This window comes from Bactrocera neohumeralis, chromosome 6 (genome assembly GCF_024586455.1).
Source record: "Bactrocera neohumeralis isolate Rockhampton chromosome 6, APGP_CSIRO_Bneo_wtdbg2-racon-allhic-juicebox.fasta_v2, whole genome shotgun sequence".
NCBI lineage: Eukaryota > Metazoa > Arthropoda > Insecta > Diptera > Tephritidae > Bactrocera > Bactrocera neohumeralis.
The window spans coordinates 59,129,084-59,201,172 of NC_065923.1; the positions used below are offsets into that span (position 1 = coordinate 59,129,084).

A 72,089-nucleotide genomic window follows, 5' to 3' on the forward strand; every position below is an offset into this window, starting at 1 on the left:
TGCCACCTAGTGGTCGCGCTAATATCGGTTGGCGATCTTTTTGGCATCAACATACATTAGCAGCCCAAGGTAAGTACATGACTGAGTACTCCCAGGATGCGATGACATACGTGTGGAATTATGGATCGCGGTCAATTAGCAAGCGATCGTCGCGATGTCACAGCACGACTTTTCAAATAACAGCTACGATGTTTGATGGACTTTATCTTGAAGCAACGTATGGTATATGCGGTGCCGTTAGATACTGGATATACTCTGTTGAGTTGCAAAAAAGAGGTTTGCCGCACGCAACTTTAAACATATATAAACGTATCAACAATGTTCAATTATTTAAAAAAAATCCCGTCTTTGCAAAAAAATCTAAAAGAAAAAAAAATAAATGTATATAATCCCTTAATAGAAAGTTATAAGAGTATAAAATGTGCGGTTGCATTCGAACTTGGACGAGCTAAGTTACTTGTATAATATTAATTTTTGTCACTCCTGTAGGGTTTTTCCTTGCTTTGATCGTTGCAAGTTGCAAGAGTATAAAATGTTCGGACACATGCGATCTTAGCCCTTCTTTACTTGATTCTTGTCATCTTCATAACATAGACCTTCTACTGAGTATGTCCAATGGTCGTATGGTCTAATAAAAGTACAGTAGCAATAAATAATAAACCGACTAATCTCGTAGAATGTATGCAGATATGACAATATGGTGTATGGTTACCAGTCGTAGTCGAGTTCAATTTATTCCTGTTCATTTACGAGCGAATTCGAGTTGCGGTTTTGGCAATAGTCACAACTCGTGGACTATGGCCAAGACAAATAGTCTGTCTTTCGATTAACACTTCATTCGTTTTTGGCTAAGGGACTGGGGATCGACTTAAGAAGTTATAAATACTTTCACATAGTTTTTCCTGATAATTACAGTGACAACGGGGCAAAGCAAAGCTGATGATCCTCCTAAATGGTGTGACTATTTAGTATCAAGTAGGGTTTCTTGAACGTTCAAAGTACTGAAAATTTAATTGCTATTCCAATAATATTTCTTTTTTACAGTCTTTCAAAAGTTTGTTATAAGTATTCAATCATTCTTTCAACGGAGTTTTTGCACCAAGTGCTGGCCTTCTCACAATAACTTCAGTTCTGCACTAGCTCTTATACAGCACGAATTTGCTAGGAAGCCAGTGAAATGAGGTCGTTCTGACAAAGTAACCGAACACGGTGAGCAGAAATTTAAAGTGAAAAGAAGTAAGAAAGCGGTACAATAACACCAAAGATGTCGTGTTTTACACCTACAAAGCAGAAAGCAAACAAATGCATGCACATTAGCAACGTTATTGAGGTCCTCGATGCTGGTAGCTAGCTGCCATCGGTGACGCTGCAACAAACAAATGTGGAATGTGGAATTTTTTATTGAACGAATTATTTTCAGTTAATTGTCAAAGGCGTTTGGTTTAAGTGGTTTTCGTGCATTTTTATAAACATCTCTTAATTTTCCATTGCTGCTGGATAAAAAAGCTGGTTCGGGATGCAGTAGTGCGTGTGACTCGCCCGCCAATGCCAATTATCACAGAGCCACAATCGCCGACTGGACCATAGTCGCGGTCACAGGCTAAGACTCGGGCGAAGACGATATCGAAGTCACAGGCGAAGTTGAAGTTCCAGTTGTTGTAGGCTCCGCTGCAGGAGGCTCAGCTGTAGACTGTAAAGCTTCCGCCACAATGTTTGGTACGCCGATTGCGCGAATGGCCAGCAAATCCTCATGCCGGCCGACATGTTACACGATTTGGCACGATTTGCCATATAAACACACGAACAGTTTACATTGAAGGGTCAGCCGTAGACGGAGTGGCAGCGCTGCACGGCACACAAACAAACCGACTAATACTAGAGTGGTCCGATAAGTAAGTGCTAAACCTCAACATATTGTAAAAATTTCCGCAAAATCGAACTCGTAAAGTGACAAAAGTTCATAGCTAATATACTACATACCATATATCTAATAGACTTAATCCGGCGATCCTACCCTATCCACGCCGAATCGCAAGTAAAAACGTCTAATTGACCTAATTGGGCTACAAACTGCTGCCGCAAACACCCTATTTACCAGATTTGGGTCACGGAACTTTTTTCTTGTTTCCAAATTTGGAGCGCATTTTTCAAGGAGTAGTGGGATCAGCGCTGGAAATGAGAAATAAGTCGCCATTTGTGCTATTTTTATTTCGTACTTACTTGGTCGCACTCGTAGGTTGCTTCGGATACTGAAAAAAAGTTCTTAGATACACGTATTCTTCAGTGCAGTAAAGATGTTTCGGAGAATGTGTTGCTGTTGTTGTTGTTGCTGCTGTGCGCGGTTGCATGATGCAGTCGAATCGATCGCATCGATCAGTTAGTTTCGCATGGCTTTGACTTAACTTAGCCAACTTGCCTGCAAACAAAATGGAATTAAGTCAACAACAACAATAGCAATAATAACAGCATCAACGACGAATAGCCGCATACAATGGCATAAAGTCAAATCGCATGTGCATTGTGGTGTCAGCCGAAGCAAAGCGGTAATGAAATTGTATTGCCAACAACAACAACACGTGCAACTTATGTGAATGTCAGCACATTAACAGGATTGTCACATGCGAGCTAAGAAAAAATCAGGATACCACTACACACACACGCCCATGCTTGTGCACGAAATTGGTCGCGGTGCGTGTGTCATCAAGTGGTCTGCGGCAAAGCCGACGACCGAAAACTCGCGTTCAACATGAAAGGCTACAATCGGAAAGCCAATAATAACAACAACTACGTGTGTTTGTATTACAAAATATAGGCAGAAGAACAAGAAGAAATGAGCAGTGTAAGAAGAATGGTCGGCGGCAATTCATTTAACATTTTAATGACGCAAATGAATTTAATTTAGAATCTTCTTCGCATACTTGAGAGGTGTGAATAATTATTTTGTACAAATGCGTGTAGCAAGCGGTCGGCCAGCGGCCACTTGGGGAAGTAATGTACATATGTATGTGATTCATATTGTGTGTGTTTAGCAGGTACAAGGAAGGAAAATAACTAAGTTGGCTTTACATTCTAGCTGTCGAAGATTAGGGCGTGCAAGATCCGTTCTTTAAATATTTGGGCTAGTAAGAGCCTTTGGGAATACAGTCAAACCTGGGTAAGTGAGAACTGGATTAGTAAGAAAACTCTATAAGTGAGAGTTATAGCCAGGACCCGTCATTTTAAGCTCCCAAAAGCTCTATTAGCGACAAACAGAATCCTCTGTAAGGGAGAGTCGTTTTTCCCTCATGTACCTCCGTAAGTGAGAATGCTACTTATCTATACCTCTATAAGCGACAGTCAAGCTTTATTTATTTATGTATATTATTTAGGAGGAATTATAGTTACAATAAGAATACATACATACATACATAAAAGATACACACACACAGTAACAAATGACAAAACAAGCTACAAAATTTAACATCTGCTATTTTATGGCTCATTCTTAACTTTCGTGAAACTTCCTACAATTGTTTTTGTATTGTTTTCTTGTCAATATTGTGCCTATTCTATTGCGTGGAACTAAATAACTTTGTTATTTTATCGCATTCGGGTTAGCGAGAAACCTCTATAAGCAAGAATGAGATTGAGCTCCCTTGAACTCTCGCTTATCCAGGTTTGACTGTATAATTATCTTTATGAGACAAAAATTTTGTTCTGATTTCAATCCGAACAATCAAAGATCGGTCGGTTACCCAAGGAACTCAGCTATGCCGATTCTCAGAGGTTTACTTAGCTTCGTAAGTCTTTAAAAATTTTAAATCATATCGCAATAGATGCGACAAGAGACGGTTCACTAGTTATTAGTGTTATTCTAAGTTTTCTGTGATACATACAAGGTGTACAATGTTGATATATGGGATTAATCTGTTTTATAAATCTCCTATAGCATTAGTTGATGTCTCAAACAGGGGCGCGAGTAATTCCAATAAGAGTTCTAAAAATCTGTTTGAAATATCTACATAATCACATTTAACTTCCCTTAGCACAAATACCATAAATTCCATTTTCAGTTATGGAACATCTGTCAAGAAGACTTGGTCAGATTTTTCGAAAAAATCTTTAAACCTCTTGGTTTATGTGCTCTCAAAATTGAAAACGTTAAAATGTCGAAGTTTCGACGATATTAAGTATCAAACTCAAGAATTGAAATTAAAATAAAAAAATTGTTTTTATATGAACAACCGTTGAGGGATGTTGTATAATTAAGAAATTCAAAATGCTAGCGTTCTTCCTTTCCTTCCACATTTATTCTCTCAATATCTATCCTGTTACTTACTATGTGCCCGAATGTTATTACCACAAACATGAAAACATAAAATACGATTCAAACGATACGCCGCCATATAAAATAAAAGATAAATAAGTGAAAAATTGAATTTGTAATGAACACGATCGATCTGATTTGAACTAATTTCCGCACCGACCAACGTTGAATGCCTGCGTGCGATTCGCCACATGGTGCTAACGCTACCAAGGGCCACCGAACGCAAAGAGAAATTGCCGAAATGGTAGTCGACTGGTAGTCAATGATGAGCAAACATTATTTCGGAAATTTGGCTAAATCATGCAAAACTGATTTCCGACAACCATTCACAACCCAAACCTATACGTAAAGAGACTGTCTGTAAACCTTTTTATTGTTTTTTCTTTTAGTATTCTCGGGCGTCGTATTAGTATTTTAACATAATTTTTGCCAAATCATGTTGAAAGTTAATTAAAACAGAAATTTATCACACTCTTTACTGTTGTTAGTGATCTTTAGCGCGATCGACAATGGGAAAATTCATGAAGTTTAACATTTTATGAAGCATTTTTTTTTTATTTTTTTACGCTCTTGTTTTTTTTATAGCCATTGTATGTGTTCGGACATTAGAGCAGCTATTAGAACCACTGATCTAACTGTTATTGATCAACTGATGATCGGCGAGGATCATCCAAATCAGGCTAAACAAATGATTTGGTCGCAGCGGGCATGTAACGTATCTTCAAAGTGTGTGGCGCCGCCTTCTTTTTTAGGGGAATTGTTTATGGAAACAATAAGTTTCGAAATCTTCATATGATACATATGTACTTACTCGGGAACAGAAAATGATCGTGACATGTAGAACTGGTGGAATGTTATTTGAAATGGGTAAAAGTATACGCAAATTATTGTAAATTTATTGAAATAATTTTATACACGAATAAAAAGATTCAATTGCATATTTCCAATGTGGAACATGTACAAGTATAATGCTATCTCATCACCGATCCGATGAGACTTACTGAATGAACACTGATATAATACTGACGATATTTGTAAGAAGCTTAGTTTCGAAAATTAAGCAAATGAAGACAGTATTGTATTGTGTTGATTCCATATAGATCAAAATTCGTCTGCCTGTCTGTTGGCCGCGTAAAAACAGAAGAAGGCAACATGAATTATATGAGATATGGGCGGCGAGCCATGACAGGTGGACATATATGCACATGAAGAGGCATATTCTCTCCAAGGTACTTCTATAGGAGATTGGAAAGAGAATTCTTCTCCATTGCCGGATACCGTCATTAACAGTTTCGCGAAAAGCTAATGATTTCTGTCAATGCTGTTTTCTCCGCAGGAATGGTGAGTACATCGTGTACATCGACTAACTCCACTCTCCCACCTTATATAAATAATAGGATGGTAATTCCTGTTCTGTTCTCACCGACTCTATATAAAACATTGCATTGAATTGAAACAGGAGGAAGTTGCAACCGAACATTTTATACTCTTGCAACTTGAAGGAATCAAAGCCAGAAAGTTACCTTAAGATGCAAAACGTCAACCAGAGGATCCGAATCTAAGCAATTTTATACATACATATACTCCATATATATATAACTCTTACACTGACAGACAAATTCGGCAAAACATTTGTTAGAAAAACGAAAATAATTATATGTAGTATATAGGAGTTGGGGTAGTATCGAGCCGATTTTATCTATTAACTATTATCATGTAACATACTAAAAAATATGTTCTCTGGTTTTCATTAAGGTACCTCAAATACAATCATCAATCACATGGATCTAAATCAGCCGGACGTTCGAAAATTCTGGTAATATTTACATATATGGGAGCTAGTTCAAGTTTTTCGGAGGATGGAGTCATGTGTAGAAGTTCACGCAAGTGAGGAAATTTCTCTCATCGCCATTCACTTGGGAGTGGCCAGAAACGTTTTTTTACATATGGCCCAATCTGTTCACGACTTCCGGTCTTTGACCAAGAATCCTTTGGGTAGCCTAAGAACATCCGTTTGAAGGCGAGCTAAAGTGAGAAGACGAAACATCCCCTCCACGGGGTTGTGCGAAAAAAAGTTTAAACAGCCTCGGATGAGAGACCCCCTTTTGATGACGACCATGTCAAACGAATTAAGGATTATGATTTGAGAGCATGCATCTGGAATGTCCGGTCCCTTAATTGGGAAGGTGCCGTTGCCCAGTCCCCGTTAGAGTGAAGGCTGACATCATCGCCGTCCAAGAAATGCGATGGACGGGACAAGGACTGAGGCGAGTAGGTCCTCGTGGCATTTACTACGGTGGCCATATAAAGGAGCGCAAATTCGGATGGAAGAGAAGGGCGATGTAATCAAAGACGCCTTCTATCAGAGCTGGGAGCGCACCTATGAGAGTTATAAATTCGGTAAATTCAGTCTCCACGCGGAAAAATCCCCAAATTGACCACTATTTCATTGCAGCCAAGATTCGCACCTTACTCTGTGGAGCAAAAAACGCACGTTAACAAACACAACGAAGGTTCGACGTCGAGAACGATATTCTAATCTACTTGCACTCCCGCTTTCCGAGAGCACTCGTCAACAACTCGATATAAGGGAACAGAGGGACGGCATTTCAAGTTCCTTACTTACAGCTGCAACTGAAACCATTGGATTTTGGAAAAAGCAAAATAGCAGCTGGTGGGATGAGGAGTGCCGTGTCGTATTGGAGAGAAAGCAGTCTGCCTACCTCGCAACGTTACGATCGACCACAATACGTGCGGGATGGGATAGATACCGAGAGTTGAAGAGGGAACCAAGACGCATTTGAAGACATAAAAAAAGATTGGCCGAAATGCGTGAGTATGAAGAGCTTGACGAGCTGGCTGACAGGAGTAATGCTCGAAAATTCTACGAAAAGATGCGGCTGCTAATAGAAGGTTTCTATACCGGAGCATACTCTCGTAGAACCCCCAAAGGTGATCTAGCGACTGATGCCCAGAGCATACTAAAATTATGGAGGCAACACTTCTCCGGCCTGCTGAATGGCAGTGAAAATATAACAGCAGGAGAAGGCGAACCCGATTCCCCAATCGATGACGATGGACCATAAGGAAGTTCGAAAGCAATTACCCGCCTGAAGAACAACAAAGCGGCTGGGCCGATTGTTCGGAAGTATTTGTAAGTAAGCTCGGAAATATTTATATTAGATATATGGGGAAGGTATTGACCCAATTCAACCCATTTTTGACACACAGAATTACTATAGTCAGGAAAGGATTCTCTCTGAACTTCAATAGTATATCCCATATATTTACCGATATTTTCGGTCAAAAGCCATTTGTAGATAGATGAAGACCCCATATTCAGTACCTGGGGGCTTGAACAGTTTCGGTTGGATTTAGACAATTTTTCGTCATAAGGTGGCATACTTTAAAAGAATTATTAGTTTAAAGTTTAAGCCCGTTAAATCTATTACTTCCTGATTTGTGTACTGGAAAATGAAAAAATCAAATAGTCAGAATTCGCCCATTTTCATACTGTGACGTAAGAATTTAAGGAGAATGCTAGCTACCAAATTTAGTCGAAATCGGTCTGTAGGGTCTTGAGATATGTGTTTTCACCACAAAGTGGGCGGTGACAAGCCGATCGTTAAATTTTCACACTGACTCCCATAAAGCCCCCTTATACCACCTCTGAGGTAAAATTGAATGTACCTCGTATTCAGTTATTGATTTATTGCGCTTTTAGTACTTTTTAACAGTACCGTTATGTGGGGAGTGAACGATGTTATCTTTCATCCACATTTCACACTGTCGGTAGGAGTTCTTATAATATTTGCACTCAGAATCTTAAGTTGTTGTAGCTTTAGTAGTTTAGGAGATATGTTCATTAAACTCATTAGGGGTCGGACCACGCCCACTTTTTTAATGGTTTTGCCCACAGTTGTCCCTACTACGATCCCCTGTGTTAAATTACAGTTTTATACCTTAGTTTAGTGCTTTGTTATAGCACTTTATAGGTTTTCGGTTAATGGTGATTCGTGGACGTGCCAATGGTTCGATAACGCCCATCTACGAACTTTTTTTGTACTAAGAAACCCGCCTAACAAGTTTCATCAAGGCATCTAAATTTCTTATCAAGTTACAGCTTGCACGGACGGACGGACAGGCAGACAGTTACCTGGATTTCAACTTTTCTCGTCATCCTGATCATTTATATCTCTATATCTATTTCTCTTAGTTTTAAGTGATGCGTTAGGTGAACAAAACTATAATACTCTGTAGCAACAGGTTGTAAGAGTTAAAAAAGTATGCTACTACAGGCAGTAAAAATATGTTTCCTATATATAGTCATACAACGAATGTTTTTGAAAGTTCAAAAGTGATTACTTACCATATTAAGACCAGCAACATATTATAATACTCGTAGCACCAAGTATTGTTTAGAGTAAAGCTTACCCTCAAGAAAGATGATCATTTGAACTGAGAAGCATTGATCAGATATTATTGGAAACTTGGAAAAAATCCAACAAAAACTGAGACCTGCCCTGTAAAGTTCTAAAAACTTCCACTTCGGTTTGGAAAGGCATTGAGCAAAAGCAGCAGCTCACTCTGAATAGGAAAGAATTTCACATTACTGTTCGATACTAAAGAACGCTTAAGGAATAGCTCCTACAGTGATTTATTTAAGGTTTATTTGCATTTTGGATCAAATAATAACGATGCTATCTCAGATTATTTCAAATACTTCATCACTTTCATTCTGAAATAATATATATGTACATACCATGATAACATTTAAAGAATGAACCTTAGAAATGTTCGAGAAAAATCGGTTTATAAACAATACCGCTTATATGTACATTTCCTACAGCAATAATATGAAACAAATCCGTTACAAGCTTGGGCATTTTAATTTAAAGAGGTTTATCTAAAAATGTGTAATGTTATTTGAAAAGCTTTGTTGTACAACTTACAAGAACTTAATTCAGTCGTTTGGATGGCAGCTGTGTGCTATAGTTATCCGATCTGAACACTTTCTTCGGATATTGCATTATTGTTAAACAATAGCCCATGTTAAATTTCGTGAATATATCTCGTCAAATGAAGAAGTTGTACATACATACACGAACTTGATTCCGATTATTCAGTTTGTATGTATATATTATAGTGGTCCGATATCGGCGATTTTGAGAAATGAGCAGCTTCTTATGGAGAAAAGAATGTGTGCAAAATTTCAGATTGATTTCTCAAAAACTAGTCAGTTACTTAGTTGCCCTGCAGACAGACGGAGAGACGGACATGGCAAAATCGACAAAACTCGTCTCGTCTCACTGGTCATTTAGTTATACTTGTATTTATATTGTGTATGGTCTCAGAGGTTTCCTTCTGCGGATTACAAACATAGCAGAGTGATTAATCGAACAAGTAACTAATAGGAATAGGCTCGCGTTACAAATGGATACAGAATGGCAAGATGCCATATCCCATGGATGATCCACAAACTATCTAATATTATTTTTAATAAGTTAGCATTGTTATTAGCTTCTGATATTGATTTTTGACAAGCGAGCAGAGCCCAACCATAGAGGAGAAAACTAACGAATTGAAAGCCTTTGTTATTAATACCGTTAAGCAGGAAACTGTTTTAATAAAGAAAACTACTTAATTTCAGAAGAAATTTCACTTAGTTTAATATTTCTCTACTATAATTACATTATAATTACTCACTGTCTGTATGTATTTCGGAAATTAATTCGACAGCAATGATTAGTTTTGTCAAGTGGTGACAATTACTCCACCAAAATTACATACTTGAATTTGTACTACGTTGACAAGCTATAGCTACCAATTTTTCGAAAGCTTCACACGCATACACACACATATATATATATATATATGGTATAATAAACGATGTGTAATGACAAGGCTAAATGAAAACAAGTAAGGAAGAGCTAAGTTCGGGTGCAACTGAACATTTAATACTCTTTTAACTTGCGAGAATCAAAGCCAAGGAAATATTTTAAGGTACAAAACGTTTTACATCGCAGAGTTTGGTTAGTATCGACTATCTATTTTTGCCAATACTATTAACTTGTCACATACTAATAACATGTTCCGTGGATTTCATTAAGTTACCACACATACCATTATGAGAAGAATTTTATAAACCGAATTTGGTCAAAATCGGTGAAACAGGTTCTGAGATATGCGACTTGTCCTAAAAGTGGGCGGTGCCACGTCCATCGTCCCATTTTTATCATGGCTAAAGTCTTCTTATATCATTTTGGGTGTTAAATTTAATGTTTCAGGTGTATTTAGTCATTGATTTATCGCACTTTCAGTAGTTTTTAACGGTACCTTTAGATGAGAGGTGGACGGGGTTATCTTTCAATTCCATCCACTTTTGCAGTATTGGTAGGAGTTCTTATAATATTTGATCCAGGTGAATTAGGTTGTTGCAGTTTTAATGGTTTAGAAGATGTGTTCATTGAGCTTATTAGAGGGCGAGCCCACTGCCTGTTGCTAATGAGATCCTCTGTGTCGAATTTAGTTCTATATTTTTGTGGGCGTGACAGTAATACTATAACGCTCATCTTCGCACTCGTCCTCCGTTTTTTGTTAAGGAACACGTTCACCAAGTTTCCTTACGAGATTTTCATGGACGGATGGAAGGAAAGACAGACATGCGGATTTCAGCGGCATCCTGATCATTTATATATAGATAATCCTTATCTACCTCGAATAGTTTTAGGTGAACAAAACTTTAACTCTGTAGCAACATATTAAAGTATATAATAGCAGCTGTTCAACGGTAAACACTCCACGTTCGGCTATCGATTTATGTCCATTTGTGGCTTTTTCGATCGGCTATCGGGATTCTTTCTTCGCGCGTGTGTGTTAGGGTAAAAACGGCATTTTCGCATGTTTAAGATTTGTTGCTGTTTTTTTTAACTTTTTAATAGTTGATTTGGGTTTTTTGTTAAGGCACTATAATTAAATTCGTCTTGATAGGCCCCTCATTGAAAGTTTTAATTTAACGCTTGTCAATTTGTCTACTTGAATAATCCATTCGCGCTGCGAACTTCAACCAAGTGCATGGCTTGTCCAATTACATGTCATAATGCTGTAATGTGGTGAGTAAGTAAATACTCTTAGCGAGTGTGTGTCGATTGTTTTCATTGAAAAATTCAAATTATGAATTTTGAGCGTCATTTAAGCAGGCAGGCGGACATTAAGTCTGGCTTGGCAGCAAAAGATTGATTGGTGGACATTCAACTTTTCTTTTAGCGCTGCTCTTATATTGTTGTTATTGTTATCTAACGCTTCCTAAAGTGCAGTAGTTGTTACAAAAGAATTAGAAGACTGACAGAAGAAAGACTGCAATTAAAAGAACAACGAGCAAATCAATGGGTTTTTTCGAAAAAGTACAGAAGTTTACACGTGAGTTGTATGTGTGTATGTGTACTTACGGATGAGTTGTCTGATAAGTCTGTCAATTTCAGAAATTTAAACAGAAGCGCTGAGTTGTGCTGCCGAAGCCGAGTTGCTCGCCTGCTCCGTGAGTTACAATCTGCAATATAAGACGCTCATACAAATCCCGACTAATTCAGAAACCATAATTATAGAAATCACATCCAGCCTGCTGGTCTCCGAGAGTATTTCTTCAAGTAAAAGATTCTTATAAGAATTCAAAAATCGTTCCAAGGTGATTTAAGGCTTGCGTACTTTTAGTAAAATCACATAAGCTTACTTAAAGATCGTTTACGATTTAATAAGTCCTAAGATAGCGAAATTTCTCGATCGGGATTGATGAATGTCTAATTTCCGTTAATTCTGATATTCTCAGTTAGCTTGTAGTGTAAATTTGTACATCGTATGATCGCTATGCTATCAGAATTTTAGAACGAAAGCAAGTGCAAAAACTGAGTTCTTCGAAACATTCGCGAGATATATATATGACAATCATTAATGGCTAATATAGTTCTAGTTTTATTCGTCGCATCGGGTCAAGCTATACCTTTTTGGAAAGCTCATTTCACGCGCTAACACGTGTTTGATTAATTGTCGTTTCTTTTAAGTCGTTCGTGCGTTATAGCGTCGCAAACATGGAGCAAAACAAAGAGAAAATTCGGCATATTTTACAGTACTACTACGATAAAGGCAAAAATGCATCTGAAGCCGCCAATAAAATTTGTGCAGTTTATGGACCCGATACAGTTTCCATTTCCACCGCACAACGATGGTTTCAACGTTTTCGTTCTGGTGTAGAGGTGGTCGAAAATGCGCCACGCTCCGGAAGGCCTGTCGTCGAAAATTGCGATAAAATCGCTGAATTGGTCGAAAGAGACCGGCATAGTAGCAGTCGTAGCATCGGTCAAGAGCTGGGCATGAGTCATCAAAAATTCATTTCAATTTCAATAAAAAAAAATTCAATAACAATACCGCAAGACTTTTTTGACAACCCATTATATACAAGGACTGTCGCAAAAGAAACAGGACTGTTAAAAAAAACAATAAAAAATTAATATTTTTCAAAAGTTATTTGTTTTTATTCGAAGTAGTTTCCTTGTGCTTTGATACAGCGTTTAGCCCGGTCAATTAGCATTTCGAATGAGTGTTTAAGGTCATTTTTCGGAATGCTCTTGAGAATATCGGTCGTCGCCTTTTGGATAGCTGAAATATCCTGAAATCAGTGTCCTTTCATGCGCAAATGAAGTATTCCAAATAGGTAAAAATCACAGGGTGCCAGATCAGGTGAGTAGGGTGAGTGATTAATGGTTAATATGGAGTTTTTTGTCAAAAAATCAGTGACAAGCGTCGACCGATCACACGGCGCATTATCGTGCAACAGGCGCCAGGACCCTGCCTCACGGTATTGTGGTCGAGCACGACGAATGCGTAACAAAAGACGCTTCATAACACCAAGGTAAAACACAGCATTAATCGTTTGGCCAGGTGGGACGAACTCTCGGTGTACAATACCCTCGGAATCGTAAAAACAAATCAGCATTGTCTTTATTTTTGACTTCTGAAGACGACCGACTTCTGGTCGTCACAGAGGTCCTCACGACCTTCTTGGAATCGCTTAAACCACTCATGCACATTACTACGGGCTAGGCACTGATCACCATAAACTTTTTTCATCATTTGAAATGTTTCAGTAAACGTTTTCCCAAGTTTAAAACAAAATTTAATATTTGATCTTTGCATTTTACGACCGATGACCAAAAGCTGCTGTCACTTTTTGATCGATAACATCGATTGTAGTTATCCAATTGTCTTAAAATTTTTACGAAATATCAACAAGAGATCAAACTTTTTATTTCATATACCCATCAATAGGTGGCGCCACCAGAAAAAGTTATATTTAAAAAGTTTTTGCGACAGACCTTGTATGTATGTTTAAGAAAAAATATTTTACGCAGAGATTATTGCTGTGCTGCAATACGTTATCAAACCTAAGGAAGGAAAAAAAAACAAAATTTATCGAGTTTAAACGTAACCAAAAGGCCGTCTTGAAAATCGCAAGGTGTTGGCTGAATTTTGAGCAAGTGAATACTACAAAAAAAACCTAATAAGTTTACGAAACATAACGAGTCAAAACCGAACTGAAATAAAACTATATGTTGATGTCAAAAAGTCTTCATTTCGCAAAGCCGTTGCCTTATCAGATCACCCTCGTAAATTCCATATTTCTAGAATAACACGTGTAACTAAATAATTATTATCCTGCAGCAAAGTGTAACACTAACATAAACTTGTCTATTATTCACCTTTTATTGACTGAAAAACGTCAGAAATCAAGAAATATAAAAATTCTTTCGTCAACTTTTCGAAATTCGTTGCTGCTACATAACAGAAATTAATGATCCCACCATGACCAGCACTATGGTAGCTGTTATAATTTGATTTTTATTATGTATTTTCAATTAACTGCTGAACTAGCCTTTTGTTGATGTCGAAAAGCTTACTTCTCACAGAATATCCATTTTCTGTGGCTAAACACAATGTATTCTTGCTTGTCTTGTTTCTGATTCTACTCTTGTGTGTATGTTTTTAAAGATTGTTGAAACTAATCTTCAACATGTAAACAAATTTTTTCCATAATTATGAAAATCAAGAGTCATCTAGGTTTATTTTATGCTTCTTATAACGTGAAAGTATCAGCGAGAGGCGAACACGATAGTTGAAGAACACTTCATGAAGTTAGTGAATGTATGTATAGATTATTAATATCAAGTTTTCCTGATTTGACACTTCGGGAAGGACTCGTTGATTTAAAAAGGTTTGCTGTACGTGTATAATCCAAAATGCAAAGAGGATCATTTAAGGTTCTGCTATGGGAAAAGTATACTCAAATTCTGAGTACTACCGAATATTCTTTACAACAGTATTATCTTTTGTTTAATGATTGAAATCTCGTTAAATCTATCTAATGGAATCCGATACTCATGTCGTTTTTGTTCTTCGTCGTCTCACTGCTCTCTCTCCCTCTTTCTCTATTTTCCACGACACTCGGGCCTTCGATACTTTAAATAAAATCACTATTTTAATGAAATGAATTTTAGCGCATAACCTCCATCAACTCGTACTTGATCATACTTTTAGTCTCTACCCTCGAAGCAGTTTTTGTTTTCGTGGATAGTACCTGTCTCTCATCCGAAATTCGATACCTCTAGTCTCGACATTGACTAGAACCAAGGTATAACCACCGGCAAACAACTTCAGACAATCTTATTGGCTTGTTTGACATATAGTATATATAAAAAACAAGTAAGGAAGAGCTAAGTTCGGAAATAATCGAAGATTTTATACTCTTGCTACTTGCAAGCATTAAAGTCAGGGAAGAACCTTCAGGTACATAAGGCTTGTTAGTTATATGAATCTAGGGCGATTTTCCACCCGATTTTATTCATGCTAGGCACAAATATTCACCGTTTTAAGAAAACCACGCTCTCTAAATTTTATTTAAATAACTCACATATTGGCCGATATATGCTGTATAAAGTCACCCGGAAGTTCGAAAATATTTTAATTAGGTATATGGGGCTAAGAGAGGTATTAACCTGATTCGACCGATTTGTAGCACACAGACATATTACTATCAGGAAAGGATTCTCTCTGAATTTCAATCACAAATCTGGCACATTGACCAATATTTTCGGTAAAAACTGTAAGACTATGTAAAACTATAGGCACTGGGGTTCAAATAATGGGTATATAGCGGTTTGAACAGTTTTTGTTGGGTTTGGAAAATTTTTGACCATAAAGGCATTATTCGAACAAAGTTTTATGCCGTTATATTAATTGCTTCTTGATGTGTATACTCGAAAGGAAAGTGGCATACGGAATTTAAAATAGTATTGTATGGGAAGTAGGAGTGGCTGCAGTCCGATGTCGCCCATTTTCATACTGTAACATGAACATGTGAGAAGAATGCCATATACCAAATTTCAAATCAATTTGGGGAGTCTCGAGATATGTGTTTTCACCTAAAAGTTGGCACTGCCACGCTCCATTAAAGTCCTTTCATACAATTATTGATTTATTACACTGTTAATATGTTTCATCCATTTTCACACTGTCGGTAGGTGTTGTTCTAATATATGCGCTAGAGGAATTTGCTTGTTGGTTTAAGTGATATGTACATTAAGTTTATTAGAGGGCAGGGGCAGCCTCACTTTTTCAATTTTTTTTTTTTTGCCTACAGGTGCCCTGCGATCCTCTGTGCCAAATTAGAGTTTTATATCTTAATTTAGTGCTTAGTTATGGCACTTTAAAAGTTTTCGGTCAATGGCGTTTTGTGACACGTCGTAGGCAAAGCTAGAAAAGCCCATCTACCGTTCTTCACTATTTTTAAGAAAGATATAAGCCAAAAGTTTCATAAGACAATTTTTTCAAAGACAACAGTTTGCACGGAAAAATTAATATTTTTAATTTTATTTTTTTAATAAAATAAATAAATATAATTTTAATCTTTTTTTAGACTTTGTAAAAAAAATCCCATTTTTTGTCAAATTTTCGCCATTTATTGCTTAAAAAATAAGTTGTAATAACGAAAACAAAATTCTTCGTTCAACAACTTAATAATGTTATTTTAAAGATGTACACAATTCGAACTAAATCGGTCCATAACTTTTCGAGAAATTGTGTCTATCGACTTCGGAATTTTGAGAAAATCGCATTTAAAGTGCGGTGCGAATTTTCGAAGGGTGTATCTCTCAGAATTTCACTCGGATATATTTAAAATTTTGAAAGAATATTTTAAACATATTGTACTATTTAATAAGAGAAAAAATCCATTTTTTGAAATTTTAAGACCCACCAAACCCCTTAAAGGACTATTTATGAAATTCACAAAGACGAATATTAACTACTTACTTTTTATATTACTTCCTTATATACGTATGTATGTATATATCTGTTGCAGTCCTATAAAGTTAATTAAGTTGAAAATAAGTAAGTAAATAATATTTGTCTTCGTAGGTTCCATAAATAGTAATTTAAGTGAATACGAGTTGCTTTATAGAATTAGTGAAAGGAGGCAATCCGGCGCGGAATTCGTAGAATATTAACTCCTATTTCTCTATACGTAGTACATATGTATGTTGAATATAGAAATGAGTTAGAAAGAACCATAGTAATAGGCAGGAATGCAATCAGTCACTAAATTGGTGCCGAACTGATAATTTCGTCTATGAAAGTTACAGGGGATTAAAGCGATAGTAGGAAGAAGGAACCAGAATATCTTCAGCGCTTGCATACTCCGCGATACCATTGAAAGAGCAGAATTTCAATAAAGAGGAAAAAAAGAGATAGATAGAAGAAGACAAAAGAACGCTATCGCTCTCGAGAGAATTATGAAAAGAGATATATACAGAGAAATAGAGTGCTGTGTAGGATTGCATAACCTCGGGTAGGCTGTATCAGGTTAGGACGCTAAACGTAGTAAAGTCAGGAATAAAGGGATGTCCAACTTATTGCAGTGTGAGAGTGCTTCAAAATTAGCGTTTTTTATAACATTTTCCTTTATGGCCATATTGAACAAAATAATAATTTTTGGACATTTAAATCAAAATACCCAATATATAGTACGAATAAAAACTACTATATAGTGGTTATTTATTATATGGAGAAACTATTTAAATCTTTGTATAGTATATTAGAATAACTGATTTTTGACCTTTCAATACCCAATAAAAGCATTTAAGCTTGTTAGCTCTCAATCATTAAATGTTTTTAATCATTTTCCATTGAAAATAATACTATGATGATTCAAATCACAAAACGTTTCATCAAATACCTTTAAATTTCAAACATTTATTTAATTTTAAAACAATTTTTTATAAGAGGTCTTAAACGATGCAACAAATTCCTCCGTTTACATGTTCTTTTGGTAAGATTTCAATCTGGCCATCGCTCGTTTCCAATAGCTAAACGTCAAAACCTCCTGAACTCAATCAACTGTCAAAGTTCAGGAGGTTTTGACGTTTAGCACTTGTTCTCTCCTTTCCAGTGAGGGAGGAGTTGGACATCGCTTTATCTCTGGTACAGTTTTCTCCAGTTTTTGCAGCTAAAATGTTTCTCCTATATTTGCAATATTCGTATATCAGTGAAAGCCAACCATAGTGTGGCTTTGGCTGATATTAAATTAAAATCTCGTATTATTATAATTTTTTGAATAACATATTATACTTACTGTATCGTATTCACCATTATACATATATGACATTTTTATTCATTTGATAAAAAGTGATTAAATGACTTTAGTTTTAATTTAGTTTTTAGTTATATTCCAGAGTTTAATTACTTTCATTTTAATTTACAGTTAATTGCACTAAGTTACTTAAATTTGATTTGAGAGAATAAAATTATTATAAAATACATAAAGAGAGCGCTTGGAATTCAGTTTGCTATATAGATACATATGTATAACCCTCTCTTATAATATAGCGTTAAGACTAATTATTTCGCTCTAAATACACATATTACACACAACCTTACTCCGTTAGAATTGCTTTAATCAGACTTGGGAATCCTGCGTAGTATTGGGCTTAGTTCTCAGGCTCAGACCTGCTTATTTTTCATAATTTGTCACTTCCTCATTGCACTGCCCACTACTTTCCACATCTTGCACCACATTTATCTCCTCCTCTGATACCTTTGAGTGTGTCGTGTTCGTCGGTGAGGGTGTGATAGAGTGAGAAAGTGGTGAGTCATCTTCACCGTCTTCGCCCCCGCTCGCCAGCAGTTTCGACTGTTGTGCGGCGGAAACAACTTGGTGGGTGAAGTTTAGCGCGAGCATTGCCTCGGACAATACGGGATTCACCACCATTGAGCGGAAAGCACTATGCTCACCGCCCATTAATAATGGAACTGATGCTGTGTGCGATGGAAAGACCAACGCAGGTGGTGGTGGTGGTGGAGTGCCGTGTGGCTGCGAAGGTAACGCTTTTGATTTCGTTGAGTCGCTGCTGTGGTGGAGCGCTTCGTGGTTTTGTTGTTGGTGTTGCTGCAGATTCACTGTATTCATGTTCGTGTGGAATTGTTGTCCGTCCTGCTTTGCTGTAGGGATAAAAGCGTTCACAAGTTTGTGTGTATAGTCCAGCGTATGGCCTGTTGTACCCGTTTGCAATCCGTAGTAAGTGTTTGTTGCATTCGCTTTGCTGCTGTTGTTGTAATTCTCCACATCCAATATATGGTGAGGTCGTTGTGGGTTGACTGGTGAATGGTTGCGTTGCATCGCGCAGTGTGTCTGAGGTGAGTTGGAACCCTGCTGTTTCAGCTGGCTGACCCGCTGGTGTCGGCGCCATTTCGCTCGTCTGTTGGAAAACCAAACCTAATGTTGATCAATACGAAGAATACAATTTGTTAGTTGGTAAAATGGTTGTAGGAGTAATTAAACACGTTTCGACAGGTGATTGCGTAGGAAGAGGAGTTAGAGGAAGCTTTGTTGAAAGTATTATGGCATGCAGGTATAAATATGTGTGTGTATATAATAGGTTATCAAAGAAGTCTTGCGGTATTTTCGCTAGTTGGCGCTGAAAGCGCATAGTTCTAGTTTTATTCGTCGCATCGGGTCATGCTATACCTTTTTGGAAAGCTCATTTCACGCGTTTGATTGATTGTCGTTTCTTTTAAGTCGCTCGTGAGTTATAGCGGCGCAAACATGGAGCAAAATAAAGAGAAAATACGGCATATTTTACAGTACTACTACGATAAAGTCAAAAATGCATCTCAAGCCGCCAATAAAATTTGTGTACAGTTTCCATTTCCACCGCACAGCGATGGTTTCAACGTTTTCGTTCTGGTGTAGAGGTGGTCGAAGATGCGCCACGCTCCGGAAGGCCTGTCGTCGAAAATTGCGATAAAAACGCTGAATTGGTCGAAAGAGACCGGCATAGTAGCAGCCGTAGCATCGGTCAAGAGCTGGGCATGAGTCATCAAAAATTCATTTCAATTTCAATAAAAAAAAAAATTCAATAAAAATACCGCAAGAGTTTTTTGACAACCCATATAACCCGAAATAGTAGAGGCCTCTACTCAAAACTGGTCTAATACTTGGAGGTGAGACGATTCGGAATAACTGAAGAAGACAATTACTTAGAGTAAACTTAAACAGCTTTGATACTAGTCTTACGTGTGAGGATCTAACTCCCATAACGCCTATGTATCAAAAAAAACCTCAGTACATTTTATAGCATTTTTAAGGGAGTCGATAAAACAACCATTAGTTCTAAAGATTTAAGTCTTGGATCTGATATTACCAGTATTCAGATGCTAAGCTTTTACGTTATTCCAGCTTCGCTACTGAATAAATAACTCACAGTCGGTGAAGACCAAAGGAATTTGTAGAAAGTAATTGCCAGCAAAGCTGCTACTATTATAATCAGACGAACTGTATTGTGTCCTTAAATGATGTTCTGCATTTCTACATACGACTTCTACTCAAAATCTAATAACCAACTTTACAACTAATTAAGCGGAGCCAGGATTTTCTTAGCAGTTGCTTCAGTTGGGTGCCTCATATGACCATAAATTGGTTACCCAATGATATTAACTGCATTAACTGAAAATCGCTTCGGAACTCAGGTTGAAGGAAATAACTAAAATATGTCGAAGTGCGAGACAGAAAAAGACAATATTAAATGCGATGACTAACTAAAGTGAATGACTCAAACAACAAAAATAAACGGAATCCTATACAATCTGCCTCAAACGTTAGGAAAGAAGAAACAGAGTGGGCCTGACTAGGTCAAGCAGAAGTGTACTAAAACTTATAGCTACAATTATGGAACACTGTCCAAACGTCTCGTCGATTTCAGAGTGTGGAGGTCTTTCCATGTAACAACTGTGCGACTATGTTCCAAGCATTTGGCATCACCAATTCTGGAAATACCAGCTGATATACCCATAGTCCCTACAAAATAGCAGTAAATTGAATACAATCTGGGTACATGAAGTCAAGATACAAGACGATTGTATCTTTCCACGCAGATATAAGTAACCGGAACAAGCCCAGATTTTTATTGCGCAAGATATGTGAGAGCGGTAACTTTCTTTCAAATTATTTGAGGAATGGTTTCTGCCGCTACAATTTCAAAGGCTCTAAGGAGATAGTTTTAGAGTTCAAAAACTTTTATTAACTTAACTGTGAGCAAACGTAAAATTTATGATGTTTCGTTTCCTGTATTAAGTATTAAATCTACTACTTTATTGCATAAATTCCTCCTATGGTATGCTGACATTAGTCACAGGCAGATTTACTTGAATGCTTATATTTTTCGTTCAATATTTGACTGTCTACTAGATTACCTTTTTGATTTCTAAACTTATTATATAACACAATTGCACTTACCTGAACTCTCGCTTCACTCAGTGCAGTGCGCGCTGCTAATTTCTCTCTCGTGCTCACACAAGGGTAATGTGACTTTTCGAACTCCTTCTCCAGCTCATCCAACTGCTCGGAATTGAATGTAGTTCGATTTCGACGGAATTTAGGCTGATCGCTGTCATCTGTGTCAGAGTCCTCGCCTTCAATATCTGTAAATATCATATTCGTTTTATCAATAATTAAAGAAACTAGCGTGAAATCAACTAGAATCCTACCAATCATACGACTGGCATCCGGTGATCCCAATGTCTCGTGACTACCCGACCCGGGTGATATTGGTGGTATGGAAATATTGGAATTTGCCGGTGTAAGACTACCTTGGGGCAAACTGTTTGGGAAACCGCCACCAACACCACCGGCACCAGCCGTTGCTGCGCCAGGCGCCCATAGATGAGGCGGTGGTGGCGGTAAGGTTGACGGCCATGTCGGAAAGCCGGGATGTGTAGGATGCATATAAACATAACTGGTAGCGCGTGCGAATTCAGCAGCAGCACGTTCTGCCGCGCGATTACGTAATATACGATTGATGGAGGATACGGAGGGCGCCGTAGCATTCGTGCAAACACCTGAAAATGTTTAGATTTGGAAGTATTATTTATTCGATTTAGGAATGACAATAACCAGACTCTAAATCTCTAACAGAAGTTCCCTCTAGCATTTTATTTAATTTAAAGGAATCCATGATAAATTGCATAGTACCTCTGTTCGGTATATTTGTATGTTATATGTATTAGAGCAGGTCGATTTTTTTCTACAAAATCGCGTATGCCAGAAATGTTAAACTCAACAACAACTTTGCTAAGAGACTATTGGTCTAAAATCGGTTATAAAAATTTGTCGTCATTTTTTGAGATATCAAAAAAAATGTTTGTACATAGGTGCAGATCGAACAACTACATCTCTCGCCAGCAGAAGAAAAATCTTTGTCAAAGCGTCCTGAAAATATAAATTCGAACAGAATTTGGTGTCTGGTAAAAATTTCGGTGAATTTCATCGGAATTTCGATGATAGTCTTAGTATAACCACTTTACCTGGTGACATATTGTCACCACATCTACTCTTTGAATTTTTTCATTTACAAAACCAAGATCTTAAGTTCGAGTTTGATATGAGAGTTGAAGACAGAACTTTGTTAAAATTTATTTCTCTATTATCATATATACATCATACAATTTAGTCAAAAACCCTTCATATATGATATTAGATAAATAAATTTTATTTCAGTTAGACCATGAAGAGTGGGCCTCAGCTTTATATTTGCTTATAACTCATCAGCGGGCATCGTGGATTATCATCTAGTATGGACAAAAGACTTAAAAAGCGGAGTAATCTAGAAGAAGAAGGTTTGGAGCATTGAAACCGTAACAGTTGAAGAATAAAATAAATTTATTTACAGGAAGCCAGAATCCTGGTAACTGTTGTTGTTAAGTTTAATTGAAACTGACGTTTTGCATGTGTTCTGCCATATCTACAGTCTCCAATTGCCTTCTTAATTACAAACAATGAAAAGAAGAAGAAGAAAAGCAGCGCTCAAGTGAAAAAGGGATATGTGCAGGTTGTGCGAAGCAACTACTAAGCTGTTTAGTGTGATCGGCGCGTAGAGTTCACGACGAGACAGCAATTTGATGTGAACGATCGATATCAAAACCAATTTGAATGCGGTGACTGACTAAATGTCAAGTACGAAGACCGAAGCCTATACGCATTCGCAAATGAACTACCTACATAGTAGTATGCAAAGCTAAGTGTGCGCAGCGGACATAAATATATGGAGCGAGGCCGCAGCGAAGCTTTCACGATATGTCTACTGTTGTAGTGGCACGTTGACTAAGCGACTCCGCTGTGACAGCTGCGCAGAAAGAAGCAAATGCAAAAATCCTGCAGCGCAGTGACGAACACGCTGAGTGCCGTTCAGCCGCATTTACATATCAATCTTTCCGCATGCGAACGCGTGTCTTCTTCGCTTCCGCGAGCAACATTTAGAAGCTGCTATACGGGGTTGTACGCATACGCGTCTGATTACGGCGCTATGGCGTCCGGATGCTAATAAATTAGACTATCGATAAATCTGGCGAGTGCAACAATACATTACATTTTGTGTGTGTGCCGAAGTCAGTTAAGTAGAGGGAAATTGGAAGGAAGGCATTTATTTGGTCGCAGTTATTGAGCAGACCATAAATACATCAGGAGGTATGACCGACCACCGTCCCACCATGAGGCACAAGAAGCCGACCAGTGCGTAACTCTTTATCAAAGGGTATGCATTACAGCGCACGGGAGTGTTCGTGTGTGTGCGGTGCTTCAGCAATCGCAATTCATTGGTAATTTGTTTGGCCAATCATTTTGGTCGCAACTCTTCTTCTGGGGGGTTGACGGCGTCACTTAATGAGGCAAAACATCAAGCCACCGCTACGTAAGCTGAGCTAAAGCCAAGTCGCGTCAGTCATGCCGTTAGCATGGTCAATTGTGCAATCGCGCGAGATAGGCAGCACGGTGGCTTGGCGGGCAGGCAGTCATTCAGTCACTGGCTTCCAGTGAGCACCCACGGACAAGATTTGTGTCTTTTAAGTCTGTTGTTGTGGTTCGTACATGTGTTCGCTTGTGTTGTTTTTTTACTCACCTTCCGATATCAGCCGTTCGCGTATTTCCCACGCAAATATTGTCGGATTATCGCGTTTGTATTGCTCGATTTTCGAGACTACAGCGGGCGTAGCAACTTTTGGCTTTGATCCGCCGATTAAACCAGGTGGCCTCAATGTACCTGCAATTATAGAAATTAAACAGATATGAACATGAATAATCACACACGATAACTGATCGATGGCTGGAAGGGTTAAGACAGTGAATTCGGCTTTTACAACAACATTACCCGTGGTGTTGATAAAATCATTCAAATTCGGTTCATTTAGTTTAAAGCACGCATTCGTAAAATTTTCGAATAATACTTATTTTAGTTACGCAGACAGATGTGTATCGAAGTTTTGTTGGCATGAACTACAATACGAATTTACAGGAACATACACGCAGATTGAACTTAGAAATGATACAAAGGCTTTCGAGTCGAAAAAACGTTATCATGGGCTTAATTATTACTACTATTTGGACCATAAATTGAACAGTTTGATATCGACCGGACTGAGCTCCTAGAAGAAAAACGAAACTTTCCATAGGAAGAATTCTACACTACACATGTGACGTCGGACTTCATTGGTTCTATTAGTTAAGAACTTAGGAGTGACGTAAATCGGGAACTATATGTAGGTTTGATAGAGAACTTTTACCACCAGAAGTATTCTTTTCCATTTTAAGGTAATGGAAGGAATCAGATGCAGATTTAGTTATCTCTCTGAGTCCTTAGCAGAATGACTCTACTAGCAGAATTTTAGTTACAATAGTTCAAACAAGCATTGTAAAGTGACCAAAGTAAGTTAGGAAGGAAGTACAGAAAGGAGGCTTGATCAAAAATTTAATTTTATTTATTCTTAGTTAACTATTAAAGGATGTTCCTCGAAGTCCATGTAATTCCTATTTCGCCAGGCGTTCTCTTCAGGCGCCAGATACTAAAATTTTCAGTTATGCAACAGGTTTTCCTAAAGAGGCAAACAGGGACTTTTACGTTAGTCAGCGCACACCTATATAGGAGTGACAATGTGAAATAAAGAATGACTACCAAAAAAATATACACCCAAAATATACGTTTTATGACACCTAAAATATGCGTATACGTATAAGTAATAACGAGGAATTTTGCATTGCTTTCTTGATAGTTAGTTCTACTACATAAACGGAACCGAATTTATATTCGCACAAGAACTCGGAAGCATTCCTCAAAATTATTTGGCGATATTGTTTGGCGCTAAAACAGTTTTTTTATCTATGCAACCAAAACAATAAAAATAAGCGGGTCGCTTTATAATATTAGGTTGTCAAAAAAGTCTTGCGGTATTTTCGCTAGTTGGCGCTGAAAGCGCGTAGTTCTAGTTTTATTCGTCGCATCGGGTCATGTTATACCTTTTTGGAAAGCTCATTTCACGCGCTAACACGTGTTTGTCGTTTCTTTTATGTCGTTCGTGAGTTATAGCGTCGCAAACATGGAGCAAAATAAAGAGAAAATACGGCATATTTTACAGTACTACTACGATAAACGCAAAAATGCATCTCAAGCCGCGAATAAAATTTGTGCACTTTATGGACCCGGTACAGTTTCCATTTCCACCGCACAACGATGGTTTCAACGTTTTCGTTCTGGTGTAGAGGTGGTCGAAGATGCGCCACGCTCCGGCAGGCCTGTCGTCGAAAATTGCGATAAAATCGCTGAATTGGTCGAAAGAGACCGGCATAGTAGCAGCCGTAGCATCGGTCAAGAGCTGGGCATGAGTCATCAAAAATTCATTTCAATTTCAATAAAAAAAAAATTCAATAAAAATACCGCAAGACTTTTTTGACAACCCATTATATCAGTGGATTTTTGAGCTGTGACAGTTTTTATTTACCATTATATATGAGGCCTTCACCATTTGTATTTATTGCCACCGCTTTGACCTTGATGTTCGACCTTTCGAACATTTTGGTGATTTTTTTTTATATTGTTTGTAATGCTAATCGCCTGCGGCCCACCAGAACAATAAATAAGTGAATACTAATTTGCTCATATATTTTAAATGTTTTTGTTGTTTAATCGCATATATGCAATGTTATAAGTGGGAATCCAATTACCTATGAACCAATATAGATTGGTTGGGGTTTTACATACTGCTTTTACATATGTACGTGCATTTGTTGTGGAGTGTAAACGCTTTTTGTGATTCTCGCGCTCGGCTTGCCCGGTAATTTGCACAAACAACGCGTTGGTAACCAATTCGGCCGCACATTGCAACAACTCAATGACACATTTGAATAGATATTAACAATTTGTTTACGAAAGGTGACTCGCCACCACCGATGCCGCCAAAGCAACAATGAGACAAAGCGCCACAGGCACACACAGGTGAACGCCACTACGCGTAGAAAAAAGCTAACTGTGTAAATGTAAAAAAAAAACGCAACAACAACAATTGATACTTTGAAATAGTATGAAGTCATAAAAACTATCTAAAGCTATGTCATCGGATCATAAGCTCCACAAAACGACCCACACAGCGTTCCAGTGAGCTCATGTGTACCCCCTTTAAATATATACATACATACATATACATATGTACATATTTGCTTGAGCAAGGGCGTTCCGCAATTAGACAAACTGGCCGGGGTTTCTAAGGTGTGATCTGCAGTGAATAATTGGAGAAGAGTAAAATGGTCGCAGAGGTCTAATTTGGTGAAAAAAGTGTGCCTTCAACATGACCACCGCCACCATCACCACAAATAAATTGATTTAATTAGACTACGAACTGCTGCCCTATCCACCGTATTCTTCAGATTTGGACCTGTGCCAACTCTTTTTGCCTCCAAACCTGAAAAAGTCACCCATTTTCAGAAAGTTGTGCAAAATGGTTAAGATACCGCTATGAAAGACTAAGACCTCAGTGTACTTACTTAGAGAAATAAATCCCATTTTTCCCAAATTGAAATTTTTATTTTCTACGATAAGACAAATCGGGTCGCGCTCGTATATTTGCTTGCATATTCGCATGCATGATACTTGCGAGCTTTGTTTACTTGCTTATGCGACCCTCCGCTCATCCGACCAACCGTTCATCTCCCCGCTCTTCTGCACCCGCGCCCTATCATCCGCAAAGTAAATGATAACTCATCGGAAGCTGTTGACAGCCGATTATTTGTACTTCAAATTAGTTTCGAGAACAAAAAGCAATAACAACTACACCAACAATAACCACAACGATAACTACAAAATGTTTGTTAAAAGTGCAAACATTGTCATTGCAACAGTCGCAATTGATGCCGCCGCGTAATTGCAATATGCTAATGCTTACAAAAACAACAATGGAAAAAACTTGGCAGCAACAGACAAATCGCCGCCGCCGGAAGTTCTGTTTCGCACTAAATATAAGTATTTGTGCTATTATCGAGACAATAAGCGTACCGTAGCGCCTACACACAAAGCTATGCATACATACATACATACACGCACACAGATAAATGCCGCACTTCTGCTTATGACTTTAATCAGCAAAACATCTGGTGAAAAAATAATTACGTGAATGACTACGGGCATTCTCATTCAGTCGCGTTACATACGCTCACACTCCCATTCACACATCAAGCCGCGATTCCGCGCGTTCACTCGTCCAATCGCCGCTCAAGCGAATTACCCTTACGAGTATTTGTGCCGATTGTTTGTTGTTGTTAGTGTGTGGTAGATAGGTAGCAAGTGGTAATTAAAGTCAACAATTAGAAATCAGATTAAACGATTAAAATTATGTGAAATATATGCCATTGCGAATTCACGCTGAGAAAATGGAATTGGAAATGCTTTATGCTGAAAATATTCACTGGCTGATTGTGCATAATTTGCAAGCACTTTGAAAACCCCAAATTGCATAGGTATTATCCTCGGTTTTGAAGTTTTTTATTCAATTAGAGTTAGCGAATTTATAACTGTTTGTAGGGGTAAAGCATTTTGTACCGCAAAAAAGTGTAGACATAATCTCAATCTATAAAAACCTTTCCAAATTGGAAAGTAGTGTGGACGAATTTTTGAACAACTATTTCCGTCTCTTTACAACTTCCTTTCTCTGGCAGTATCTTTTAAGTAGATCTGCTAGGTAACGAGCGCGTGCCGAGACCCGTTCCCAATACAGTCGGGCCTAAATAAGCGGGATGGACATGGTTTTTTATTCGAACAAAGACTGTAAATTCGACAGCACTACTCCAAAACTAATTTACTCTTGGTGGTAAAGCCATTCTTAACAAGTAAGGAAGGCCTAAGTTCGTGTGCAACCGAACATTTTATAGATACTCTTGCAACTTGCAAAAATGAACGCGGGGAAATACCTTCAGATGTAAAACGTGAACCAGAGGATCGGAATGTAAGCAATTTAAATGCGTACATACATGTATATACTCTATATAACTCATACACAGACCGACAAATTCGGTATAAAATTTGTTAGAAAAACCAAAATCATTAGACGTAGTATATGGAAGTTGGGGTAGTATAGACCCGATTTTATCCATTAACTTTTGTCATGCCACATACCAAATAATGTTTCTTGGGTTTCATTATAGTATGTTACATACAATCACCAATCATAGAGAGTCAGTCGGATGTTCGGAAATCCTAAAAGGAAAGTTTTCGTTCAAATTTATCTATTTTAGGCACAAATATACACTGTTAGGAGCAAAACACGCTCTCTTATTTTCATTGTGATAGCTCACATATTGGCCGATATATCCAGTATAAAGTCACCTGGAAGTTCGAAAATCTTTGTATTAGGTATATGGCGGCTCAAGAACTGTTGACCCGATTCAAGCCATTTTTGACACACATCGACCGATATTTTCGATCAAAAGTCAATGGGATCCACATATTCGGTACCTAGGGGCTTGAACAGTTTTGGTTGGATTTGGACAATTTTTGGTCAAAAGGTGGCATACTTAAAGATAGTTATTACTGCAAAATTATATTCTGATGTATTGGTTATATCTTGGTTTGTGTAGTGGAAAGTGAAAAAATCAAATGAAATTTTAAATTATTATTAATTATAAAAATGTTTACATTTTTACACAGTGACATAAAAATATGTTAAGAATGCTACGTACTAAATTTTGTCGAAATGGGTCGGTCGTTTCCCGAGATATGGATTTTCACTAAAAGGAGAGCGATGCCACGGTTATCGTCTAATTTTCATACCGACTCTCATAAAACCCTGTCGTGGCATCTTTGGTAGAGAGCGGGGTCATCTTCCGATTTCATCCATTTTCACACTATGAATAGGTCTCCGTAAGCGGAGCTCAAATGCGTTTGTCTCCAAAGTAAGTAATATAATAGGCGTAGACAATTTTCACATATTGTCCTTGAAAAAAGGTAACATAGATGAAACAAAAATTCAAAAATACACTGAAAAAAGTTTCATGGATGTTGCAATATACTTGTCAAATCATAATAAGAATTACTACTCTTACCAGCTGAAGAGTTCAAAAGACCTAGTAGTTATCATAAAAGGTATAGAGTCTTCGGTAGACTCTAAAGATGTTAAAAAAGCAGTGGAAGAAGGTGAGTTGAGTATTAAATTAGTAGTAAATATGTGTAAAATAGAATTGATGTCGAATTCTAATCAACAAAAGAAAAACAAAACACATCCGATTTACAATCTAAAATATCTGCTCCATCGCAGAATATCAGTGCAATGCACAAACTGCCAAAGTATGGGCACACGAAAATATATTGCACTCTACACAGTGTCTGTGTGGTGTGTGGTGATTTACATCAAAAAGTATAAGTTAAAAACGTAATTATTTTATTTAGAAACTTTATTTGCATTGTTAATAGTTTCACGTTTACACTACATCTCCCTTAAGTAAGCTATTGTCCAAGCATATATTTCGCTGCTTTTCCATATTGGTGCAGCAACAATTTACTTGCGGCTCCCTTTACCAAATATAAAATGTCGTTGTTGCTATGCGATCTTACTCTTCAGGTGATCTTGCTGTGAGCAGCTTTATCATTGCAATTACAACTTCTGATGGTACCGTAACATTTCATTGTTTTACGCATCACCTCCCGAATGTCACCCATCAAAGAGTTATGCTGTTGCTCTGCGCTCTTATTGGTGATAATAATGATAAGAGAATTGATATGCAAATGAACGTAGTAAGCATTCCAGCATGAAGAGCCCAGCTTGAACGTGCGTAGCATTCAAAGCAATTTATGTTATGTTAGCTGACTAATTCTTCTTATGATAGTTGTTATCTTAACTAAGGTTAACTTTTATAAAGACTCTAAAAGGAAATTGTTTGTCGGAATTTAAGTATGTCGTAATCGAATGATAAATATTCCTCCTAGCGAAAATATTAAAGGGTAATATTAAAAATAATGCAACTCAAGGGTGCTATGCAAATGTGGTGAAAGGCAGCTCCGCACAAATGTAATTGTCCTAAAACTAACCAAATGGAAGCGTTGAAACTATGATTTACAACCTCACCCAATGTATGAGACAACAGCAAAATCAACTCAATCACTTGCTTAAGCTTGTCTAGTTTTTAAATACATTTAAGATTTTATAACTTCTTGTTAGCCTTAAAAACGGAGATCCAATAAATAAAGAAATATTGAAAAAATGGTCTTCCTATAATATTTGAGCTTATCAAATTTAGTTATTTAAGCTGTATTGGTTTAGGAGTTATGTGCATTAAACTTATTAGAGGGCAGGACCACGTCCACTTTTTCAAACTTTTTTGCCCATGGATGCCTCTTGCTACTACGATCCCCTGTACCAAATTAGGGTTTTATATTTTAATTTAGTCCTTAGTTATGGCACTTTATAGGTTTTCGATTAATGGCGAATTGTAGATATGGCAGTGGTCCGATTACGCCCATCTACGAACTCGTAATTTTTTTGTACTAAGAAACCCCCGAAGTTTAATTCAAATATCTCAATTTTTACTCAAGTTAAAGCTTGCTCGGACGGACGGACATAACCCTATATCTATCTCGATTAGTTTTAGGCGATACGTACAACTGTTAAGTGAACAAAACTATATTACTCTGTAGCAACAGGTTGCACGATTATAAAAAGCTGTGATACTGTCACAGAAATATAAAGAAAGTGGAGAAAGCTGCTGAATTACTGAATTGGGAGAAGTAAAAATACAGTGATAGATTCTTTCAAATCAAAATAAGTGCTTCCTCCTTTACGATTGCCACAATGATCTGTTTTGGCACAAATATTATTTCTTATATACTTCTATATACATACATGCTATTATTGCTGCAGTAAATTAGTACTGCAAGATTAAATTGTTTGTAGTTGATGTGCTACATAGTATTAGCGAAACAAACATTTCAGCATCTAGCGCAAAATTACAAAGAGATCTAGATAATTTATATAAATGGTTATGTGCAAATAAGTTAAAATTAATTAATACGAAAACAAAATACATAATTATAAATCGAAAAAAATACAAACAATGTGATACTATTGACCCAAAAGTTGACAATGAAATAATAGAACCTGTAAAAAATAGACAAACTTTAGAAATTACAAAATAGATGCATTAGATTCAGTGGCGGAGCTAGGGGGGGCGAAGGTGGCCGTCGCCCCGGGCGCAACGTCTTGGGGGCGGAAAAACTATCTTCGCCGTTTTTTAATATTCAGAAAAATACTTCAACAATTTTTTTTACAAATTTATTATAAAAGATAAAGAGTTGTACACTCACAATGTAATAATCTGAATAACAATGCTAAATATTAATTTTTACTCGAATACTCTTCAGTCTTTGAATTTGTCTTATATCTTTTGGCTTACATATATCTTTCTTAAAAATAGTGATAGAACTTAAAGATGCACTTTTCTAGCTTTGCCTAGCGACGTGTCACTCTCACAGTTAACCTATGCTTTGAATGTAACAAATACTTTTATTTCTCCAAATTTTCAAAAATGGTATTTAAAAACTCCAATTCGGGCAAAAATTCCTGCAAATTGTGTCAAAAGTGTAAAATATATAGGGCGAAAATGGGTTTTTTCTATGGCTTTTAATAAGATGTATTGTAAATTTACTATCAATTTCCTCAAAAACCGTATTGTGTGAATTTTGGAACTTCAGAGTTTCAGTTTGCGTGGCTTTTATATACTTAATATCGAAGATATTTTGTAAAAATTCACTTTTGTTCGAACCACCTAATGAAACTTGTAGGTAGGTAGATAAAGGGGGGCGGCAGAACATCCTTGGCCCCGGGCGCCCGAAGTTGTAGCTACGCCACTGATTAGATTGATTTTAAATTAATGAAATGCTCTCAAAATTAATTATGTTAAGTATAAAACAAATAATATGTTATCATACCATCAAAATGATATTTAACATGAGATGTGGTAATGCACCGAAATATCTAATAAATAAGGTAGCGTGCATAAACGAAAGGCACGACATTATTACAAGAAACAAAAATAATTTTACCATTATGTAGAACTGAAAAAGATAAGCAAAATCTATTTTATAAAGGCTTTAAATATCTCAATGAATTACCGAATGAAACACCAAATTGTGTTGATTTTTCTGTTTTTAAAACACGTCTTTATGAATGTTGTAAAACTTTAAATATAAGCCAGAAAAATTTATTGTAAAATTACTTGAATTTTAAATTGTAACCTAGGGTTATGCCGTAAAAGTACTAATAAATAAATAAAAACATGTCTTGATTAAACTGAGGCTTGTTATAGACAATACTGGTTTTCTCGGAACTAGGTATCTAAAAGGAATTAAATAGAAGATGTGACCCTGATATGAAAAATAACTTGTCTTACTAGAAAAGTCAAGCCGAAGGTTTAGAGAAATGCTTAGGTTAATCAAAAATAATTTTCCAAGATAAATCTCCGGAAACATTAGCATAGCCGCATTTATTTATTTCGTTAAGGGTTCTCTTTGACATGCAGATTCTGTCCAACAATAGTTAAAAGGACTCCAACATCAGTGAATGGAAGAGTATGCATGGAGTATGCCCAGTATTCTGCGATATTAGTCAAAAACTGATCCGTTAGCGAATACCGTTATTATTCGTATAATATGATATGTTGTTAATTTTGTTTGCAACAATATTACAGCGAGTGATCCAAGTAGAGGTACTTTTTCAATAGCCTTTTCTTTGCCAGACCCCACATCAGTCGTGTCAAGCTGTCATGTTGTTTTTGTTCAATGTTGTTTGGTATTTTATCGTATCGTACGCCTCAAAAGCATTTAGAAATCGTTTAACTTTATTACGAAAATTCACGTTCTGTAAAGAATGTGTTTCGCCCAACTTATGGTGAACAAAATTGTCCTACTGAGCGTACTATTCGCAACAATCTCACCTACCTTGAGACCCAGCATTCATTATTGGATAATATTCGACCGAATAGACCACGTCTAGCATGCAGTGAAGAATATATAGCAGCCGTAGCTGAGAGTGTACACAAAGGCCGTAGAGAGTCCATTCGGCGCCGTGGATTTGTTATGACAACACTTCGGTGAGCAGATAATTTCACGTTTTGGGAATGTCGATTGGCCATCAAGATCATGTGATATCACACCGTTAAACTTTTTCCTGTGGGGATATGTTAAGTCTTAAGTCTATGCGGACAGTCCCACTTCGATACAGGTCTTGGAATAAAACATCACGTTTGTCATTCACCAGTTACCAGTCGAAATGCTCGAACGGGTTATCGAAATTTGGGCTCAATGGGGACCATCTGAGACGTAGCCGCGGCCAACATGTGTAGAAGTTCACGCAAGTGAAGAAAGTCCTCTGATCGCCAGTGGCCAGAAACGATTCTTTTATATATGGCTCAAGCTGCTCACGACTTCCGGTCTTTGACCTAGTATCCTCCGGGTATCCTAATAACATCCGTTTGAAGGCGAGCTAAAGTGCGAAGCGAAACATCCCCTTCCACAGGGTTGAGCCCTGGGTTTGGGACCCGCGACGTAAAAAATACTACCAATGAAAAAGCCTCGGATGAGAAACCCCCCTTTTGAAGACGACCATGGAAACGAAATAAGGGCTACGAAATGCGATGGACGGGACATGGACTGAGACGATAGGCCCTTGTAGCATTTACTACAGTGGCCATATAAAGGAGCGCATGTTTGGTGTGGGATTCGTGATGGGATAGAGACTCCGTCGCCGAATACTGTCATTCACACCGATGGATGAACGTCTAGCCACAATCCGCATCAAATCGAAGTTCTTTAACATATCGCTTATTTGCGCCCACGCCCCGATGGAAGAGAAGAACGATGTGAACAAAGATGCCTTCTATGAGCGCTTGGAGACTTTAACGCCAGGATGGGCAAAGAAGGTATCTTTGGCACAGCGGTCGGTAAATTCAGCCTCTACAAGGAAACATCCCCAAATGGGTTGAGGCTGATCGACTTCGCCGGGGACGAAATATAGTTATCTATAGTACCAGATTCCAGCATAGGAAAATTCATCAAGCTACCTGGCTGTCTGCGGATCGAAATACCACCAACCAACCGAACGATTTTCTACTCGACTTGCACTCTTGCTCTCTGAGAGCACTTGTCAACAACTCGGTATACGGAAACTGAGGTGCCCGATGGATTGCCGGCCCGGCTATTCAAACACGGCGGCGAAGAACTTATAAGCAAAATACATCAGCTTCTTTGTAAAATATGGTCGGACGAAAGCATGCCCAACGATTGGAATTTAAGTGTGCTCTTCCCAATCCACAAAAAGGGATATCCCACAACCTGCGCCAACTGCCGTGGGTAAGCCTCCTCAACATCGCGTATAAGATTATATCGAGCGTATTGTGTGAAAGCTTAAAGCCCACCGTTAACAAGCAGATTGGACCTTATCAGTGTGGCTTTAGACCTGGCAAATAAACAACCGACCAGACAGAATGACCGTTAAGGGACATTTTCATTGAGTAAAACAGTAAATTTTGTAGACTGATATTTCCATGTTTGATTTTTACTGAAACATTCCGCGGACTTTTTCGAAGGGATTCGACCTTGGAAGGATTTTTCAAAATTCGACTTATTTTCGGAGATACAGTTGATTTTGTGAGGTTGCGTCCGTGGTCACTAGAATTGCCTCCTAAACTTTAAACGCGTTTTTCTCGAAACTACTTTTTTTGAGGTGGTTGACATGATATCTCAAGTTCTACTGAACCAATTCCTTTGAAATTTGATATATATCTTCTTTATACAATGCTCTATCGTGTCTGCCTTGGATTTCGGAAAATTTTGATTTGAAGTATTTTTAAAAAATTCGAAAAGGTCGAAAAAATCTAGTCAAAAAATTTTATTTTTTAAGTCGACGCCATTTTGTTATTATTATGTTTTTTTTTGTTTTTTGAAAATGGTCAACCCGATAACGACATCCTAACTAAGGAATTGTTTTTTGTGTTTTAGATCTCTACAAGGGTTGAAATCACGTCAACCAGGACGCACCGTATTTTTTGAAGCCCCCACTCCACCGGCCCGTATCTCGACGAATTTTGATTTTTTTCTTGGAATTTTTTTTTATATTATTAAAATGTCAATGAAAATCAAATGTATAAGAAAATGGATGGTAAAAATGTTTTTCTTTTTTTTTATCTTTGTTTAACAAATGCCTAAAATTCATGCGTCTAGACCAGAATACCCCTTAACCCTGCTGTTAGGTTAAGAGCATTTGGTCCAATGTTTTTTTTGTTTTCTTTGTAACTTTGGAACGATGATATATACTGTCTAAATTTTTCAGCTCAAGTGGTCTTTTTATAAAACAATATTATGTGCGAAAATTTAATTCTCTGACTTAAAACTGGACTAAGATAAATTGAAAATGACGAGTCTTAGGTTAAGGGACCATTTGGTTTCTTTCTTTGATTTTCTTTACATTAATTTTCCAAAAATAAGTATTTATTAGTTTGTTCGATATTTTTTGGCACTACATGATGAGCAAAATGTTTTTCGGTTGGTTTTGCAAATAAAACTGCATTTTACAAAAGACTTGCATATGTCCTTCAAGACAGAGTGATGACCGTTCTTTATATAAAATCAAAATGCAACTGCCCGCTTCATGTTAAAATGAACTTATTCAAAAATGAATGAATGAACATATACAGAATATATACAGTGGAACGAATTAAAAAATGAATCTGTATTGTAATAGATTGTAGGGCTGCCAAACGTGACAAATATGGTGATGACACATATTAGTATTTTCTATCACAATTTTTTCTATTGGAGGCGGAAAAAACAACAAAAAAGCTGAGACAATGTCATGGCATCTGGACACTGCAAATCGAGTTGGTCCTGGTTGTGTTGAGATAATATTCTCAACCGCAGATCCAATATGCTAAGGTAATGGTGTGGCACTCCATACCATCTTGTTTTTAGCAATAAATAAGGAATCAACAGAGCCACTTGGAGTTAAGAGGGGTTCCGGTTCACTATCTGTTTCAGACTCATTTGTTTCATAATTCTCCGAATTATAATCAATATCGCAATCTGAGATATCCGATTCACTTTCTGCATAGAGCACTTCTCGTATCTCGTCTTCATTCACGTGCGCCATTTGATAAGTAAACACGTCCGAACTCTCGAAATCAACACACAAACTGAACAAATTCGCATAAACATTCGTGATTCTCTACCACAAAAAGCCAAAAGGGGGAATCCCGCTATTATTTTTTGCACTAGCTATGATGAGTAAAGAAAAATGCAAAACGGGGGAACCCCTCGCCTAGTTTTTTTTTACCAGAGTTGAGTAAATAATAAAATAATAATATTTAGCAAGTATTGAACCAAAGTAAATATAAAGACTAAGATTAAATTGTTATTTTGTATGAAAACTGCAGTATGGACCAAATGGTCCTCTAACCTAAGATTCGTAAGTTTTTTTTAACCTAATAGCAGGGTTAATAAATTCATAATCTGGAAACTAGAAAATATCCAATTTTGGTAAGATATCCAGGGCAACAAATTTCGTTTATACTACAGCTGTGTTATTTGGTTTGAAATATCTTGAAAGATGTCATTTAAGGAGTTAAATATCATGGAATTTTATTGTAGGTTTCTGTACTGTACCTACCCAACAACTTGGAGACAGCGCCTTGTTGCGTCAGCATGTGTTGGGCCAAATCGTAGCCACGCAAACCGAAACGAGAGAGTTCCAAGAGGCGATGTTGCGACATTAGAGCATTGAGCGTGGAATGTGGGGCTGGATGCGCATTTCCAAAGATGCTACCCAAACTTTGAGCATTCGCAATGCCCGGCGGTATAGAGGCAGGTGGAGCGGCTGGTAGTCCCACTACAAGGAAGATAGAATGAAAGGAAATGGTGAGACAAATAATTGAAAAAAAGAAATAAACGGTGAAACTGTAATTATGAAGAAGATTTGACAAAAAAATGTGTCAGTGTGCTTGCAATTTGCTAAAGTGTGAAACCTCATAAGCCACCACAAGCCATGCTCCTTTTACTTCACTTTTTTCTGGTGTTTCGAGCAAAAGTTTAATTTGCTTTTACGCGGAATTTAAACGAGGCATCACACAGAAATTCCGCACATTGCGCGCCAACACCAAATCACTACAAATTTGTTCCATTGCACTGTCAACACAATTGTCTTTGAAGTTAAAGTTGCAACACTCGTAAGGAACACAAGCAGAAAGGGTAAAAGAAAAAACGCCCGTAACACTAACACATACCGTCAGAGCGCAGACGGAGATAGTAGTAAGAGTCCGCTAAATACTTGAGCCAGCATTTGCGGCTAGGAAAAAACTAAAAATGGTATAAAACTAAAAATCAGACGCATCGCACAAAATAATCGATACGTGATCATGGCTTGACGAGCCACTAACATGTCATATATGGGCATAATAGAGTGCTGGCTATCAAGAAGTCGTCATCGCGCTTTCGAATGCCGCGCCACAACAGCATGGCATCTTGAACGTCGTCATAATCATCTCCCAATGTGCGCACGAGTCCCCCAAGTGGCGGGCGATAACGCGACGCGTCCATAACACTTGCCATTCGACTCATTATATGGCAGCGCGCGATCTGCAGCCACTTACCAACAGCGGTGTTATCAACGAGTCGCGCGCATTGTGCGGTCCACCACCACCGGTCGCGTAGTCATGTTTTCGGTGCTAATTTCATCACTTGCTCGGAATTTGAGGAATTCTTGACAAGTTCCAAATACCGACGGACTTCGTCGATCAATTCATTGTCATTGTATGGCAGTTGGCTGGGATCGGCACACATACACAGCAACGCGCCATGGCGCGCAACCTGCTAAATAAAAAACCGCCAACGAACCAACGCGCGTCCATCTAAATCGCCCGGCGTAGGGCAATCCATATTGGCAGCAGTTCGTTCGTTGCTCAGATGCGAGTAATTTAGTAATTCCTGGGATGTAGAAGCTTTTATGTACAATTTGACATTTTATCTGATCGCAAGAACTGCTCACATTTTAACACTTTTTTGCCAATTCCAAGTAGCAACAACAAGTCTGACGGCTGACGTTTGGTTGTTTAGTTGTTTGACTGTTGGCTGCTGGTTATTGGCTCGCCGTTGCATTGCTGGATTGCCGCATTTGTCGCATGAATGACCTGCGCAATGCGTACGTTGCAAATTCCTTGGCTTGAGCGTCGTAGTCGTGCAGTTCACTTCAATTCGGTTAAGGCAGATAAATGTGCAATGCTTGAGATTTTATGTACCTTTTTGTACAAGAAATGTTTTGATTTCGGATTGCATAAGCATTAAAAGACAGATTTTTTAAGCCTGGCTTTGTGATTTCTAAAACCAGTAGTAGTAGTAGTAAGTTCATACTTGAAGTTCGGTATCGGCTCGTAGTAGGGTATCGTCTTAATAATAAAAGAGTCTTCAAGAGAGATCTCAATATCTACTTTAAAGACATTAAGGTCCTTAAAAGTGTTGCTGTTATTGTAACGGAAAGAGAACAATCTCTGTATATTTTGGAGAACGCAGCCGAATTGGCAGTCTTTGGTCGATTAATATACCAGATCCGTTCTGACTCTTGAGGGAACAGATGCTTCGACAGTTTTTTGAAGAGGAAATTGTGAATTTGACCAGGCTTCTCAGTTCGTTGCAGTAGCCTTTCATCTATAGAGTTCCTTAGTTTTAGTATATTGCGGTGAGTGAGGAGAAACTTCAATATAGTCTAGCTCAGGACATTTTTTTAATACTTTATATTATGTATACATATGGTATATTGTATATAAGGGTTATAGATATTTAAAGAAAATAAATGTGTTTCAGTTAGCATGTTACAAAGTAGGGTATAAGAAAATATGGATACAAGTATAATTATGACAAAGTTTTTTTTTTTTAAATAATAATGTGATTCAGTGGCTTCGTTATCCATTCACTTAATTAAACTCTATCAGACTTTTCGGTCTTCTTTAGATTTTTAATTGATTCTTAAAATATTTAGAATATTTCAAGGCTTAGAAGCTTGGAAATTGCAATAGTGTGAATATTAAATTTATGAGTAAGGCTATCGAGCTGATCCTATGCTTGACTAACACTAGGTGGATCTTGGAAAATTTGGTACTCCAAAAGAGTTTGCCATATATTACTAATTTCTGAAAATATCTACTACATTAAAACTGATAGCTCACTTAAAGCTATTGCGTAAGTATATTACGGAAATAGGACCCTTTGGGATTAAGGTCTCGTAGCTCAAATGAATTATTCTTTGATAAAATCTTCAGAGCGTAGGATTTATGTATCAATATAAGTATACTGATGCACACGCACTCTTTCGTTGAAAAATTTCCACTTAGTAATAAATATATGTACAAGGATATTTTATTTGATTAAGCGGCATCTTGAATGAAATTAGCAATTTATTTATGGCAACAGGTCGTTTGATTTATTGTCTAAACGAAAACTCAACACTCTAATATTAATCAGCTGCTCACTGGTCAATTGGACAGCATTGTTGCTGCCGTTGCCGCTACCGTTGCGAAACGCATACTGCTTTTACCTCTAATGTGTGGCAATGCAAAGCATATTTCACACTTGCCACAAACGTTGCAGGCGCGAGCTGCTGTCGTTGTAAGTATGTAAGTAAGCGTTAAGTAGGCGTTCGCGCGCCATTAATACGTGCTTAAAACGCGTGTTCTTTTATTTATTTCTTTCAGTTTTTCTTGTTTGCCCAGCCAATTTGTTCCCTCAACATGTTTGGTCAATTGTTGTTCAGATGTATTCCTTGATTTATGCCGCGCACGAGCATCATAGTTACCATGGGCTGATTCTAACTGACCCACCAGTCGGCCAGCTGACTAAGCGACTGACCGTAGAGTAGAATGGAGTGCTGCCGGTTTCACATTGCGTGGTCGCAGTACGCACATGGAGCACCGCATCTCCACGCTTATGGCATGAATGCCAAGTTCAAGCGGTTGGTGGATGATTTATCCGCGCGTTCATGCGCAAGCGCGCACGCCTGCTTGTGAAAAGAAAATAAAAACCGAAGTTTACCGCACGCGTGCACTCTTACCCCTCTTCACTCGATTCGTGGAATGCTCATCACTGAATCGTTAAATCGGCTTAAGCGGCAACAACAACCCAGCTGTTGCGATTGCCACACCAAGGAAAAAGTTGTCTCAGCGGTAGTGGCAATGATGGGGAAACAACGGCAGCCACTCGCGATCAGCTACGGTTATTGTAATCGTTTCGCCACTGACAAGCTTACACGCATCCAGAAGCCGCCAACTTCCAGACGTCGCATTCGCATTGCAAAGTCGTTTGCTGCGCTGCGTACAAGTGATGATCACACCGGAATTCAATTGATAGTTTGATTTATTGCTACCGGTAATTTTTTTGGCTCGTCAGCTTCGCGCACACTCAGCGCTTCGAAAACCGTGTGCATCATCATTGCAGTGCATGTATGTGAGTGACTTCCCGCATTAAACCTCAACGTAGACGCACGTCGTCACCGTCCAACGTTTGCAGTTACAAATGCAACGAGCGTGTGCAACGTCAGCAACGCCACGATCGTTTAGCGCTGATCTCGTTCATGCGTTTTGAGTTTTTGCGCTTCTGGTGTTTATGCCACATTGCTCCACTACTTCATAGTTTTCCAATTTATGTTTGCCATCTTCTTCTCCGACCGTTCGCTCTGTGTATGGCGCTGGTGCTAATGTGACCATCTCTGCGGCAAGCTTCAAGCTTTATCTTCGAAGTGCAATACTTTATGGTTTGTCTTTGCTACTGTTACAGTGGTCGTCATCGGTGTCGAGAGTTTGCGCTGCTATTTCATGTAATGAAGGTTTTGAAAAATTACAATTTTTTCCGGGTTCTAACAAACGAACTTTATAATTCATCGAAGTCGAGATTAGATTTAATAAAAACTTTCTAACACCTGAAGATTAGATCAATTCTCTTCCAACAAATACCGTTTTGTATTTTGAAGGTCAATAGTCTCACTACTTAAATATTTCTTATTCTAATTTTTATATCTAAAAAGTACGTGTTTGTCCGCGATGGACGACTAAACTACTCAACCAATTTTAGTAAAATTAAGCACACTGTGTCCAGTTCGAACCAACTTAGAAGATAGGATAGTTAAAACAATTCATAAATAAAGAGCACAGTCAAAACTCTCTTAAATGGACGCCCTATTAACCATGCAGACAACTCTATTAACTAGAAAGAAACGCTGGTAACCAGATATTGAGAAAGCAGCCTTAAATTCGTAATTTTTTCCATTAAAATTTATTTGTATGAACATATTCAAAATTAAATCTCAAGTACAATCCCTTGGATTCTTATACCGATAAAAACGTTTTCGCCTTTATTCGTAAATAAAATTTTCACTGCATTGAATAGTTTATTATATGAATAGTAGTATAAAATGTATACCACAGCAACGCGTGGCTGGATCCCCTAGTATTATATAAGGTCTAGTAATGGGAGAATCCATTTACAGAAGCTTCTTTTGAGATACATTTTTCACCAGCACTAGGAACATTTAGTTACCACTTGGAGCCAAGACGGACCTATAATTTCCCAAAGAACCTCCCGAAGCATCTGACGAACCATTATCGAGAAGTTCTGGAGCTCCTCGTCAATGGAAACAGTGCTTACATATTGGTCAGATTAGACGACTTCCATTATTGTATCTATAATTTCTATAATTGATCTTTTCGAATCATTTTCGGTCGCCTGTATTGCGTTTTCACCAGGAAGATTTGAACTTTCAACATGTCCAAGGAAAAAGTTTTAAAGATGGAAGGAAATATGTTATTATATTTTGTTCCAGAGAAATACAACTAATAAGATTTTTTGGCAAAACATTCTCTATGACTGTGTGGAAACATAGCTGTTGACTGTTTTCTCTGCAAATTTTTAGTTATCTGAGGTATATAATAAGCCATGTCTTAACTGGTATTACGGGGTATTTTCAATAAAGCTTTCTTTTGTGCTTACAAGAACCCTTACACCAAATGACCCATATGCATCAGCAGAAACTTTTGAATCTATCACAATTTTGTTGAGGCTGCTATTATCAATTCTGGTCAATTTGCCTAGTTCACCGAATGTATGACCACCCAGATATTTCAACTTTAGTCGCGGCGAAAGTCGGACAGTGGAGAAGAAACTGTATATATGTTTCCTTTTGCCATCGCCCATACAACTTTTATCGTCAATATTCTTAGCCCCACTGCATGATACCTATTGAATGGTGTCCCGTTAAGGGGGTGTTCTGGTCTAGAAGCATGAATTTCAGGTAATTTTTAAAGTGTCGCAAAAAAAAGCAATTAATATTTTTTCTATCAATTTTTTTATTAGTTATTTGTTAATTTTAGAAGAGTACAGAAAAAAATTAAAAACTAAAAAAGTAAAAAATTTCAAAAATTATGAGCTGACGAAGTGGGGGGTCTCTAAAAATTTCCACGTGACCATACCCATTATTTCAACCCTCCTAGTTATCTGAAACCAAAAAAAAAGATTATTAATCTAGAATAATGTCGCAATGGCCAGAACTACGGAAAAGTGGGAACAATTTTTTTTCATAAAATGGCGACTGCCTAAGTTTTTTGGATCACTTTTTCTGACTATTTCGAATTTTTTAAAAATAATAAAAATAAAAATTTGGGGATGGGGCTAGTTCTAACCATAAACAAGCCTATAAAGAAAACTATATTAAAATTTCAAGTAAATCGGTCAAGTAGAACCTGAGAAATTGTGGGTATCGTTCCGAAAAAGTCAGTTTTGAGAAAACGCGTATAAAGTTTCGCGTAAAGTTTTTTGTTCGATTAGTTCCGGCCGAATCAGTTTGGATGCCGGGTCAGAAAAATGCCTATATCTCCGAAAATAATTTGAATTTAGAAAAATCCTCTTGTACACATATTTTTGAATAGTTAAACTTCGAAAATATAAAAACAAAAAAATTTCGGTTTTTTTTTAATTTCTAGACCAGAATACCCCCTTAAAACTTCAAGATTTGTGGCAAAATAAACCTTGCTTAGAGCAAGTAGATGAAATTCTTTCATAATATTTAAATTCTGAAAGTTTCTTTTACCGACAAATTAGAGCCTAACCTAACAAGAGGTTCTTCGAAAAGAATTTAGTTTTGGAAAATAATATTAAAAATCAACAACAAAAAACATGGTGGAATGTTGCCAAATTATAAAGCGCATCGATATGGAAACTTAAAGATGACACAGTGTGTGTTTGTGCCATTCGCACATCAGTGGCAATTTGTTTTGCACAAGTACGTGCTGTCAAATAAAATTAATTCCACATCGGCGTTCGGTCGTCTTCCCACCGCCGCCACAGTCAAATAATGGCAACACCAACAGCAATTGCACTGCCACAGTTCTGCACACCACACACCACACACCACTTTTATTCGCAGCATTCTTCCTACTAAGCTGCCGCGCGACCCACTTTGCAACGCTCTTGGCAATGCTGCCGCTCAAGCGCACCTCGTCGCCAATTCAGCAACAACAACAAGCAGAGCAACAACAACAGCAGCAGTCAGTGGAGCTTGCCAGCCTATCGGTCTCTTAGTCGGCTCACTCGTTGGTTGCCGCGCCGCAGCGCCGCCGCGCTCGTCTGACCAACCTACTGAGATCGCTCACATGTCAGCGCCGAGGGCTGCAAGGGGGGCACGCGCTGAGGTAAGCCGGTAAAATGTCACAGCATGATGGCAGATTCAGTTTACTGACTTTGAAAGGTGTTGGAAGTTGCACAATAAATAAATAAATTATAAAACTTAAGCTTAAAGGGCGAATGCAATGTAGACTACACCAAACACATAAGCGTACATATGTATATATGTACATGCGATTGTGAGTTTTTGTGCGTTTTAATGCGAACAAGTACGCGCAAACATTGCTTGTAGTTGGTACACACACGGGTTTAGAGTTACCATTTGCCATATTCTAGGAAAGTGAAAAGAACTGTGGACACCAGACCGTTTTTGCTGTTGCCTTGCGTTCTCGTGCTTCTTGGTGATTCGTCGTTATTGTCAGTGTGGTCAACAGAGTTGACTTGTTTGGCTTTGTTTTTACCTTTGCTAAGTTTTTGGGCGACTTTATTGCATAACAAAAATATTTTGTAATAAACTGCATATTAGAAAGACATCATGATAATTGATACTCGCTCAGAACAATAATGGTTAAAGTCGAAATTAACATATGGCAAGATGCCGATCATTGCTATTTCTTTGGGATTTCGCAGTTGCGTAGTGGGATAAGCGCTTGACAATTAAAAGAAATTGGAACTATACGATAGGCTGGCTCGCCAAGAATTGAAGAATCATCAAAAGAAGTTACATACTGGCCGATATATGCGGAATAAAGTCACCAGGAAGTTCGATTTTCTTCACATTGTGTAAAGGGGGCTAATTAAAACAGACGACCGGTTTCAATTAATTTTTAACACACAGACATACTATTATCAGGAAAAAATTCTCTTCCAATTTCAATTATACATATATATATTATACTACTGTGAGCAAAAAATAGTAAGACCCCATTCGTCGAAATATATTTTTCTAGGTTAGTATGACTATCTTTGCCAAATGTCACAGCAAAATAAACATTAGTGTTTAGTATACGCTTGTCTTTCTGAAGTACATATGGTGCATTCGGCGACTTTTACGATGAGTGAAATTGTTCAACAAAGAGTTCCATTAAATTTTTGGTGTAGAATCAAATTAGTGTCGAAACGTTCAAAATGTTAGAAAAGGCCTTCGGTGATAATTGTTTGTCGCAAGCAAATGTTTTTGATTGGTACAGGTTGCTCAGAGAGGGTCGAGAACGCGTTGACGACGAACCACGTCCAGGACAGCCATCAATATCGACTGATGATCAACACGTGAATACAATAAAGGAATCTTTGCTTCAGAATCGACGATTAACAGCCAGTGATCTTACTGGCATCGTTGGAATGTCGGAAGGATCAGTGAAAGACATTTCGAAAGATCATTTGGGTCTAAGAAAAGTGAAAGCAAGATTGGACAAAATCACAACATTTTTTCGAAAAATAGAATCGCGTTAACGTCTGTGAAATAAGGCTTTCCGACTACCAGGATGACATGAACCGCATTATTACTGGCGATGTGTCTTGGATCTATTCTACGATCGGCCGAATATTGTGGCAAAGATGAGCCGAAGCCGAAAAAACGCGTTAAAGCAGGTAAAAATCAGGTTAAGCTTCACGGTTTTCTTCGATTTTCGAGGTGTGGTGCTCTCCGAATTCACTCCAACCGGCCAAACTGTCAACAAGGAATACTATTTAAGTGTTATGCGTCATTTGCATGAAGTTATTCGGAAAGGAGGCTGGAACTATGAGCCGACAACTCGTGGTTTTTGTACCACAATAATGCCTGTCGCCTACTGCATTAATTCTTCTTTTTTCCTGAAATTTTCAATCAATATCGTGACCACCGTAGTCGCCTGATTTAGCTCCGTGTGACATCTGGCTATTCAGCAAACTCAAACGGCCGCTCCGAGGAAACCGTTCTGAATCAGTTGAAAGCATTTCACTAGAATTGCTACGCGCAAATTGACTTTAAGAACGGTTTATAGGATTAGAAAAAACGATGGCACAAGTGTATTGGTGCCAAAGGAGAATACGGGGAGGGGGACGACATAGATTTTGAAGAATAAATTAAAAACTTTAAAATTATGAATAAAGTTTTACTATTTTTGTGCGTACGCTCCGAGGTCCTAACATCGACTCGGACCACTATCTTGTTGCAGCGAAGATACGCACCCGCTTCTTGCAGTAAAAAACGCACGTCATTAAACACGAGGAAGGTAAGACGTCGAGAAGCTGCACTCACAACAGACAGCCGAACGAGTTTCTACTCGACTTTCACTCTTGCTTTCTCAGAGCACTCATCAGCAACTCGGTATAAGCGAACCGTGGGACAGCATTCCAAGCGCCTTACGTGCAGCTTCAAACAAAACCATTGATTTTCGTAAAAGGCAAAAGAACAGTTGGTACGATGAGAAGTGCCGCATCGCATTGGAGAAAAAGGACACTGCCTACATCGCAACGTTACAATCGACCACAACACATGCGGGATGGGATAAATAATGAGAGTTGAAGAGGGAAGCGAGACGCATTTGAAGACAAAAAAAGATAGCCCGAAAAGCTAGCCAACAGGGGTAATGCTCAAAGATTCTACGAAAAGATGCGGTGATTAGCAGAAAGTTTCAAGACCTTAGCATAGTCCCAGAGGTGATCGAGTAACTGATGCCCAGAGTATACTGAAATTTCGGAGGGAACAATTCTCCAGACTGCTGAATGCCACTGAAAGCATAACAGGAGATGACAAACCCCATACCGCAATCGATGACGATGAAGCGGACGTTCCATTGCTCGACCATGAAGAAGTTCGAATAGCAATTACTCGCCTGAAGAACAACAAAGTGGCAGGGGCCGTGGGATTCAGTTTCTTTGTAGAATATGGTCGGACGAAAACAAGCCCGACAATTGGAATTTAAATGTGCTTTACCCAATCCACAAAAAGGGAGACTCCACAACCTGCGCCAACTACCGTGGGATTAGCCTCCTCCACATCGCACGAGGTTCTATGGAACGCACTGTGTGAAATCTTAAAGCCCATATACAACAAACTGATTGGACATTGTCATTCGAGCTGCAGAGCTGAATGGAGAAGGTACAATCTTCTACAAGAGTGTAGAACTGCTGGTCGATGACATCAATATCATTGGCTTCAACATCGCGCCGTTAGTTCTGCTTTCTTCAGGCTGGATAAAGAACCCAAACAAATGTGTCTGGTGGTGAACAAAGGCAAGACGAAATATCTGCTGTCATCAAACAAACAGTCGTCGCATTCGCGACTAAGCTCCCACGTCACTGTTGACAGTTATAACTTCGAAAACGTAGATAATTTATCTTGAAACAAGCATTAACTCCAACCACAAAGTCAGCCTCGAAACGCAAGGCAGACTAATTCTTGCGAACAGGTGCTACTTCGAACTGAGTAGGCAATTGAGAAGTAAAGTTCTCTCTCGACGAACAAAGACCAAGTTTTACAAGTCACTCATCATCCGCAGTCGATGGAAAGATGAACTGTACGAGATGTACGACGACATTGACATAGTTCAGCTAATTAAGAGACAGCTGTCGTCCGAATGGATAAGAACACTCCAGCCCCAAGAGTATTCGACAGAGTACTCGCCGAGGGATAAACCGGATTTGGTTGGAATCGGTCAAGTAGTTCCGGAGGTATGTGATTTCTTCTAAATGAGGGCGGTGTCACTCCCATCGTTCAATTTGTCATTCCTTCGTATTAAATCCCCTTTTACTGTTCCGTATGAAAATGTAATATTTCTGACTCTTTTATCTAGTTATTAATTTATCGATATCTACTAAACTTTTTAACATAAGCATTACATGGGGTGTGGGCCGAGTTATAATCCGATTACATCACAGGATAAAAAGACTTCAAAAAATTTGTCCGGCGCAAAATTGGGTCATATAGCTCGAAAATTTTTAAAAAATATATACATTAAATTTTCCTTAATTTGTAGGTTTTATTTAACAAAATTATAATTTTGAAGAAGTATGCACCATTTTGTTCGACAACTGGTAATTTCATAACCCCACTTCTGGGCTCTTGCTTATTTAAGGTAGTCCAATTGTTGATAGAATTGATCCGAAGTAATAGTTTTGTCTCTCGGGAACAGCTCATTGTAGATACCTGTCTTGAGAGTTTGTCCTTATCGTAAAAAATCGCATATCATTGGTAAGTAGTATCAATGAGAGAACCAATGGTTTGAGAGCAACGATGAAACAAGATTATGAAGCTCCTACGGTACGATTCTACCTACCTACTTACCGTTTTTCTACACAACTTTGCCAATTTGAGTCCGGCATGATTTTAACCTCACGGCATCTGTTTTTACTGGCCCTGTGCCCCGTAAGAACTCCTGGATTAAATAAGCCCAAATATATATTCGTTTTGGTAAAAAAAAAAATTATATTATCCCTTGAAATAGAAATTATCTAGAAAGGTATTCAAGAATACATTACATATAAATATGTATATCTTCGTATAGGGAATACTCGAATCGAAATACTATGTATAAGCAAAAATTAAAACGAAATAATGTCGACTACAGTCCTAGCTATTGGTCTCATTGCTTCATAGAAAAACTGAAAAAAATAATAAGACAATAAGTGTAAAACTCACTATATGAGCAAGCAAAAGAACCTTTAAGTAACATTGGTAATCCACTAAACAACCGTGGATTAAATTAAATGACATGGGACCAGAAACTCAAGGGTAAGAGGCCCAAGTGCTAGTAGATGTCCGTACATTGAGCATAGCAATTACAGACACCTTATAGTCGAAGAATGACACGGTATGTTTTTTTTTTCAAACAAGATAACAACCAGTACTAATTCCAAGTCCTATGTAGGGGATATATACATTTAAAGCTTCCAAATTATACAAAATAATTAAGGTCTAAAATAACTGCCACATTGGTTTGAGTACTCACCTGTTGGTGACAGCGGCACTGTGGGCGCCACATGTGGTGGCAGCGCTACCGACGGCGGCTGACCAATGCCGTGTGCCGTTAAACCGGGTATAGGAACATGTGCTTGCATGGGGAGCGGAAGCGTTGTAACGCCACCGGCTGTCGGTGGCAATGCGCCGCCCGCCATCACTGGCATCACAGATAACGTATGTTGTTGGGGCTGTAAATTTTGTTGTTGTTGTTGATGCAAAATATGTGACGGCGGCGATTCCATGCCCACTCTAACACTATTCAACAAATTATTTTCATGCGCACTGGATGCAGCATTGGACGAACACATTTGTGGATGTCATCAGGCGAACGCGCGGAAGCCAACACACACACACCCACACCCGCGTGCTCATACAGGCGATCACGAGCGCAAGCGGCGACGAGAATTATCCTTCTTTTGCGGGGTTTCAAAAGCGGTGTTTAAGTTTTAGTTAATTAAGTTTTTGATTTCAAACGCGCTAACAGTGTGCTCGTCGCGCTTTCAACTTCCAACGCTTACACGCGCAAGCAAAATATCGCTATCGAATCTTTACTTTTATCACTTCCGCTTCCTGGGCACTTTTACGCGCTTTAGCGACAAACCCGAACAAAATTGCACCCTATTATCCGCGTTTACTTGCGCTTTTGGTGGCGCCGTCGGTAGTTTTCTCGTTCTTCGCTAATTTTTCTTATTTACACTCGTTTTTACTTTGGCGCGGCAGCTATCCGAGTTGTTACGCCAAGGTGTTAACTCGTGGCGCGTCCGTAACGAATACTAATCATGCAGGGACAGCTTCCTCCGACGCCGCTGACCGCCGCTTAACCAAGCGCCACAACTCACTCAATGCGCTGAGTGGAGTGCAAATGTATGCAAGCGACGTTTGCTTGAGTGGAACCTAATTAGTGGCACAGTAGTTGAAAGAAAGTCAGCGCTTGTGTTGGTGTGTATGTTTTTAGTGGTGGCAGCCACTTGTAAATGTTTAAAATGTAAATTAGGAAAATCATGTGCTTGCTACTTTTCAGTATATATGTATGTGTGTCTTGTGTTTACCGTACTGTTGTGTTTTTGTTGTGTTTGGGGCTTAATACCACCGAACAATGTGACTTGTTGTAATCCGTTGGGCAAATATATGCGAGCACATACTCGTATTAACATAGTTACTTGGACCTCTTTTACGCACACCCTACCGCGGCTTTGTGTGGCCGTTTCAGTGGCTTAGATAAGGGAAAGTAGTTACAGTAGTTAGAAAAATTTTACATTTATTATTTATCATTTATTATCTGTCCTTCGACAAAACTTAAATTCCTGCAACACGTTGCATTGAGTTAAATGTCACCTATGAGTCGTTTCTAGATCGAGATATACATACATACTACTATGATCAAATTGAAAGGTAAATTTTAAATTTATACTTCGTGTGTAAGTTGGCAGTACTGTTAGTGATATCTATGCTAAAATTTCATGTCAAAATATTCAATAGTATTTGAGATACGCGTTCTTATGTGAGACTCTAAGAGTGAATTCTTTGATTTTTACTAGGTCAGAATTTATTGAATAAAGAAGTGCGATAATGCATCATCTCATACTGCATTGGTTATTCGTGATCATTTCGCCACATTTTCAACTAATATCGTGCCACAACCACTGCATTCACCTGATTGGTTTTGACTCAATTGAGGATATAAAAGCTGAATCGAAGAAGGCGTGATGGCCATCACGACGGAAGATTTTTCCAACTGCTATGATGACTGCAAAATTCGTTGGCATAAGTGTATTGCAGCGGGAGATCCCCTCCCTTTGAAGGAAATGAAATGGACAAAATTCACCTTTCAATTTGATCACAGTAGTACATATACAGACATTTATATAATACATATATCTAAATGTTCGGAAAAGAGAGGGGAGTAGATTTTCCTATATCGCTCAGTCAGTAATATAGGGGGCCCCGCCGTTCGATACTCGAAATTATTGACTAAAAATTTAATTGCTCAAATGATCCGAAATTTTGAAGGAATTAATATTTTCAAATTTCTTTACCCGCTACAGTATAAAGGACGTAATCAGACCATTGCTACTTTGACAATATGTGTTGAGTCTTGCACAAAATTATTTCAGAAAAAGTCTCTGCATGATCTAAAGGGTTTAATCCACTTGTAAATTTATAAAAATCGAATTTTTTACTTATGTATCGAATATATTTACATACATATGTATATGTACCTACTTGTACTTGAAGATATTATCCAAAATTTTTAAATTGATGAAGCAAACAGCTTGGGAGATATGAGAATGTTTGTAAGACTTTTTAACTTAGTGTAATAGGTTACCAAATGTTAATTTCAGAACCGGTGATGAAAATTTCTCCAAAATGGCTGGACTGGTTCTTTGAAATTTTGTCGCAACCTTCGTAGATATGTATATTTGTCAGATAATGATTAAAGGAATACGATTTTTCATATTAACTTCTTTAAGTCACTCTGAAAAGTAAATTTTTCCACACAAACGATTTATTTTGCGAAGCCCAAAATTTGTTAAAATTTAATATTTTGACTTCTTCTTCGAGGTGAGGCCAGTGAAGCTCTGAAAAAAATAAAAAAATATTTTAACAATATACTTATTTTGAGAGCACCCCCTCATCTATGAACGAGTCGGCATTTTCGGCCGTTTTAATATCATAACTAAAAATTTTAAAGTTCATTTCGTCAATTCCGGTAAGAGTTGCCAAGTAACCGGAAATTTGTTGTCAAAACTTATTGAATATTTTTAAGATTTTCATCAAAATATATTATTGCACATTAATTTTTACGTCATATCCATTGCGAATTCACTAGCCGGCATTTATGAAAATTCTAACTTCAGTAAAACGCAATAAATAGCTCTATAATTGCGGAAGCAAGCTTAAAAAGACACCTTTTCGTAATTTCCACGAGAATTATTAAAACACTACAATGTTCGAATAACAGTGGTTGAATATATTTTTTTTTAAGTTCGAAGAATGAATTTACTATCGATCGTCATTCTTTCAAAAGTCGGTTATCTCCTAATTTACTTTTATATGTGCAATATTTATATTCACAAGAAACTCGTTCTGTTTAAATTGACGAAGGAGATTATGATTAGTTTATCATATTGTATCATATAGGTATACATCAATGTTAAAAATTCAAATCAGCGAGTGAATCGGCGTTCAAATGAACGAGTGTTCGAATAAAAAAATGTTCTAATAAACGAGACCTCTAGTGTAATAATCTGAAGTCGATAAAATTTTATTAATTATTAATTTTTATTAGTATTGTTAACGCTTTGGAAGTCATTCAATAAGATTCAGAAAATTTTGATAACAATACACGTACATTAGCTTCTGGTCTGCTTAAAAAATTCTGGATTTTGATTTTATTAGTTCGTTATTTTTTTGTAAAAATGTAATGTTTAAAATAAAAAATTTGACAGAAAGTTTGGAAGCCGAGAAATTGAACGTCATTGACGCATTATTGCTGATTGAAAGCACATCAGCGTCATTCCAACAAAATGGCTTTTCGAAACACCTTAGAACACGCCGTGCTCCGAAGAAATATGACGATAATCCAGCAACTGCTTGTAATTTTGATTTCCAGACATTTTATAGAAAATAATTCAAAATTGTCCTCGAAAATTTCACAAATTTTATTCAAGATAATTTGCAAGAAACTATGTCAACCTTCAAACCCATTCAAGAGATGTTCAGGATTCCAGCTAACAGAAGTAATATTACAATAGAATCTATACAATTTGTTGTGCAATTGGAACCTAAGTTCTTCAGTGAAGATCTAGATTGTATTTTTGCTGAAACACAAATTCTTTTTGATTCATGTAAACAGTGTAAATCTTTCGATGACATTTCTATAGTAGCGTACAAATTGAGAAAGGTCATTCCTTCTGCGTACAAAATTGTTCATTACATAATGACTGCTCCTGTCACGTCAGCTTCATGTGAACGTTCTTTTAGTAAATTGAAATTTGTTTTCAACGATTTGCGTACAACAATGGGGGATGAACGTTTGAATTCTTTGATGCTGCTTTCTTCTTCAAAGGATAAAGTAGACGAAATCGATCTGCGCGATGTTGTTGGAAAATGGTCAATGTTGAAACATCGTAGAGTGAAAATATAACTCAGAAATTTATATTTTTTGCAATTCAATTTCTTAAGAAAATCTTGTTTTTTCCCGCGTAACACGTCGCTGAACAATATATGTATTTTATGTTAAGAGAAACATATTAAATGATGATTATACTAATATGTACAATACTTATTTGAGAATAAAATAATGAATTATGCTGTTATGTTGTCAAACTTCTCCGTAATACCTTATCAGAAATGAAGATATCCTTATTTTATATATATTTATAAACATATACATTAAATCGGCAAATTCTTGAAATGAGTCGGCATTTCAAAGGGACTCACCCCCCCATGATCTGGATCCTCGCGACGCCCCTGTATTTTGGTGATACGTTGCTCCTTAGTACGCAGGTATATCTCTTCTTTTAAGGCGTGTTTGATCGAAGGAATATAACACAGCATTAGCCAAAAGGTTTGGGTGATCTTGGTGTTTAGATATATATTTAATTCAGGTATCTTCTACTTCTTTCTTTACCATATGAATACCAAGGCCTTTATGGATATTGTCGTTACGCATGTACCATGGTGAACACGTGATTGTTCTAAGCATTTTCGATTGGAGCCTTTGTATTATATCAATATTAGTTGCACAGGTACGCCCCACAGTTGAATGCCATACATACAAATCGACCTTATGACCGCATTATATAAAAGCACTTTGTTGTCTAGGCTAAGTTTAGAGTTTTTATTTAAAAGCCAATTCAAATTTGCAGCTGTAATCTTCGTACATGTTATTTTACTAGAGATGGGTTTTCTCCACGTGAGCCTTCTATCTAGGTGAATACCAAGATATGTTACTTCGTTCTCTTGGGGTACAAAAATATTGTTTATTTTTACTGCCGGGCACATTTTTGGTCTAAGCGAAAATGTAACATGCTTAATAGCATGATAAGCTGGCCAACAGGGGTAATGCTCGAAAATTCTACGAAAAAATGCGGTGGCTTACAGAAGGTTTCAAGACCGGAGCATACTCTTATAGAACCCCCAAAGGTGATCTAGTGACCGATGCCCAGAGCATACTTAAATTATGGAGGGAACACTTCTCCAGCCTGCTGAATGGCAGTGAACGTACATCGCCAGGAGAAGGCGAACCCGATTCCCCAATCGATGATGATAGAGCAGACGTTCCATTGCCCGACCATGAAGAAGTTCGAATAGAAATTACCCGTCTGAAGAACAACAAAGCGGCGGGGGCCGATAAATTGCCGGCCGAGCTATTCAAATACGGCGACGAAGAACTGATAAAGAGCGTGCACCGGCTTTTTGGTAAAATATGGTCGGACGAAAGCATGCCCAACGATTAGAATTTAAGTGTGCTCTGTCCAATCTACAAAAAGGGAGAGTACACAATCTGCTCTAACTCCCGTGGGATAAGCCTCCTCAACATCGCGTATAAGGTTCTATTGAGCGTATTGTGTGAAAGATTAAAGCCCACCGTCAACAAGCAGATTGGACCTTATCAGTGTGGCTTTAGACCTGGCAAATAAACAACCGACCAGATATTCACCATGCGCCAAATCTTGGAAAAGACCCGTGAAAAGAGAATTCGACACACACCACCTCTTCTTCGATTTCAAAGCTGCTTTCGACAGCACGAAAAGGAGCAGCCTTTATGACGCGATGTCTGAATTTGTTATCCCCGCAAAACTAATACGACTGTGAAAACTGACGTCGAGCAACACCAAGAGCTCCGTCAGGATCGTCAAGGACCTCTCCGAGTTAAGCCGACTCCCTATCGTGCGACTTCTTCAATCTGCTGCTGGAGATAATAATTCGAGTTGCAGAACTTAATCGTGCCGGAACAATCTTTTATAAGAGTCCTCTCTCTCTCGACGAACAAAAACCAAACTCTCATAAGTCACTCATAATTCCCGACCTGCTATAAGGTGCAGAGGCTTGGAAGACAACAACAACTTGTGAGTCGACGTTGCGAGTTTTCGACAGAAAAAGTTCTGCGAAAGATGTATGGTCCTTTTCGCATTCGATGAAACGTTGAGCTGTATGAGATACACGACGACATTGACATAGGTGAGCTCTGAAAGTATTCGACGCAAAACCAGCCGGGGGAAGCAGAGGAAGAGGAAAACCTCCACTCCGTTGGAAGGACCAAGTGGAGAAGGGCCTGGCTTCGCTTGGAATATCCAATTGGCGCCACCTTGCGAAAAGAAGAAAGGACTGGCGTGCTGTTGTTACCTCGGCTACAACCGCGTAAGCGGTTTCTCTGCCAATAAAGAAGAAGAAGAAGAACTCCCTGTTCTTTCCTTATTTCGTTAGTAATTCTATTGACTTGCTCTATTGTGCCATGTTTCGAAGTATTCGAACTTTAAACTCGTTTTCTCTAAATAATTTGTGAATACTATCAAGTTGACAGGATTTGACTATATTTAAATCGGGGTCCGCTTTAATTAAGTAGACCCTACCACCTTGTAAACGGGGAATTACATATGTACTAAAATAAATATACATATATACTGAAATATTCTAAGAAGCGTCATTTTATATCAGGTATAATTTGTTGTCTAATTTTATTGCTCTAGCCGTTACGGCTTTGGAATCCATTTTAAAATCCAATTAGAAAAATAGTTGTAATTTTATGCTACTTCATGGAGTTTATAGAGATATTCATTCACCTCAGAGATCTAAAAGCTCTAAACATACACAAGTAAACACTAACACTGTCTTACTTTTGCAGCGACTATTACTCTCACAAATTGATTTTCATAATATCAGGTAAAGAATTTGGAATAATTTTAAAAATATGTAATTACGTCGGATAATCCAAACGTTTCTGAGATGTTTTGGGCTAGATAAGCAATCTCTTACGGCGTGTGACTCGATTCGCTCTCAGTTTTTCCCTTTTAAGTCCTTGAACATGCTTGGTCTGCGATAATTCAAAGAAGTTGTGGTTTAACTTGATAGTTATGAACCTATCAAGGTCTTATGCGCTAATTATAATAATTTTTTGATATTTTTATCAAATCGATTTTATTTCAGTTACACGACCGAATAAATTCATGCCTCTATTAATAAGTTAAGTAAGTGATTCAATCCATAGCAGCTGAAAGTGGAAGGTAGTTACACATTTGGACATTAGATTGACTCATTGTCTAACTGACATAGGAACGACAATGCATTTGCAGTTGTTGTTGTTTCTATGTATCCGTACATCTTCGTAATTCACCGACTATTGCTTCGCTGGATTATTCATGAAAATTGCTAATGTGAACGAGCACATTTATCCAAAATCAATTGTTGCGGAAAGCATTGAAGCAATGATGAGTAACCTACAAAGCTTACGATGGAGAAAAAAAAGCATTTAGAAAAAGCTCAGAGAACATAAAATGAAGGAAAGGAAAAAAATGAAGGATATAAAAATGCTCAGACCACCCGTCGACAACTAACGAAATTTCTGCATAAGAGAAAAACACAGTTAGATTTTTTGAGAATAAAATGAGAATACAGTGTCAATGTGATAAAGCAGATAATAAGTGTTTAGGAATAATGGGAAACGGCGACAGTTGTAACTCTACCATAAGCGTTACTTGCTTATAAATTGACTACAGTGAAATTCCTCATAACTGGATACCCTCCGTCGAAGTGTTTTTGTCCGAATATGGAAGTGTTCAACATACAGAGCGTGGCAAAAACGTGTGTTTAAAATTTACTCTTAGAGTCAAAACATGTCGCTTAAAACTAAATTACTATTGAACTAAGAAATGAAACAATTATCCCAATAGTTTCCGCTGAGCCATCGCGTACTAAATGGCGCCAGCGCAAGTCAATTTGTTTGCTGTGGTCATTTTGGATATTTTCCTTTAAAAAATTTTCTTACAACTCCAGAAATTATAAGAATTAAAAAAAAACGGGAACCACAAATTGTACACAATTTTTTTTACATAGTGTCCATGTCCGGTCATAGGAACGAATTTATGTCCGGTAATAGTAATTGGTTTTGTTTGTAAACATTGTGTTGATGAAATTTGTTTGGTTATTGTAATGGGGAAATTCACTGTATTATATATATTAGAGTGATTCAAAATTTTTTTTTTTTCGTTTGGTACTCGGAAAAATAGGTTCCTAGACACCTCTAAGAAAGCCTCTCCAAACATGAGTTTTTAATTGTAACGGGAAGGTCCTCCTACATACAGTTTTCTATTTTTTCTTATTATCAGATAGAAAAATTTATATCTCGCTTCAAACTACTTGAAAAAATATCTTGTTCCTTAGATTTTGTAGGAAATTGAATGCTCTACAAAAAAGGTCTATTATGATTTTTTCGTAAACCCAAACGTTTAAAAGATATTAACAGTGAAAGTTTGATTATTTTTGGGAAATTTATTTATTTCTTATGAATTTTATAACCCAATGAAAAAAAAATTATTATGAATGATGAAACTCATAGTTTTGTAGGAAATTTACTGCTCTATAAAAATGGTCTCACATGATTTTTCGATTAAGTTAAGCGTTTACGAGATATGCATCGTCAAACATCAATGGTTGCCAATGGATTGCTGGTCGAGCTATTCAAATACGGCAGCGAAGAACTGATAAGAAGCATTCATCAGCTTCTTTGTAGAATTAGGTCGGACGAAAGTATGTCCAACGATTGGAATTTAAAGGGAGACCCTACAATTTGCGCCAACTACCTTGGGGTAAGCCTACATCGCTTATAAGGTTCTATCTAGCGTATTGTGTGAAAGGTTGAAGCACACCGTCAACAAACTGATTGGACCTTATCAGTGTGGCTTTCGACCTTGAAAATCAACAACCGACCAGATATTCACCATGCGCCAAATCTTGGAAAAGGCCCGTGAAAGGAGAATCGACACACACCACCTCTTCGTCAAAGCTGCTTTCGTCAGCACGAAAAGGAGCTGCCTTTATGCCGCGATGTTTGAATTTGGTATCCCCGCAAAATTAATACGGCTGTGTAAACTGACGTTGAGCAACACGAAAAGCTCCTCAAAGGACCTCTCCGAGCCGTTCGATACCAAACGAGGTTTCAGACAAGGCGACTCCCTATCATGCGACTTCTACAACCTGCTGCTGGAGAAAATATTTAGAGCTGCAGAACTTAATCGAGTAGGTACAATCTTTTATAAGAGTGTACAGCTGCTGGCGTATACCGATGATATTGATATCATCGGCCTCAACACCCGCGCGGTTAGTTCTGCTTTCTCCAGACTGGACAAGGAAGCAAAGCAAATGGGTCTGGCAGTGAACGAGAACGAGAACAAGACGAAATATCTTCTGTCATCATGCAAACAGTCGTCGCACTCGCGACTTGGCTCCCACGTCACTGTTGACAGTCATAACTTTGAAGTTGTAAATAATTTCGTCTTTCGTGGCACCAGCATTAATAGCAACGACAATGTCAGCCTCGAAATCCAACGCAGAATAATTCTTGCTAACAGGTGCCCTTTTGGAATGAGTAGGCAATTGAGAAGTTAAGTCCTCTCTCTATAAGTCACTCATCCTACTATATGGTGCAGAGGTATGGACGATGACAACATCTGATGAGTTGGCAACGACGAATATCGCATTCGATGAAACGATGAGCTGTATGAGATGTACGACGACAGTGACATAGTTTAGCGAATTAAAAGACAGCGGCTACGCTGGCTAGGTCATGTCGTCCGCATGGACGAAAACACTCCAGCTCTGAAAGTATTCGACGCAGTACCCGCCGGAGGAAGCATAGGAAGAGGAAGACCTCCAGTCCGTTGGAAGGACCAAGTCGAGAAGGACCTGGCTTCGCTTGGAATCTCCAGTTGGCGCCACCTGGCGAAAAGAAGAAACGATTGTCGCGCTCTTGTTAACTCGACTATAATCGCGTAAGCGGTATCTACGTCAGTAAAGAAGTATGCTTCTTTATTTCTACCGCTTGAATATTCTATTTAAAACAACATCATACATAATCTTAATCCTTTTCTACTCTTCTCTCCTCAATTCAATGCCTTTGACAATGTTTATTCAGATTTTAAATATAAATTGAACATTTGTTAATATTTTTTTTTCTAATTCTGGCAAATATTATTTACAATTAGCTCTCACCAGTAGAATTTTTTGAACATCGAGAATGAAGATACGTTTCCTTATATTGATAACAATAACGCCCTCTAATAAGATTAATGTACATACATATCTCCTAAGCCACTTAAGCTGCAACAACCAAATGCTGGGTACAAATCTTATAAGAACTTCTACCGACAGTGTGAGAATGGATGAAATCGGAGGATAACCCCACTCACTTCCCATATAACGGTACTGTTAAAAACTAGTAAAATCGCGATAAATCAATAACTAAATACGATAGATATATTCAATTTTAACACCGTGATGGTATGACGGAGTCTTATGAGAGCTGGTGTTAAAATTGGACAATGGGCGTGGCACCGCTCACTTTTTGGTGAAATTACATATCTCTGGACCCGACTTACCGATTTTAACACCTAGTGAAAACCTTTTGAAAATTAGCACAATCAATATAATGGGATAATACTCTACCCAAATAATGCCTTTAGAGTATGCCATCTAATGACTCAAAATTTTTAAAATTCAACAAAAGCTCTTCAAAGCCTTAGGTACCGAGTATTTGGACCCCAATACCTATAGTTGACTTTTGTTCGAAAATATCGGTCAATGTATGAAATATATAACTGAAATTAAGGGATAATCCTTCTCTTATAATGGTATGTCTGTATGTCAAAAATGGGTTGAATCGGACATCCAAAGTATGTTCCAAAGTAAACAGGACTTTTTGAATTTAGCGCCCCCTGATGATGGCGCCATCTATATGTCGACTGGTGGGTAAGAATCTGCTGTGTTTATCGATTGTCCAGTGAGAAATTCATGACATTTCATACATTGGAAGTGAAGTTATTCGGTTTAAGTGTCAGCATGTTTGTGTTATCGGTGCGAAAATGAGCTTCGAACAAGGAGACAACATTAAATTTTGTTTTAAAATTGGTAAAACTTTTACAAAAACGTTTCAATTGATAAAACAAGTTTATGGCGATGATGGCCTATCCCATATCAGAGTACACGAGTGGTTTCAACGTTTTCAAAGTGGTCGTGAGGACCTAAATGACGATCAACATGTGGGCCAATTAAAATCCGTGATCACCGGAAATTCCATCAAAACTGTGCGTGAATTCATCAAAAATCAGCCGAAATCATCATTAAAATTCATAGAAATGGAATTGAACATTTCCAGAACATCGATTTATCGCATTTTGGCCGCTTACGAAAGGGTATGTACGATTTGTTCCACACAAATTGACTGGCGACCAAAAATTGCTCTCATCGATCAACGCTTGTGACCGATTATTTGACCAAAAATCACATTTTAACCATTAACCACTCCCCGTATTCACCTGATATGGCATCGTGCGACTTCTTCCTTTTCGAAAATATGCATTTGCCCATGAAAGGAAAGCGTTATGCAGACGTAGAGGCCTTTCAAAAGGCTTGCGCCGGCATACTGGCGGCCATACCGGCCAACGAGCTAAAACACTCGTTCGACATGCTTTTGGACCGTGTAAAAAGCTGTATTGAAGCAGAAGGAGACTATTTTGAATAAAATAAATTGATTTTGCCGAAAAACACATTTATTTTTATTTTTTTTAATCCTGTTTACTTTGGAACGCACCTTGTATACTTCCCTTAGCCCCCATATATTTAATATAAAGATTTTCGAACTACCGGATTGTTGTACCCCATATACATATATGTATGCAAGTTACCCCAATAAATATAAGAAACGTGTTTTACTCATAACAGTGTATGCTTATGCCTAAAATAGATAAATTTGAGCGAAAACTTGGCCTAGCCGCTATATAATTAATATCAGGATTTTCGAACATCCAGTTGACTTCACTCTATTTGATTGATTTTACACCTTAAAGTATTTCCCAGGCTTTGATTCTTGCAAATTGCAAGAGTATAATATGTTCGGTTGCACCCGAACTTAGTGCTTTCTTATTTGTTTTGTTATGTTTTTAGGAAAAATATAATTTTTTATAATGTTCTATTTCTCCAACCTTGACAGATTTTAGAACCAGCTCATTTCATTCAGCCCAAAAAACTCCGAAATCTTCTTCGCATTTAAAAAATTATTGTTGGCATATTGTCGAAGTAACAATTCATTAAAACCAATATATTACAGCTACAACAATACATCTAATTAATAACAATAAAGGGGCTGTCGAATAGTGTGGCGCATAGCGCTCAGCTAATTGCTTTAGTCGCTTTAAAACGCAGCATAATTATCTTTTTCCGTAGCAAAACAAAATGTCGACGAGCGTAATGTAATAAAGGAAGAAGAGCAACTAATAAAAAAACAACAATACGCTTACTGAAAAAACTCAAAAATTTGAGTGTACCATATAAAAAAGAGATAAAAAAGCGCTTTGAAAATAATATGAAAATCACTCAGAAATGCAGTCCAATTATGAGTTTCGAAAATTCTCAAAAAACGAAAAATAACTCAACTACATTTGTAAAAATTCACTCAAGTACATGAGCACAACACTAGCGCTCACTCAATTACTCACTCTTGCATATTGCTTACCTGTTTGAGAGAATATAAACCGGTTTGCGGAGTGCGGTAGCTGATGTTAAATAATTGTGGGCGTGGCTAGACCGCATACGACTATGTGTGCCGCTCACGCCTATTTCGAACTAATAACGGCAGCTCACTCATTCCAGCCGCGGCGTATATTCACCAATCCACCAGTGCGTTAAAGCCTTCCTTGGCAAAGTTGTGTTGTCTGCTTTGGCGGATGTAAACGAGCTTCCAGCGTACAACTTCCAGCAGTGTTGCCGGCTGCGTGCAAGCGCGCTATAAACGCGAGCTGCCAAACCGCGTACGCGAGCGCCTAATCGTCATTTGCCAATTGCCATAGCAGCTCGACCAATGATTAGGCTTATTACTGATTAATTAAATTTCTTTGCCAAACTAAATTTATTTGGTGGTGTTTTTTGTGTATGCGTTTGTCTATATCATATATGTATATGTAAGCGCGCGTTGGTGTGTGTGTGTGCGCTTATGATGGATGATTGACAATGACAGCGGTAACGGCGCAACTCGGCCTATTATCGCCACAATAAATAATCGTTGTAATAAAAAGGAAAAAAAAATAAAAAACGGTATGTAGAGAGGCAGGCAGCCGGAAGCACAAGCGCACAAGCGTTCTTGCGTGTTGGTCTGGCGCAATGCGGCGCTGTAAATTTCACTTCACAATTTTGATGAAAGTATATATATTAAGAATAGTTTTTATTGTTGCTTTTAAGTTGGTTAATGCACACTTCCAATGTTTTACACGGCTGCGTGACATACAAACAACTCTTTGAGCGCTCCTTCTAAAGTCAATCGTCAGCGTAGCTGTTGCTGTTGCTGCTTCCCTTTCTTTTCCCTTCTCTTCTCATCCTTCTCCCCCTCCAACTGCCGTTTATTTAATTATTTAAATTGAAGTTTTCGTTTATTTTCTTTTTCATGTAGCCATTAATTATCGACTAAAACAATAGCAGCAAAAATAACAGCAAACACAATAAAAAATGGTGGTTACAGTTGTGAAGTTAACCGTTGGCTTTGCGTTAGCTGCTGCGCACTATCCTTAGTGTACTTATTGTTATTGTTATAATTTTGTTGTTGTTATTATTACCTGCAAGTACTTTAACAGGAAAATGTTGTTTCAACATGTTCGCTGCCGCTATTGAAAAATGAATAAAGGAAAAGAAATTAAAATACAGACACATACTCATCTTTATATAAACATACATACATACATACATATGTGTATATGCATATTTCAATTGAAGGCGCTCGAAACTAGAGTAAAACGCGCAGAAGGTAGGCTGCTTGTGTGAAGAACCATTGTTCGGTGAGCTTCCACCTCCTTGACTTCCTTTGCTGCGCGTGTTGAATAGATAGCGCCTCCATATTAAGGTTATGCATGGTTGAGGCTTTTTAACACATGCAGACATATTTACATACATACCTATGTATATCAGTGTTATATACTCACTATGAAAATGGAGTGACTTGGTAATTTCCGATGTTTAGTGTAACATTTGGTGTTTAGTAGTGAGAAAATGTATGTATATTTTATATATCTGTGGTATATATGTACGTATGCGTTAAATGGGTTTTCAATTCAAATGTCTCTTAATTTTCATGTGAAGAAACAGGTAATCACAATTATTTTTAATTGATGAGAAATTACAAGCAGTCTACTTAATATAATATATACACACCTATATATACAAATTTACATATATAAGGGTATTGGAGAAGCCTTTCTTTTAATTATGAAAGTCATCGCATAGTTAATAAGCAAATACTGAATTTCACGGTTTTAAAACTTTAGCAGAATTTCTGACGAATTTTTATTTATATTATTAATTAATTAATTATTTACAATATTTTTTGTGATGACATACATATGTAAGTGTAGACTCCTCGCAAAACATTTTGACATTTCTAAATAATACTAATATTAAATAGCCAACAGTGTCTTCTCTTCAAGTAAGAACTTTTTTGACGTAAAGTCATAGTACTTTTCTTTCACATGATAATCATGAGCAATCTCTAAAGGTTTTCCAAATTTACTAGAATAACCTAACCAAGCTCCATAAAAATATTTATGTCAAAATGTATTTCTTGTCTGGGAGTGTTAGTAATTATTTCTTTAAATTTCATGTTATACAAAGATTCATTAATATTTTATATATTGTTGTTCAAATTTATGAAATAGTACTTGATTCCAAAATAATTTTTTAAGTTTAAAGCTACCGTTTTGTGCAAGAGGCTGAAAGCCATATGCCATATAAATTGCTATTTCCTATAAGACAGCTAAATTTATCGTTAGAATTCTGTTTAAAATTACCATGAAAGGTTTACTCGTTAATAAATGTATATAAGTATGTATGTTTTAATCATTATGATTGAAAATCGCTTTATTCTGAATATTCAAAATCTGCTACATCTTCGATATTTCTTTGATTTTGTTCGGATTATCTTTGCTGTTTCTGATTTGGCTTTTAGACAGTTCATAAGTCTTATTTAGTGGTCTCTATTAACACTCCAATTGTAAGCACATACATACATATGTATATATATATATATATTTATGTCGAAAGCCAATTTTACGAATTTTAATCGACACTCCAAATTATGTTTATGTGAGTTCATTTGTGTGGAAGGCAGTAGTTAAAGTAGCGACAAAATTTAAATTGAAATACCCGAGTGAGTGAGTTACGATGCTCTGCTATTGCAAATAAAATGGTACCATATTAAAAAGGTTTACAGTTTATGATTGTTTAAAAGAGACTTGGGTAAATTATAATAGAGGAGCAAGCGCTGATGAGGTGTATAAAAATAAGTTGGTATCATAAAATCAAAAAAATTAAGACTTCAAAATAGTAAACCGTTTATAATATAAAATTGGATTAAATAAACTTATTTAATCAATTCCTCCGTCATTTGCTGCTAATTTTTTTGAATAAGTAACAAATGAAGACATTGGAGAAGAGGCGCAATGAGCTTATCAATGAAAGGGTTGAAGAGTTTTCTGTGGAGCAGGGTATCCCTTGTCTTCTAACGTTCTAGTGCTGAACTTAACGTGAGCTTAGCGACTGCGAGATCCTTCTAACCTAGAGTAGAATGCAGGAGATTCACTGACTTACCAGATCTTAGATATGTTCATCTTGTCGCAACCCAAGAAGCTTTTACAAAACATTTTTCAATAGCCTTTTATGTGGAAGGCTAAAAATCTTGTTGGTCTCAAATTGTCAAAGGTGCAAGGTGAAATGTAAATGTTGCAGGCATTTTTCCCTCATTGTTCAGTTTTTGCAAAACCGATGTTGAAAAATCTTCGGAGAACCTGAAAAATTTAAAAGTGATAATAGCAAAATATAATGACAGGCTTAAAGCGCTTTGCCGATTTATCACAATGGAACGGTGTTCTCAATTGCCCAAGTGGGATCCTTATTGGCCTTTGCCATAGGATTGATATTTTATCTTTTAACCTAAAAAATGACAGATCAACCAAGCAATTATTTATAAAATGGTTGATTTTACCAAAAATGTCCATAATGCTCCCCTGGCACCTAAATTTTACTGTGAATTAGCTATTGTGGTTTGTAAAATACGTACTTTGAACCTTTCATGGAGCGATAGTACGCCCACTTAAAACAAAAATACCCAGAAGATGTTTCTAGTTACCGCGATACCCTACAGCGATATACGGTTACATATCTTCATTAAGTGCTTAGTCACCCGGATTTCAATTCGTTTCATCATCCTGAAAGGATTACTATCTTATTTGGTATATTATAAATTTACTTCGCGTTGGAGATGTTTGTATTAAAATCAACTGAATGAACTCAAACGATAAATATGTGATTTTAACTTAACTAAAGATACTAAATTGAATATAGATTTGTGTATTTACACGATGTAAAACCAAATGGAAGGTTGCAATCCTTAGATTAGGTATTTGTGAGCTTAGTATAGTATTGGTATAGTATTTTTTCAATTAATGGCATCACAAAGGACTAATTTGTTAGTCTACGTGGGATCATCGATCAGCCATTCTTACTTAACCTAACCTAACCATAGTATTGGTCAGATTTTAGAAAAAAATGCTGACAAACCTTCAATGAGACCATCACAATACAAGGCTTGAAATCAGCCGGATGATTAAAAATCCTTGCACTCGTGTAAGGGTATGGGTGTTAGGGGGAGTATTCACCCGGGTTAATCCATTTTGGGCAGAAGGATACGCTGTTAGTAGAAACAGACGCAGTCTGAGTTTCCTTAAGTTGACTAACATGACCGATATATAGGGCATAAAGTCAACCTGTAACTCGAAAACCTTCATATGAGTTATATGGGGTTTAACAGAAGTTTATCCTTTTTTCGGCACAAATGCTCACTATTATCCATATACAATATATTTCAGAAATTTACCTAAATTTTAAGTAAAATATTTATTATGCACTATTATCAAATATACGGTATCTGGGGGTTTGAAACGTTAAAGTCCGATTTCAACAGCTTAAACACGTAAGACGCCATGCTGCAAATACACTCTTTGTATAAAGCTTCATTTCAGTGAAAGAACCAGATGGACTTAAAAATTGTGATATTTATATGGGAAGTCGTCCGTTTTCGCCCATGTGCAATATTAACCACCCTTGGGTACCAAAGAACATATACATATATCAAATTTCATCATGATATCACAAATTTTTAGACAAGATATCGTTTGCACGGAGGGACATACTTCTTTTTCTTTACTGGTAGACACGGTTTACGCGGTTATAACAGAGTTGATAACTGCGCGCCAGTTGTTTCTTCTTTTCTCTATTTTTCTATTTGGAGTCAATTCGAGATATCAAGATTCTGATCTCTCCAACGGAGTCGAGGCCTTCCTCTTCCACTGCTTCCTCCGGCGAGTACTGCGTGGAATACTTTCAGAACTGAAGTTCAATTCGGACAACATGACCTAGCCAGCGCATCCGCTGTCTCTTGATTCGCTGAACTATGTCAATATCGCCGTATATCTCGTACAGCTCAGCGTTCCATTGACAGCGGTACAGGCCGTTGCCAATGCGCAAAAGACCATAAACCATAAACCTTCCGCAAAATTTTTCTTTCGAACGCTTTTAAGGCCGACTCATCAGATGATATCATTGTCTATGCCCTGCGCATATAGCAGGGCTCGAATGATGAGGGACTTGTAGAGTTTGCTCTTTAATCTTCGAGAGAGGACTTAACTTTTCAATTGCCTACTCGGTCCGAAATAGCATCTGTTGGCAAGAGTTATTTCGCGTTGGAATTCGAGGCAAACATTGTTGTTGCTTTTAATACTGGTTCCAAGATATACGAAATTATCTACGACTTCGAAGTTTTGACTGTCAATAGAGACGTGGGTGCCTAGTCGCGATTGCGATGACCGTTTGTTTGATGACAGGAGATATTTAGATATTATTATAATCTCTTATAGAAGATTGTACTTTCTCTCTTTAGCTCTGCAACTCAAATTAATTTCCCCAGCAATAGATTGAAGAAGTCGCACGATAGCGAATCTCCTTGTCTAAAACCTCGCTGGATACCGAACAGCTCGGAGAGGTCTTTTCCGATCCTGACGGAGTTTTTGGTGTTGCTCAACGGCAGCTTATACAGCTGTATTAGTTTTGCAGGGATAACAAGTTCAGACTTTGCGGCATAAAAGCAGTTCCTTTTCGTGCTGTCGAAGGTGGCTTCAAAATCAACGAAAAAGTGGTGTATGTCGATCTTCCTATCACGAGTCCTTTTCAAGACTTTTCAAGGCGCTTGGGAAAATCTCGTCGACTGTAGATTTTCCAGGTTTAAAGCAAAGATAAGGTTCAATCAGTTTGTTGACGGTGGAATTCAGTCTTTAACACACAACGCTCGATAAGACCTTGTATGCGTTATTAAAGAGACTTATCATACGGTACTTGGCGCAGATTGTGGGGTCAAGGTTTTTTGTTTTTTTGGATTGGGCACAGCTTACTTAGGTTCCAATAGTCGGGCATGCTTTAATCCGAACATATCTTGCAAAGAAGCTGGTGTATGCACCTTGTCAGTGCTTCGTCGCCGCATTTGAATAGCTCGGCCGGTAATCCCTCGCCCCTTGCCGCTTTGTTGTAATGAATAAGTACTGGCTCCTCCGTCGTTGTAATGCCGAAATCAGTCGAACTACTGCCACATTGTCATGGTGAAGAGGGATCCGTGATTCATAAACTTGTTTTCAAGCTTAAAAAAAGGCTGATCCGGCCCTTTTTGCTAAAAGATGTTGTCGGTACAATAACCTAAGGTCGAAAAAAAAGAAAAAAAAATAGATAAAATGGCGGCGTATAAAAATATTGAGTTTTACTCGATTTTTGATCATTCTAACAACATGTAGGTTCTTTTATGGAGAAAGAACTATGTAGAGAAGGAATCGTATTATTTGTCTCCGAAAAATCGCCCAAACAAATTTGAAATACATATGTAGTTTTGTGAAACACGTCTTTCTAACCTGTCGAAATATGATTTTTTTAATTTCGCGCCAGGTGTGCATTGAGTATATTCGCTTCATATGGGTAAATATAAAGAAAACTCATAAAATTTGATGTTTCATACGAATATAAGCCAAGGCTGCAAGCTCTTAAGGTTTTAAACACTATTTTTGGCAACCTCATAGTAGTACATACATATTTGTACCTCAATTATAGATAAAAATCAGTCTTAAGAAAATATTTTTTGTTTTAGTTATACACTTTATTTATGTGCTATATACCATCCATATTATAAATAGAAGTAAATCTATGTGTGATCAATAGCCCATATGTACTTATGCACACCCTATATAATCAGAAGCTTTGGCTTTCTACCCGGCAAAACAATGAATGCCATGAGCACCCACGACTCAATGAATGCGCCTCAAGCCCGAATGCCTCCGAGCGTTTCATTAATTCGCCTGACTGTTGCAACGACTATTTATTTATTTACCATTTATCTGGCCACAGACATCATTCGCTCCCTAGGCTAATGTCCGCTTTTAGTGGTTGTTCTTTGGCTCTTGCGGCTTTTGCGTTTAGTGATGGCGTTAGTTGCAGTGGCGTTCCGCCCGGTTGGCGAGTCAGTGGTGGTTCTAACGCTGCTCACCCGTATCTACACCGAACTGCCCATCTAGTGTGAGCACATGCATATGTGTATGTGGCTTGGTGTTCACTGTTAGGTATTAAAAACTTTTTTCCCTTTTTTCTTTCGGCTGGCATTAACAATGGCTACTTTGGTCAGTGGCTCGTAACGAATTACTTACGAAATAGTAAAAAAGTTATAATAATAACATATAAACAATGTTTTAAATGGAAATACCAACAACAGCAGACAAAAAGTTTCCTTTGTTTTCCTCTGCAGCGCATTTCACCCACGAATTGAAAGTTTCGCGTGTATATTTTCCATATTTTTTACCAAAATGTTTCTTACAACATACTATACATGTATATGTTTGTAAAAATGTGGCAACATCCTCGTACTATATACAAGTATATGCGTGGTAATACAAAAAGTTTAGTATTTTTTGACATTTGGTGAGAGGAAATCGGCGAGCACATGCTTACGCCCTCATTAGTTTGCGCATTCCAATTGTTTCGTTGGAATAATTAATAATTCGGTTGTTCGGTTGTAAAGTTTGGGAATAAGGGAATCGCTTTGTCCAGCGGTACATAATATTATACATATTTTCAGACAAAGAGTAATGTTTTCATGTTGTAAAAAAGAAATAAAAATGCATTGGTTATTAAAATAAGTTCCCTAAATTCTCACATAGACCAGGCAAACTAAAAAGTTCTTATTGCCTTAAATAAAAACAATTTTATGTTTCCATCATATTCCCTTCTAACGAGATTTCTCTTGAGTTAAATATCAGTGTAGAGTAGAACGCAGTAACTCGGCAAATACTGGAGCAACATCGTTTCACCATCATTGACTTCTGAAATGGAACATTGTCTTGATAAAAAGATGACTTCTTCATCAAAGGAGCAGTTTTCTACGTTTCATCCGCTAAAAATGCTAAAATCGCTATATACAAGTAGTATTCGTGTAAATGTAAGCGCTTAAAATTTATTGCATTTCAGTTTTATTATACCCAATAGCCAACATGTTTCTGCGATATTGTTGGAGTTTCAGCTTTATCCTTAAAGTAATCCATAATCATTTTGGACATTTTGTGCAAAATGAAGCGCAATGTATTTTCACTATTTGCTTCTTCGTTTCGCCGCTCTCAAAACATTGATCAGTTGAAGGAATTCAGAAATGTAACTAAAGTATGAAACGGATAGATATATTATAAGCTCTGGAAACTTTTAATAGATGCTTCATACAGAAATAAAAGCAGAATTCTTCTTATGAAAAAATGACTGGTTAGGAAATTTAAGTAAAACAAAATTACGTCAATAACAATTAAAGTAATTTAATATTTGAAATTTAGTCTTTAGGTTTGAATGGTTTCGGTGTTTATGAAAGATTGCTAATTATCAGGCAATTAATTTTAACGAAGATCATAATCATATATACATACATACATACATTCATTGATCTCAAACAACATTTCCTCAATAACGTTTATCTAATTTCAACGATGATCGGTAGTACGAAAAATCAGTCCCATCAACTTAACCTCGGACGAGATTATTAATTTTTCAGTTTTATAGATATACATTTTTAAATTAAGTGGCAACATCCCCCTTAAAAGTACATATGTTCTCAAACTTATTAACAGATAAAATAAGAAAGCACTTAAATATTTTTCTGATGACAACCGTTAAATTTATCTTTTATCTTATAATATCGGCCTACACTATGAAGTGTTCTAAAAATATTACACACTAAAGGTCTGACGGAAATGTATTGCGTTAACAATGTCGTTGCTGTGATTAGAATTTACCAGCGTACTTTGGTCTATTTTTCTTCAAATTTCTTCTAGCACTAGTCGTAATTCGGAAGGTGATGTGAAACCGGAGAGTGTATTTCTAACATCAGAAACTTTATTAAAAGCCTGCTCAGCAGTGATTTATAAGTGACTTATAAATTTAATTTTTGGTATTAAATTAGAAAGTATCTGATAAAAAATTGGTAAAAGAGATTGAAATAATCTGAATCTTTTTTGACCCAACTAGTTTACGAATAATAAATAACACTATAAAGTTGATGAACAATTCGCAAACTAGATTATTAATTTAATTTCATTCCAAACAACACAATTACCAGTTTTTAAGTAGCCAAAAGCTCCGCTAAATCGCATTTTATTTTCGACAAATTAACATAATCTTACAAATTAGATTTTTTTGAAAAAAAATTTGAAAAAATTTTAAATGAATAAGGGTATTCAGTTTTTCAAGAAGCCCCATCAATTAGTTAGTCGGTGCGTTTTTGATAACTGTCACCAATTATGAGACATCTCATTAGGAATTCAACACGTCGGCACTTGTGGTTTTTTTATTTTGTGAGAGAGCATCGCGAAGTTAAACAAGAATTCCAAGTGATTATCGCTCATTAAAAGCGCTCGATGCTCGTCATTAATCTTCGGCTTCTCGATGGAATATTTATGAGAGTTTTTAAGTCAATCACTTAATTAACAAATCAATTTATTATAGGAGACAAATGTTTACTATATTATTCCTTGTTTTCTCTTGCTGAAATACAGATTTAAGTAAAATTGTGGTTTATTGGAGAATACTATGTATTTGTATATATAATATATGAAAACTCTGACACGATTGAACCGATGATGATATCTTATTTTCTAAAATTCGTTTTTGTGATGCATAGCGGAATAACTACAAGTATTAATATACAAGAAAACAAGCTTAATCTAGAAATTTTTATCCAAACAATAGAAAAAAGTCTTCGAAATTTCAAAAATATATAATAATGGAAAAGTTATAAAAGTATTCTCTGTTTTTGTGCACTGATAATACTATGTATATAAGATCTCTCCTAACAGCACGAACATTATAGAGACAAGAACCTACCTTTAATATGCTCAAAAGTTAAATGTTCGGATTAAAAAATCGTTTCATTATCGATTGCAGCTCCGAATTCAACAGTATTGCAGCTAAGGTGTTATTATATTACTAGATTTCATAGCGATATCTGGAATAAAACAGATAGGTTCTCGAGGAAAGCCTCACTCCGACGCTGAGAAAACTTTGCCGAGCCTAATTGAGGCCCTAGTTTCATATGGATTTTTGCAGCCAAGGCTATTTCTCTAAGTTTTGAAAATTATTTCCAAAGAATTTTAAATTAGGAAAGGTATACCACTATATATTAGAAAGCATTCATGAGAAAGTAATATAAACAACGCCAAGTTTTTGATGAAATCGAATCGTTATAGAAAAAAATTATGCAGCACTATTTGTGCTCTATTGACAATTCGTTTCATAAAAATGAAAATGAAACTGAAATAACTTTGGGTTGAAACCTGAGCCGTAGTAAAATCCTCAACGGCTTCTGAATATATGTACATATGTAGTTATAGTATATTGGAAGTCTGAAAGCCGTTTAAAATCCTGTAGAACCATACATCTAAAAACTATACGAAATTAATAATATTTT

The 72,089-nt window shown here is 37.3% G+C and overlaps 1 protein-coding gene across 4 annotated transcripts; it reads right to left on the minus strand.

Annotated features, from left to right (window-relative positions):
• Positions 1–18,041: 18,041 nt before the first annotated feature.
• On the minus strand, positions 18,042–49,804 carry LOC126762645 (paired box protein Pax-6-like). Of its 4 annotated transcripts, none has more exons than XM_050479537.1 (6): positions 48,789–49,619; positions 36,869–37,087; positions 23,800–23,940; positions 21,395–21,745; positions 21,144–21,328; positions 18,042–19,124 (listed from the first exon to the last, which is right to left on the minus strand). In XM_050479537.1, exons 1-6 carry the CDS (start codon positions 49,105–49,107, stop codon positions 18,363–18,365), a joined length of 1,977 nt encoding a protein of 658 aa, XP_050335494.1. In that variant the 5' UTR covers positions 49,108–49,619; the 3' UTR covers positions 18,042–18,362. The 4 variants fall into 4 exon arrangements, with proteins under 4 accessions (XP_050335494.1, XP_050335495.1, XP_050335497.1 ...); XM_050479539.1 differs by having other exon boundaries at positions 18,553–19,107; positions 48,789–49,804; XM_050479538.1 differs by lacking the exon at positions 36,869–37,087 and having other exon boundaries at positions 48,789–49,620.
• Between the last annotated feature and the right edge of the window lie 22,285 nt (positions 49,805–72,089).

Coding starts and splice junctions, on each gene's coding strand:
- LOC126762645 (XM_050479537.1), bottom strand. CDS start 49,107: ATGTGTTCGTCCAATGCTGCATCCAGTGCGCATGAAAATAATTTGTTG. Junction 21,329..21,394: donor GGATGCCAGTCGTATGATTG/GTAGGATTCTAG, acceptor TGATATTTACAG/ATATTGAAGGCGAGGACTCT. Junction 19,125..21,143: donor TGAGTGAAGCGAGAGTTCAG/GTAAGTGCAATT, acceptor GATCAACATTAG/GTTTGGTTTTCCAACAGACG.